Consider the following 72,089-nt stretch of genomic DNA (forward strand, 5'->3'; position numbering starts at 1 on the left):
TAAACAAGAGAGCTACAGAGCCAAGGCCACTTCCAGTCTAGGGAATATACCTTGGGAAAACTGAAAATCAATAAGAAAGAGCCACCTCCAAATTTAGGGCTGCACTGACTACAAGAACCTCAACTTGGGTACACCTTAAATATCCCAGGAAATATAAAAATGGTTCAAAACATTTTGGTACTTACGTACAAAGGAATATCCCTCAGCCATGAAATCAATGTCATAAGACCGGTAGCAGCAAAGTGAGTGGATTCAGGTACGATGATTCTAAGTGAAATAAGTCACACAGAAAAAGAAACTTATCATAAGATATCACTTATGAAGATCCTGTAAACATGGCTACACGTAAACTGAGTTAGGAAAGAGAACAGAGTCTCACATTTAGAAAACACTCTTATGCCTGCATAAAGGGGAAGGAGAGGTGGGGTGATGCATAAAACCAGAGTTTGATATAAGCACAGGGACCGTTTCAAAAACCAACTTTGGAATAGACAAGACCTACACCTTCCTCAGTGAAAGAGACTCAAAACCCCATATTTCCCACAGAGGAATATATCTGACTAGTAAGAATCTTAAAACCTATGTATTGATATGTCTCCATAAGGGAATCAAGTGTGTCTAGAGTGGCATAAACATGGCAGCGAGAATCAGCTCAAACCCACTCTAAAAAGGAATTTCAAAAGCAAAACCAAAAAACAGGGAAATTCTTTACAATTCCTTCAGGGTGTCTGAGGAAACCTGGAAAGACCCTATCTACAATGACAGCTGGATGTGGCATAAGGCTGGACACTTGGGACTGAGAGGATAGGTGAGATTGGGTGAGCAAATGCAGACCCTTTCAAGCAATAATGCATGGCCCCCATTCCATGGGTCCCAACTCTCCTGGTTGAAGGGAATATTACTACAGCTATAACATGTACAGGAAACCTAGAGAATGTACACACTGTGAATACGAAAAGTTTCTAAAACTCAACGAATAGTCCCTCTCCTGGTGCTCCAGTTTGACTTTCCAACTGCCTTACTATCAATCTCCCAACTTGGAGAGACAGGCCCTTTAACCTCCTGGTTTGCACAGGTTCCCAATTTGGCAGTGGATGGAAGGGACGAGGGAGAACCCATGAGAGAGTAGCTGTTAGGCATTTGGACGGGCACATGTCACTCTAATTACCCGGCCGGAAGAAGTATTAACCAAAGTCTCAGCCACCCACCGGGAACCAGTATAGGACATGATCCAAAATTTTGGACTTGCGTTCAGCTCACAAAAAACGAGTTGAGAAGTGGAGCTCAGGGGCACAGCAATTCACAAACTGGCAGAGTGATAAAGGACAACTATCGTCCAAAAATCTGTTGAGGGAAGTCAACGAGGCGGACTTGAAAGCGAGGCAAAATAGCAGGAAACAGATTTCAAGAGGTACCTTGGAATCGCTTGTAAAGCACAGGAAGAGGGGCACAACTTGGACAATGATGCACTTGGCCAAAAAGGGCGTATGCGTTTTCTCCTGAATATATTCAGGAGAAAACACATACGCCCTTTTTGGACAAGCAAGCAAGCGGGCAATGCAAATCTGCACTACAAAGAAGTATCACTTCCCACCGGTCAAAAGCGACATCCACAAAATGTGTAAAAACCAGAAAGGCAAGACAGGCCCTGGAGAACAGGGAGCCTTGTTATGCTGATGGGCGGGATGTAAATTGCCAACTGCCTCACTGGAGGAGTGCATTGTGTTCCCTAAAACAAGTAAACAACAGAGCTACAGAGCAAAGGCCACTTCCTGTCTAGGGAATATACCTTGGGAAAACTGAAAATCAATAAGACAGAGCCACCCCCAAATTTAGGGCTGCACTGCTTACAAGAACCTCAACTTGGGTACACCTTAAATATCCCAGGAAATATAAAAATGGTTCAAAACATTGTGGTACTTACGTACGATGGAATATCCCTCAGCCATGAAATCAATGTCATAAGACCAGTAGCAGCAAAGTGAGTGGATTCAGGTACGATGATTCTAAGTGAAATAAGTCACACAGAAAAAGAAACTTATCATAAGATATCACTTATGAAGATCCTGTAAACATGGCTACACGTGAACTGAGTTAGGAAAGAGAACAGAGTCTCACATTTAGAAAACACTCTCATGCCTGCATAAAGGGGATGGAGAGGTGGGGTGATGCATAAAACCAGAGTTTGATATAAGCACAGGGACCGTTCCAAAAACCAACTTTGGAATAGACAAGACCTACACCTTCCTCAGTGAAAGAGACTCAAAACCCCATATTTCCCACAGAGGAATATATGTGACTAGTAAGAATCTTAAAACCTATGTACTGATATGTCTCCATAAGGGAATCAAGTGTGTCTAGAGTGGCATAAACATGGCAGCGAGAATCAGCTCAAACCCACTCTAAAAAGGAATTTCAAAAGCAAAACCAAAAAACAGGGAAATTCTTTACAATTCCTTCAGGGTGTCTGAGGAAACCTGGAAAGACCCTATCTACAATGACAGCTGGATGTGGCATAAGGCTGGACACTTGGGACTGAGAGGATTGGTGAGATTGGGTGAGCAAATGCAGACTCTTTAAAGCAATAATGCAAGGCACCCATGCCATGGGTCCCAACTCTCCATGTTGAAGGGAATATTACTACAGCTATAATATGTAGGGGAAACCTAGAGAATGGACACATTGTGAATACGAAAAGTTTCTAAAACTCAACGAATAAGCCCTCTCCTTTTGTTCCGGTTTGACTTTCCAACTGCTTTACTATCAATCTCCCAACATGTAGAGACAGCCCCTTTAACCTCCTGGTTCGTACAGGTTGCCAATTTGGCAGAGGAATGGAAGGGAAGAGGGAGAACCAATGAGAGAGTAGCTGTTAGGCATTTGGACGGGCACATGTCACTCTAATTTCCTGGCAGGAAGAAGAATTAACCAAAGTCTCAGCCACCCACTGGGAACGAGTATAGGTCCTGAACCAAAATTTTGGACTTGCGTTCAGCTCACAAAAAACGAGTTGAAAAATGGAGCTCATGGGCACAGCAATTCACAAACTGGCAGAGTAATAAAGGACAACTATCGTCCAAAAATCTGTTGAGGGAAGGCAACGAGGCCGACATAAAATCTAGGCAGAATAGCAGGAAACAGATTTCAAAAGGTACGTAGGAATCGCCTGTAAAGCACAGGAAGAGGGGCACAACTTCGACAATGATTCACTTAGCCAAAAAGGGCGTATGCATTTTCTACTGAATATATTCAGGAGAAAACGCATACGCCCTTTTTGGCCAAGCAAGCAAGCAGGCAATGCAAATCTGCACTACAAAGAAGTATCACTTCCCACCGGTCCAAAGGGACATCCACAAAATGTGTAAAAACCAGAAAGGCAAGACAGGCCCTGGAGAACAGGGAGCCTTGTTCTGCTGATGGGCGGGATGTAAATTGCCAACTGCCTCACTGGAGGAGTGCATTGTGTTCCCTAAAACAAGTAAACAACAGAGCTACAGAGCCAAGGGCACATCCAGTCTAGGGAATATACCTTGGGAAAACTGCAAATCAATAAGACAGAGACACCCCCAAATTTAGGGCTGCACTGCTTACAAGAACCTCAACTTGGGTACACCTTAAATATCCCAGGAAATATAAAAATGGTTCAAAGAATTGTGGTACTTACGTACAATGGAATATCCCTCAGCCATGAAATCAATGTCATAAGACCAGTAGCAGCAAAGTGAGTGGTTCAGGTACGATGATTCTAAGTGAAATAAGTCACACAGAAAAAGAAACTTAGCATAAGATATGACTTATGAAGATCCTGTAAACATGGCTACACATGAACTGAGATAGCAAAGAGAACAGAGTCTCACATTTAGAAAACACTCTTATGCCTGCTTGAGAGGGAAGGAGAGGTGGGGTGATGCATAAAACCAGAGTTTGATATAAGCACAGGTACCGTTCCAAAAACCAACTATGGAATAGACAAGACCTACACCTTCCTCAGTGAAAGGGACTCAAAAACCCATATTTCCCACAGAGGAATATATCTGACTAGTAAGAATCTTAAAACCTATGTATTGATATGTCTCCGTAAGGGAATCAAGTGTGTTTAGACTGGCATAAACATGGCAGTGAGAATCAGCTCAAACCCACTATAAAAAGGAATTTCAAAACCAAAACAAAAAAACAGGGAAATTCTTTACAATTCCTTCAGGGTGTCTGATGAAACCTGGAATGACCCTATCTACAAGGACAGCTGGATGTGGCATAAGGCTGGACACTTGGGACTGAGAGGATTGGTGAGTTAGGGTGAGCAAATGCAGACCCTTTAAAGCAATAATGCATGGCCCCCATTCCCTGGGTCCGAACTCTCCAGGATGAAGGGAATATTATTACAGCTATAACATGTATGGGAAACCAAGTGAATGGACACACTGTGAATACGAAAGGTTTCTAAAACTCAACGAATAGTCCCTCTCATGGTGCTCCGGTTTGACTTTCCAACTGCTTTACTATCAATCTCCCAACTTGGAGAGACAGCCCCTTTAATCTCCTGGTTCGCACAGGTTGCCAATTTGGCAGAGGATGGAAGGGAAGAGGGAGAACCAATGAGAGAGTAGCTGTTAGGCATTTGGACGGGCACATGTCACTCTAATTTCCTGGCAGGAAGAAGAATTAATCAAAGACTCAGCCACCCATCGGGAACCAGTATAGGTCCTGAACCAAAATTTTGGACTTGCATTCAGCTCACAAAAAACGAGTTGAAAAATGGAGCTCAGGGGCACAGCAATTCACAAACTGGCGGAGTAATAAAGGATACCTATCGTCCAAAAATCTGTTGAGGGAAGGCAACGAGGCCGACTTGAATGTTAGGCAGAATAGCAGGAAACAGATTTCAAAAGGTACGTAGGAATCGCCTGTAAAGCACAGGAAGTTGGGCACAACTTCGACAATGATTCACTTGGCCAAAAAGGGCGTATGCGTTTTCTACTGAATATATTCAGGAGAAAACGCATACGCCCTTTTTGGCCAAGCAAGCAAGCGGGCAATGCAAATCTGCACTACAAAGAAGTATCACTTCCCACCGGTCCAAAGGGACATCCACAAAATGTGTAAAAACCAGAAAGGCAAGACAGGCCCAGGAGAACAGGGAGCCTTGTTCTGCTGATGGGTGGGATGTAAATTGCCAACTGCCTCACTGGAGGAGTGCATTGTGTTCCCTAAAACAAGTAAACAACAGAGCTACAGAGCCAAGGGCACTTCCAGTCTAGGGAATATACCTTGGGAAAACTGAAAATCAATAAGACAGAGACACCCCCAAATTTAGGGCTGCACTGCTTACAAGAACCTCAACTTGGGTACACCTTAAATATCCCAGGAAATATAAAAATGGTTCAAAGAATTGTGGTACTTACGTACAATGGAATATCGCTCAGCCATGAAATCAATGTCATAAGACCAGTAGCAGCAAAGTGAGTGGTTCAGGTACGATGATTCTAAGTGAAATAAGTCACACAGAAAAAGAAACTTAGCATAAGATATGACTTATGAAGATCCTGTAAACATGGCTACACATGAACTGAGTTAGGAAAGAGAACAGAGTCTCACATTTAGAAAACACTCTTATGCCTGCTTAAGGGGGAAGGAGAGGTGGGGTGATGCATAAAACCAGAGTTTGATATAAGCACAGGTACCGTTCCAAAAACCAACTATGGAATAGACAAGACCTACACCTTCCTCAGTGAAAGGGACTCAAAAACCCATATTTCCCACAGAGGAATATATCTGACTAGTAAGAACCTTAAAACCTATGTATTGATATGTCTCCGTAAGGGAAACAAGTGTGTTTAGACTGGCATAAACATGGCAGTGAGAATCAGCTCAAACCCACTATAAAAAGGAATTTCAAAACCAAAACAAAAAAACAGGGAAATTCTTTACAATTCCTTCAGGGTGTCTGATGAAACCTGGAATGACCCTATCTACAATGACAGCTGGATGTGGCATAAGGCTGGACACTTGGGACTGAGAGGATTGGTGAGATAGGGTGAGCAAATGCAGACCCTTTAAAGCAATAATTCATGGCCCCCATTCCCTGGGTCCGAACTCTCCAGGATGAAGGGAATATTACTACAGCTATAACATGTATGGGAAACCAAGTGAATGGACACACTGTGAATATGAAAGGTTTCTAAAACTCAACGAATAGTCCCTCTCATGGTGCTCCGGTTTGACTTTCCAACTGCTTTACTATCAATCTCCCAACTTGGAGAGACAGCCCCTTTAATCTCCTGGTTCGCACAGGTTGCCAATTTGGCAGAGGATGGAAGGGAAGAGGGAGAACCAATGAGAGAGTAGCTGTTAGGCATTTGGACGGGCACATGTCACTTTAATTTCCCGGCAGGAAGAAGAATTAATCAAAGACTCAGCCACCCATCGGGAACCAGTATAGGTCCTGAACCAAAATTTTGGACTTGCATTGAGCTCACAAAAAACGAGTTGAAAAATGGAGCTCAGGGGCACAGCAATTCACAAACTGGCGGAGTAATAAAGGATACCTATCGTCCAAAAATCTGTTGAGGGAAGGCAACGAGGCCGACTTGAAAGCTAGGCAGAATAGCAGGAAACAGATTTCAAAAGGTACGTAGGAATCGCCTGTAAAGCACAGGAAGTTGGGCACAACTTCGACAATGATTCACTTGGCCAAAAAGGGCGTATGCGTTTTCTACTGAATATATTCAGGAGAAAACGCATACGCCCTTTTTGGCCAAGCAAGCAAGCGGGCAATGCAAATCTGCACTACAAAGAAGTATCACTTCCCACCGGTCCAAAGGGACATCCACAAAATGTGTAAAAACCAGAAAGGCAAGACAGGCCCTGGAGAACAGGGAGCCTTGTTCTGCTGATGGGCGGGATGTAAATTGCCAACTGCCTCACTGGAGGAGTGCATTGTGTTCCCTAAAACAAGTAAACAACAGAGCTACAGAGCCAAGGGCACTTCCAGTCTAGGGAATATACCTTGGGAAAACTGAAAATCAATAAGACAGAGCCACCCCCAAATTTAGGGCTGCACTGCTTACAAGAACCTCAACTTGGGTACACCTTAAATATCCCAGGAAATATAAAAATGGTTCAAAGAATTGTGGTACTTACGTACAATGGAATATCGCTCAGCCATGAAATCAATGTCATAAGACCAGTAGCAGCAAAGTGAGTGGTTCAGGTACGATGATTCTAAGTGAAATAAGTCACACAGGAAAAGAAACTTAGCATAAGATATGACTTATGAAGATCCTGTAAACATGGCTACACATGAACTGAGTTAGGAAAGAGAACAGAGTCTCACATTTAGAAAACACTCTTATGCCTGCTTAAGGGGGAAGGAGAGGTGGGGTGATGCATAAAACCAGAGTTTGATATAAGCACAGGTACCGTTCCAAAAACCAACTATGGAATAGACAAGACCTACACCTTCCTCAGTGAAAGGGACTCAAAAACCCATATTTCCCACAGAGGAATATATCTGACTAGTAAGAATCTTAAAACCTATGTATTGATATGTCTCCGTAAGGGAATCAAGTGTGTTTAGACTGGCATAAACATGGCAGTGAGAATCAGCTCAAACCCACTATAAAAAGGAATTTCAAAACCAAAACAAAAAAACAGGGAAATTCTTTACAATTCCTTCAGGGTGTCTGATGAAACCTGGAATGACCCTATCTACAAGGACAGCTGGATGTGGCATAAGGCTGGACACTTGGGACTGAGAGGATTGGTGAGTTAGGGTGAGCAAATGCAGACCCTTTAAAGCAATAATGCATGGCCCCCATTCCCTGGGTCCGAACTCTCCAGGATGAAGGGAATATTATTACAGCTATAACATGTATGGGAAACCAAGTGAATGGACACACTGTGAATACGAAAGGTTTCTAAAACTCAACGAATAGTCCCTCTCATGGTGCTCCTGTTTGACTTTCCAACTGCTTTACTATCAATCTCCCAACTTGGAGAGACAGCCCCTTTAATCTCCTGGTTCGCACAGGTTGCCAATTTGGCAGAGGATGGAAGGGAAGAGGGAGAACCAATGAGAGAGTAGCTGTTAGGCATTTGGACGGGCACATGTCACTCTAATTTCCTGGCAGGAAGAAGAATTAATCAAAGACTCAGCCACCCATCGGGAACCAGTATAGGTCCTGAACCAAAATTTTGGACTTGCATTCAGCTCACAAAAAACGAGTTGAAAAATGGAGCTCAGGGGCACAGCAATTCACAAACTGGCGGAGTAATAAAGGATACCTATCGTCCAAAAATCTGTTGAGGGAAGGCAACGAGGCCGACTTGAATGTTAGGCAGAATAGCAGGAAACAGATTTCAAAAGGTACGTAGGAATCACCTGTAAAGCACAGGAAGTTGGGCACAACTTCGACAATGATTCACTTGGCCAAAAAGGGCGTATGCGTTTTCTACTGAATATATTCAGGAGAAAACGCATACGCCCTTTTTGGCCAAGCAAGCAAGCGGGCAATGCAAATCTGCACTACAAAGAAGTATCACTTCCCACCGGTCCAAAGGGACATCCACAAAATGTGTAAAAACCAGAAAGGCAAGACAGGCCCAGGAGAACAGGGAGCCTTGTTCTGCTGATGGGTGGGATGTAAATTGCCAACTGCCTCACTGGAGGAGTGCATTGTGTTCCCTAAAACAAGTAAACAACAGAGCTACAGAGCCAAGGGCACTTCCAGTCTAGGGAATATACCTTGGGAAAACTGAAAATCAATAAGACAGAGACACCCCCAAATTTAGGGCTGCACTGCTTACAAGAACCTCAACTTGGGTACACCTTAAATATCCCAGGAAATATAAAAATGGTTCAAAGAATTGTGGTACTTACGTACAATGGAATATCGCTCAGCCATGAAATCAATGTCATAAGACCAGTAGCAGCAAAGTGAGTGGTTCAGGTACGATGATTCTAAGTGAAATAAGTCACACAGAAAAAGAAACTTAGCATAAGATATGACTTATGAAGATCCTGTAAACATGGCTACACATGAACTGAGTTAGGAAAGAGAACAGAGTCTCACATTTAGAAAACACTCTTATGCCTGCTTAAGGGGGAAGGAGAGGTGGGGTGATGCATAAAACCAGAGTTTGATATAAGCACAGGTACCGTTCCAAAAACCAACTATGGAATAGACAAGACCTACACCTTCCTCAGTGAAAGGGACTCAAAAACCCATATTTCCCACAGAGGAATATATCTGACTAGTAAGAACCTTAAAACCTATGTATTGATATGTCTCCGTAAGGGAAACAAGTGTGTTTAGACTGGCATAAACATGGCAGTGAGAATCAGCTCAAACCCACTATAAAAAGGAATTTCAAAACCAAAACAAAAAAACAGGGAAATTCTTTACAATTCCTTCAGGGTGTCTGATGAAACCTGGAATGACCCTATCTACAATGACAGCTGGATGTGGCATAAGGCTGGACACTTGGGACTGAGAGGATTGGTGAGATAGGGTGAGCAAATGCAGACCCTTTAAAGCAATAATTCATGGCCCCCATTCCCTGGGTCCGAACTCTCCAGGATGAAGGGAATATTACTACAGCTATAACATGTATGGGAAACCAAGTGAATGGACACACTGTGAATATGAAAGGTTTCTAAAACTCAACGAATAGTCCCTCTCATGGTGCTCCGGTTTGACTTTCCAACTGCTTTACTATCAATCTCCCAACTTGGAGAGACAGCCCCTTTAATCTCCTGGTTCGCACAGGTTGCCAATTTGGCAGAGGATGGAAGGGAAGAGGGAGAACCAATGAGAGAGTAGCTGTTAGGCATTTGGACGGGCACATGTCACTTTAATTTCCCGGCAGGAAGAAGAATTAATCAAAGACTCAGCCACCCATCGGGAACCAGTATAGGTCCTGAACCAAAATTTTGGACTTGCATTCAGCTCACAAAAAACGAGTTGAAAAATGGAGCTCAGGGGCACAGCAATTCACAAACTGGCGGAGTAATAAAGGATACCTATCGTCCAAAAATCTGTTGAGGGAAGGCAACGAGGCCGACTTGAAAGCTAGGCAGAATAGCAGGAAACAGATTTCAAAAGGTACGTAGGAATCGCCTGTAAAGCACAGGAAGTTGGGCACAACTTCGACAATGATTCACTTGGCCAAAAAGGGCGTATGCGTTTTCTACTGAATATATTCAGGAGAAAACGCATACGCCCTTTTTGGCCAAGCAAGCAAGCGGGCAATGCAAATCTGCACTACAAAGAAGTATCACTTCCCACCGGTCCAAAGGGACATCCACAAAATGTGTAAAAACCAGAAAGGCAAGACAGGCCCTGGAGAACAGGGAGCCTTGTTCTGCTGATGGGCGGGATGTAAATTGCCAACTGCCTCACTGGAGGAGTGCATTGTGTTCCCTAAAACAAGTAAACAACAGAGCTACAGAGCCAAGGGCACTTCCAGTCTAGGGAATATACCTTGGGAAAACTGAAAATCAATAAGACAGAGCCACCCCCAAATTTAGGGCTGCACTGCTTACAAGAACCTCAACTTGGGTACACCTTAAATATCCCAGGAAATATAAAAATGGTTCAAAGAATTGTGGTACTTACGTACAATGGAATATCGCTCAGCCATGAAATCAATGTCATAAGACCAGTAGCAGCAAAGTGAGTGGTTCAGGTACGATGATTCTAAGTGAAATAAGTCACACAGGAAAAGAAACTTAGCATAAGATATGACTTATGAAGATCCTGTAAACATGGCTACACATGAACTGAGTTAGGAAAGAGAACAGAGTCTCACATTTAGAAAACACTCTTATGCCTGCTTAAGGGGGAAGGAGAGGTGGGGTGATGCATAAAACCAGAGTTTGATATAAGCACAGGTACCGTTCCAAAAACCAACTATGGAATAGACAAGACCTACACCTTCCTCAGTGAAAGGGACTCAAAAACCCATATTTCACACAGAGGAATATATCTGACTAGTAAGAATCTTAAAACCTATGTATTGATATGTTTCCATAAGGGAATCTAGTGTGTCTAGACTGGCATAAACATGGCAGTGAGAATCAGCTCAAACCCACTATAAAAAGGAATTTCAAAACCAAAACAATAAACAGGGAAATTCTTTACAATTCCTTCAGGGTCTCTGATGAAACCTGGAATGACCCTATCTACAAGGACAGCTGGATGTGGCATAAGGCTGGACACTTGGGACTGAGAGGATTGGTGAGATAGGGTGAGCAAATGCAGACCCTTTAAAGCAATAATGCATGGCCCCCATTCCCTGGGTCCGAACTCTCCAGGTTGAAGGGAATATTACTACAGCTATAACAGGTACGGGAAACCGAGAGAATGGACACACTGTGAATATGAAAGGTTTCTAAAACTCAACGAATAGTCCCTCTCGTGGTGCTCCGGTTTGACTTTCCAACTGCTTTACTAACAATCTCCCAACTTGGAGAGACAGCCCCTTTAACCTCCTGGTTCGCCCAGGTTGCCAATTTGGCAGAGGATGGAAGGGAAGAGGGAGAACCAATGAGAGAGTAGCTGTGAGGCATTTGGACGGGCACATGTCACTCTAATTTCCCGGCAGGAAGAAGAATTAACCAAAGACTCAGCCAACCACCGGGAACCAGTATACGTCCTGAACCAAAATTTTGGACTTCCGTTCAGCTCACAAAAAACGAGTTGAAAAATGGAGCTCAGGGGCACAGGAATTCACCAACTGGCAGAGTAAAAAAGGACAACTATCGTCCAAATATCTGTTGAGGGAAGGAAACGAGGCCGACTTGAAAGCTAGGCAGAATAGCAGGAAACAGATTTCAAGAGTTAAGTAAGAATCACCTGTAAAGCACAGGAAGAGGGGCACCACTTCGACAATGATGCACTTGGCCAAAAAGGGCCTATGTGTTTTCTCCTGAATATATTCAGGAGAAAACGCATTGGCCCTTTTTGGCCAAGCAAGCAAGCGGGCAATGCAAATCTGCACTACAATGAAGTATCACTTCCCACCGGTACAAAGGGACATCCACAAAATGTGTAAAAACCAGAAAGGCAAGACAGGCCCTGGAGAACAGGTAGCCTTCTTATGATGATGGGCGGGGTGTAAATTGCCTACTGCCTCACTGGAGGAGTGCATTGTGTTCCCTAAAACAAGTAAACAACAGAGCTACAGAGCCAAGGGCACTTCCAGTCTAGGGAATATACCTTGGGAAAACTGGAAATCAACAAGACAGAGCCACCCCCAAATTAAGGGCTACACTGCTTACAAGAACCTCAACTTGGGTACACCTTAAATATCCCAGGAAAAACAAAAATGGTACAAGAAATTGTTGTACTTATGTACGATGGAATATTCCTCAGCCAAGAAATCAATGTCATAAGGCCAGTAGCATTCAAATGAGTGGATTCAGGTACGATGATTCTAAGTGAAATAAGTCACACAGAAAAAGAAACTTCTCATAAGATATCACTTATGAAAGTCCTGTAAATATGGCTACACATGAACTGAGTTTGGAAAGATAACAGAGTACCGAATCTTATCATAAGTTATCACTCATAGTGGGAATGGACACATGGTTACGAATGAACTGAATTACAAACACAACGGAGTCTCACACATAGGAAACAATATTCTGCCTGCTTAAGGGGAAAGGCCAGGTGGGTTGATGCATAAAACCACAGTTTTAAATTAGCACAGATAACGTTACATATACCAAGTATGTAATAGACATCACCTACTCCCCGCACAATGAACTGAACTCAACACCCCCTATTCATTGCAGAGGAATATATCTGACTCCAAGAATTTTAATACATATGTATTCTCATGTCTCCATAAAGGAAACGTGTGTGTGTATAACAACATGAACACAGCCCTGAAATTCAGCTAAACACACTTATAAAAATAAATTTCAAAAGCAAAATGCAGGGGCTTCCCTGGTGGCGCAGTGGTTGAGAGTCCGCCTGCCGATGCAGGGGACACGGGTTCGTGCCCCGATCCCGGAGGATCCCACATGCCGCGGAGCGGCTGGGCCCGCGAGCCATGGACACGGAGCCTGTGTGTCCGGAGCCTGTGCTCCGCAACGGGAGAGGCCACAGCAGTGAGAGGCCCGCATACAGAAAAAAAAAAAAAAAAAAAAAAACAAAGCAAAATGCAAAAACAGCGAAACAGAGAGAAAGCCTTAAGAATTACGTTCAGGGCCTGTGATGCAACCTGGATTGTCCACCTTTACACCCACAGCTGGATGAGACATAAAACTGGACACTTGGGGCTGACAAGATTGTTGAGGTTGTGTGAGCAAAAGAACACCACTTAGAGCAATACTGTGTACTACCCATTCTAGTGGTCCCAACTCTCCAGGTTTAAGGGAATCTTCCTACAGTTAAAGCATGCATGGGAAACCCAGTGGATGGTACACTGTGTAATTGGGAAAGTTTTCTAAAAGGTACCTCATTTTTCCTTTTGTCGTGCTCGGCTTCGCCATTCCATCTGCATTACTAAAAATCTCCCCACTTGGAGTGTCAGCGCCTTTACCCTCCTGTTATGCACAGTTTGCAAATTGTGCAGAGGATGAACAGGAAGAGGGGGAATAAATGAGAGATTAGCTGTAGGTGTTTGGATGGGCACATGTCACTCTAGTTTCCCATCAGGAAGAAGAATTAACCAAAGGCTCAGCCTGAAGCCTCGGACCCAGACTAGGGCCTAAAACCATCCTGCGGTATTGCAGCCAGCTCACAAATAGGCGAGTTGAAAAATGGAAATCAGGGGCACAGCAATTCAAAAACTTGCAGAGTTATAAAGGACAACTATCATCCATATATATATTGAGGTAAGACAGTGAAGATGATTTGAATGCAAGGCAGAATTGAAGGAAACAGATTTCAAGAGGTAGATTGGAGTCGTCTTTAAAGCACATGAAAAGCGACAGAACTTCAACAATGTTGCCCTTGGCTGAAAAGGGAGTATGTGTATTTTCTTGAATATATTCGGGAAAAAATGCATACGCCCTTTTTGGCTAAGCAACCCATCAGGCATTGCAAATCCACACTACAGAGAAGTGTCCCTTACCTCCTGTGAAAAGGGCCATCCGCAAATAGTGTAAAAACCACAAATGCAGGACAGGCCATGGAGAAAAGGGAGCCTGGTTACGCCGATGGACAGGATGTAAATTGCCAACAGCCTCTCTGGAGAACTGTATGTTGTTTTCTAAAACAGAGCTACAGAGCATAGCACACTTCCACTCATTGGCGTGTATTTTGGGAAAACTAAAAATCCACAACACACAGCCAGCCCAAAGTTTAGGGCTGCTCTGTTTACAAGAACCTAGACTTTGGTACACTTTAAATATCCCAGGAAAGGAAAAAAAAATGGATATAGATGTTGTGGTACTTATATACAATGGAATGTCACTCAGACATAAAATCAATGTCATAAGGCCAATAGCAGCATAATGAGTGGCTTTAGGTACGGTGATGCTAAGTGAAATGAGCCACAAAGAAAAAAGAAACTTATTGTAATATATCACTTATAGAGGGAATGTAAACATGGCTACACATGAACTGAATTTCAAAAGTGAACAGAGTTACACATTTAGAAAACACACTTATTCCTCCTTAAGGGGAAAGGTGACGTGGGGTGATGTGTAAAAGAAGAGTTTGAAATTAGCACAGATCCCATTCCATATACCAAATATGTAATAGACAAGACCTACTCCTTTCTCAATGAACTGGACACAAAACACCCTATTCACTGAAGAGGAATATATCTGACTGGTAAGAACCTTGAAACCTATGTATTTATATGTCTCCATAATGGAATCAAGTTTATGTAGACTGGCATAAACACAGATCAATGGAACAGGACAGAAAGCCCAGAGAGAAACCTACATACCTATGGCTATCTCATCTATGACAAAGGAGCTAAGGATATACAATGGAGAAAAGACAGTCTCTCCAGTAATTGGTGCTGGGAAAACTGGACCCCTACACATAAAAGAATGAAATTAGAACACTCCATAACACCATACACAAAAATAAACTCTAAATTGATTAGAGATCTAAATATAAGACCAGACACTATAAAACACTTAGAGGAAACCATAGGCAGAACACTCTATGACATAAATCACAGCAAGATCCTTTTTGACCCACCTCCTAGAGAAATGGAAATAAAAACAGAGATTAACAAATGGGACCTAATGAAACTTAAAAGCTTTTACACAGTACAGGAAAACATAAACAAGATGCAAAAACAACCCTCAGAATGGGAGAAAATATTTTCAAATGAAGCAATTGACAAAGGATTAATCTCCAAACTTTACAAGCACCACATGTAGCTCAATATCACAAAAACAAACAACCCAATCCAAAAACGGGCAGAAGACCTAAATAGACATTTCTCCAAAGAAGATATACAGATTACCAAGAAACACATGAAAGGATGCTGAACATTACTAATCATTAGAGAAATGCAAATCAAAACTACCGTGAGGTATCACCTCACAGCAGTCAGAGTGGCAATCATCAAAAAAATCTACAAAACAATAAATGCTGGAGAGGCCTTTATTGGAGAAAAGGGAACACACTTGCACTGTGGGTGGGAATGTAAATTGATATGGGAACTAGGGAGAACAGTACGGAGGTTCCTTTAAATAACTAACAATAGAAGTACCATACGACACAACAATCCAACTACTGGGCATCTGCCTTGTGAAAACCATAATTCAAAAAGAGTTATGTACAAAAATGTTCATTGCAGCTCTAATTACAATAGTCAGGACATGGAAGCAACCTAAGTGTCCATAGACAGATGAATGGATAAAGAAAATCTGGCACATATACACAATGGAATATTACTCAGCCATAAAAAGCAGCAAAACTGAGTTATTTGTACTGAGGTGGATGGACTTAGAATCTGTCCTAAACAGTGAAGTAAGTCAGAAAGGGAAAAACAAATACTGTATGTTAACAGAGATATACAGATTCTAATGAAGAAAAAAAAAGATTTTGAAGAACCTAGTGGCAGGACAGGATTAAGGACACAGACATAGAGAAAGGACTTCCGGACACCGGAAGGGGGATGGGTAAGCTGGGACGAAGTGAGTGAGTGGCATGGACATAAATACATTACAAAATGTAACACCGATAGCTACTGGGAAGCAGCCACATAGAACAGGGAGATCAGCTCGGTGCTTTGTGACCACATAAAGGGGTGGGATATGGGGTGTGGGAGGGAGATGCAAGAGGGAGGGGATCTGGTGATATTTGTATATGTATAGCTGATCCACTTTTTTATACAGCAGAAACGAACACTCCATTGTAAATCAATTACACTCCAATAAACGTGTAAAAGGAAAAAGAAAAGAAAGCACAGGGATAAACCTACACACCTATGGTCACCTAATCTATGACAAAGGATGCAAGACTATACAATGGAGATAAGACAGTCTCTTCAATCATTGGTGCTGGGAAATATGGACAGCTACATGTAAAAGAATGAAATTAGAACACTCCCCAACACCATACATAAAAATATATTCAAAATGGATTAGAGAACTTAGTGTAAGACCGGATAGTATAACTCTGAGAGGAAAACTTATGAAGGATACTCTGACGTAAATCACAGCAAGATCTTTTTTGATCCACCTCCTATAGTAATGAAATAAAAAAGAAAACTAAACAGATGGGACCTAATGAAACGTAAAAGCTTTTGCAAAGCAAAGGAAACTACAAACAAGACAAAAAGACAACCCTCAGAATGGCAGAAAATATTTGCAAACGAATCAATGGACAAATGATTAATCTCCAATATATATAAACAGCTCATGCAGCTCAATATTAATAAAACAAACAACCCAATACAAAAATGGAAGAAGATCGAAATAGACATTTCTTCCAAGAAGACATAGAGATGGCCAGTATGCACATGAAAATCTGCTCAACATCACTAATTATTAGAGAAATGGAAATCGAAACTACAATGAGTTATCACGTCACATCATCAGAAAATCTACAAACAACAAATGCTGGAGAGGGTGTGGAGAAAAGGAACCTTCTTCCACTATTGTTGGGAATGTAAATCGATACAGTCTCTATGGAGAACAGTATGGAGGTTCCTTAAAAAACTAAAAATAGAATTACCATATAATCCAGGAATCCCACTACTGGGCATATACCCAGAGAAAACCATAAATCAAAAAGACACATTCACCACAATGTTCATTGCAGCACTATTTACAATAGCCAGGTAATGAAAGCAACCTAAGTGCCCACAGACAGACAAATGGATAAAGATGTGGTACATATATACAATGGAATATTAGTCAGCCATACATAGGAATGAAATTGGGTCATTTGTAGGGACCTTGATGGATCTAGAGACTGTCATACGGAGTGAAGTAAGTCAGAAAGAGAAAAACAAATATTGTATATTAATGCATATATGTGGAACCTAGAAAAATGGTACAGATGAACCGGTTTGCAGGGCAGAGATAGAGACACAGATGTAGAGAACAAACATATGGACCCCAAGGGGGGAACACCATGTGAGGGTGGTGGTGGGATGAATTGGGAGACGAGGATTCACATGTGCACACTTATATGTATAAAATAGATATCCAATAAGAACCTGCTGTATAAAAGAAATAAATAAATTTTAAAAAATTAAAAATAAATAAATAACATTTAATAAATTAAAACAGAAAAGAAGTTTTTCCCTTCACATAGAGGTCTTTATATTAATGCATTATTTCCATGTTTATATCTCAAATTTAAAAAAAAGAGGAATAAATAAAATCTACCTTGAACCAAAAAGAAAAAAAAGAAAAAATACAAACAAGCAAAAAAACAGAACCCACCAGTTATACAGAGGAAAATCGTATCAGGGCACTTGCTCCAGTGGTAAAAAATTCTTAAGTTGGTCAGAGGTGGGAAATCGTCTCCCATGCAGTCAGCAGCACTCCCCCCCCCCACAAGGAGCATCCTTATTGCAAAGCTGGGGGACTGTGTCGAGGCGTCTGTGAGTAAATGTGAGCTGAGCCCCAGTCCTGCTGCAGCTGAACTCTTCCCACCCTTTCCAGGTAAAACACCTGAATATGTACAAGCACTTGCAAGCCTAGAGGACGGGCTGTGGAGCCACACCAGCAACAGCACGCAGGCAGACTTGGTGCCTGCAGGCCAGTCAGGATGGTCCTGGCCCCAGATGCTCTTCTGGAAGCTTTCCATTTCCCTGCCTGAGATACCCCTCCTGCCACGGCCCCCACTGATTTTTTACTTCCTCACCTCTGCCTGGGGAGAAATTCCAGGGGCAGGTATGGATGACACATCCTCTTCTTTAGCAGGTGGCAGCCTGGCAACTCCTGCAGAAAGTCCAGCAGAGCCCCACTCACACTGGGCCACTCACAAAGCCACGGCCCCTCACTCCCTCCAACCACCCCAGCCCCGACACTGCTGACAAGACAGAGAATATGGCGTCAGGCACAGCTACAGGGTCTCTTGATGACTGGAGAGGTGTTTATATTGACCTCAACCCAGGCACACCTGGAGAGGGCTGGCAGGCAGTGTCAGGCTGCCCAAATCAGCCAATCCTCACCCCTCAGGGGCTCACAGTTGCAGAAAATGAACCTTGCTAAACAGGCCAGGCCCAAGGAACAGGTGTGGGCCCTTGAGAGTCAGGCTAGACAAGGGGCTGCAGCTGCAGCTTGTTTTCTTATCATTTTATCTGGTCCATGAGTGGAAAACAACTTCAAGAAGACCCTATCCTAATGAGAGGAACCCAGGAGTCAGGGAGAGGAGTGATGGTGGGTGGAGACAGAGGCCTGGTGCCCTGGCTGCAGTAGAAGTGTCTGGAAGACCAGGCAGAGAGAGGCTGCACAGAGTGATAGCCAGGGTCACAGACCTGTCAGAGCTGCTGTTTGTTAGTTCAAGTCCTGCTCTGAGGTGTTCTGTGTCAGCTGTGAGCGACAGGTGAGCTGGGAGTTCTCTGCAAGGTGGGCTATGTGCACAGTTCCTGTGTGTCCAGCCCTGCTGGGTTACCTGCCCAGGGGAGCTCTGTATCCTGGGAAGGGCCTGACTATGACAGCCCCATGGGCTGCTGGGTAGCTGCACAGGTGAGCTCCATACCCTGGGAGGGACTTGACCACGAGAGCCCCGTGGGCTGTTGGGTGAGGAGTGCAGCCCAGGTGAGCTCCATATCCTGGGATTGGCATGACCACGAGAGCCCCATGGGCTGCTGGAGACCTGGTAAAGGATATCAGGACAGTCAGTGAAGCTACCGAGGATATACATCCAGTAGCTCCTATTTCCTACACCCTGCTGCTCATTCTACCATCCAGCAGGCCATGGCATTCTGTATTAGACTTCAATGACGCCTTCTTCTGTATTCCATTCATCTCAGAGTCACAAGAATTTTTGGCTTGTGAGTGGCAGGACACAACATGCAACAAAAGCAATAATGCTGGGCCGTCCTTCCCCAACGGTACAAAAATCCCCACACCATCATTGGGGAAATGACCTCTAAAGACCTAAACGTTCTACCTCTGTAAAAGGGAACCCTCCTTCAATATGCAGATGACATTCTGATCGCCAGGCCTACTAAAGACGCCTCTGAACTACCTAGGGAAGAAAGGATACAAGGTGTCCAAGAAAAAGGCTCAAATATCCCAGGCTCAGGTGACATGCCTGGGCTTCATTCTCACAGATATTCGGAGAAACGCATCCCAGGATAGGGAAGAAGCCATTTGCAGCCTTACCTCTTCTAAAACTAGAAGACAGCTTAGGGGTTCCTGGGGAGGCCAAGGTTTTCTGCATCTGGATCCCTAACTACAGTCTAATAGCTGGGCCTCTACATGAAACACTGACACGAAAAGATGATGATCCTTTTGAATAGAATCCAGAAGCAGCCTTTCAAGAATGGAAAGAGCAGTCAATTCAGACCCTTGCCCAGGAACTCCCTAATTTAGCTAAGCCCTTTGACCTTTACATACCAGGTCAAAGGTTAATCGTCCTTGGATCCTTACTGCAAAAACTGGGACCACTTGAAATGGAGCAACACAAGAATGCCCTTCAGGTATGATAAACTATGGTCACCAAGGGCTTTGCCCACCAACTCATCAGGCCAGGATACTGGGGTATCTAAAAAGCTGGAAATCAGCAGCCCGCAAGGCCAGCTCCCTCCTAAGGGAAAAAGACCCCACGTGGTGATCCTAACCACCCATCATGCCCTGAAGTTGCTGGGGTCACTCTGTGGACACACTGACCTCGAGTGAGGAGGCCCTCCAACTCCAACCTCTAGAGAGACAAACGGGGGCAACGGGTCCCCAAGATAACTCGTGTGACCATCACTTGACCTGGAGTTTCTCTCAGAAAACAACAAGGCTGTGCCCCGAAAGAGCAGACTACTGCTTGCAGGACTTACTGCACCCAGAGGGGAGCTAATAAGCTTGGCGGGGGAAACGTATATCATGCTTTCACCATAGAAAACCCTACAGACACCGCGGTGATGGTGGCCAATATGACCGGCTGGACTGCTGGCTACTTCTAAAGGCCGTTGACTCTGTGGACGTCATGGTCCTGGATCACAACTGACCCTGGACTGTCTGGGAGTTGCGCGGCCAGGGTTCTGACACATGGTGCTGTTTGTACATTAATTCAGGGACCTAATTAAAGAAAGCACAGACTACTGGTCAGAGCATCTAGGCTGGCAAAAACCGTCAGCCTAAGGTCGCCAAACAAATGTGGGGTGGGGTGAAACCTACCTCAGCATCTCTGCACATCTCTTTCCTGGACCCTTAAAGGTCATTAGAATCTATAACACTTCCAATGCTGGTGCTCAGGCGGACTAGAAGTGAGGCAGGAGGCCTCGGGACAATCAACCTCACCTGGAGGCTGGTGGGGAGATGTTTTGCCCCTCCCCCCAGGTATCAGGGCTCCCACCAGAGCATGAAGCAGTTACAAAAGAGGGGTCTGCACCCTCAACACCCCAAGAATGAGGAATGGAACAAAAAGCAGAGGAGGTGTTCGTCTCCGGCAACGTTCATTAAAAATTCCTGGGAGACCAGGCCCTGGAGAAGTGTAAGGACGCAGGACTGGCCAAGTCCATTGGGGTGTCCAACTTTAACTGTAAGCAGCTGGAGATGATCCTGAACAAGCCAGGGCTCAAGTACAAGCCCGTCTGCAACCAGGTTGAATGTCACCCTTACCTCAACCAGAGCAAACTGCTGGAGTTCTGCAAGTCCAAGGACATTCTCCTTGTTGCATATGCTACCTTGGGGTCTGACTTAAGGAAGAAATGGGTGAAAAAGGACAATCCAGTTCTCCTGCAGGATCCAGTACTCAACACCATTGCTGAAAAGCACAGGCGAACTCCAGCCCAGGTCACCCTGCGCTATCAGCTGCAGAGAGGGGTGGCTGCTCTGGCCAAGAGCTTCAATGAGAAGAGGCTCAAGGAGAACTTCCAGGTTTTTGAATTCCAGTTGACCCCAGAGGATATGCAAAGTCTAGATGGCCTAAACAGAAACATGCGCTATTTTGAAGAAGATTCACTGTCTCATCATCCAAATTATCCATTTCATGATGAATATTAACAGCAGTGTCTGTGGTTGCTCCAGAGTTCTTGGTTTTGGATTGATGATTGGAGGACATCTCAAGGATGAGAACTTACCTGCTTCATTCCATGTCACTTAGCCTGATCAGTCGCGACATGGCTGGAGTCCCTGGAGCAGGAAATAAAAATCTCTAAACCCAGTCCTTTTCCCCCAAAGTAAATAAAGATACATTTCAAAGAATCCAAAAAAAAAAAAAAAAAAAAAAAATCCTGGGAGATAAAAAAAGAATCTGGGCAATAAAATAAAGTGTAAGCTGTTTTTCCTTTGTGCTTTGTCTAATTTCACGTGCTCCTAGGGTTCCGCATGCAGAGGTCCCACACCCGGCACTTCAGACCCGATTTCCTAGTGCAGAATGGCTGGGTCGACACCTCAGCTAGCGGGGTCCAATGCAGACTCCGAGGCATAGTGCCTGAGCTGCAGCCAACCCAGCCCTCGAGAGCTCCATACCCTCCCTCCCACTGACGCTGCCGGGATCCCTACACAGCAGTCCAGCCCACAGCCCATGGGGGCGTGCACGCTCTCACCTCTCCATTCTGTTTTCAAAATAATATTTCCTTTGCTTCTGATCCAAACTCAGTCTTGACCTGTTGGCTCCAATGACACTGGGCATGGGGACTCCTGTTGGGGTCCACTCTGGAGGATCAGTAACAGAAATTGAGAACATTGTAACTTCAATGAACAGATGTGTGAGGCAAACTGTAGTTAACATAGAGCAGTGTATAATGCTCGGGTAAAATAAGATGTTTCTAAGACTTACCTTTGATATTTCCATCACTTTACTATAAGCAAGTTCAGTGAAGACGTCTGTCTTATTTGTCAGGTCAACATTAGAGAAATGAAGTGATTTATTTCCATGGATGTACATCGAATACTCTTGGCTGAAGCTTCAATCTTGTTTTGAATGCTTTTCCATTGAAAAGGATACCTCTCTTTCAGCTCCCCCATTTCTGAGAAGTATAAAATCTTATAATTTATTATTACCAAAGGGGAAAGGTAGGAGAAGGGATAAATTAACAGTTTGGGATTAACACATACACACTGCTATGTATAAAATAGATTATCAACAAGTAACTACTGTATAGCACAGGGAACTACACTGAATATTTTGCAATAACCTATAAGGGGAAATAATCTGAAAAAGAATCGATATTTTTATTGACATCATCTATCAATGACAGATAAAATGTAACCTAAACAAGGCCGATGGTGAGCGATTCTGACCCTGAAGATTTCAATCATCTAAAGTTTGGGCTCTGCCTATTTCCCAAGGCCCTTAATGGACATACGTGTAGCCGTAGATTAAAAATTCCCCAGTTTGGGGTTCGGGGAGGCACTGATTTTTGAAAAATCCCTGGTGTTCTCCTTACATGCACGGGACCCTTCCTACAGCTAAAACATGCCTGTCACACCTAGAGGATGGTACACCGTTTGATCGGAAAGAGTTTGGAAAAGGCACCTCATCTCCTCATCGCCTGGTGCTCGGGTTCACCCCTCCAGCATCTTTCCTAACAATCTCCTCACTTGGGGATATCAGCACCGTCAACATCCTGTTGCACACAGTTTGGAATTTGTCCAGAGGATGAAGCGGAAGGATGAGAAAAAATTAGAGGCAAGTCTTAGTTGTTCGGACAGGCACATGCCACTCTAATTTCCAATCCGGAAGACAAATTCATCAAAGGCTAGAATTGCCCACGGAAACAGAATAGGGCTAGAGGAAATCCTGCTGTTTTGTGTCCAGTTTCCAAAAACACAAGTTGAATAATGGAACTCAGGGGCACTAAAATTCATGAAACTGCAGAGTTGAAAATATCTATCGTCGACAAATGTCTTGAGGTAAGTCACAGAAAAGGACTTGTAAGCAGGGGAGAGTGGCAGGAAACAGATTTGAAGAGGTAGAAAGGACTCCCCATTAAAGCACAAGAAAAGGGGCTGAACATCACCAAGGATGCAGTTGGCCCAAAAGGGCGTATGCATTTTTTCTGAATATATTCAAGTAAAGTCCACACACACTTTTTATCCAACCAAACAGGTGGGCACTGAAAATCAATACTACAAAATGTATCACTTCACATCAGTCAGAAGGGCCATCCACATAAAGTGTAAACACCAGAAATGCAGGACAGGGTGAGGAGAAAAGGGAGCCCTGTGAGGCTGATAGTGGAAATGTAATTTGCCAACGGCTACTCTGGAGAAGTGTATTGTGTTTGCTAAAACATCTAAAAGATGAGCTACAGAGCATAGGGCACTTGCACTCATGGGCGTATACTTTGGGAAAAACAAAAATGGACAGAAAACAGGCACGCCAACGTTTACCACCTCTCTGTTAAAAAGGGCCTCCACTCAGATATAACCTAAATGTCCCTGGAAGGAAAAAATGGATAAAAGAGATGGGGTACTTATGTAGAGTGGAATATTACTCATCCAGAAATCCATGAAATAAGGCCAGTTGTAACAACTCTGGAGGAGTTACATACGATCATTCTAAGTGACATATGTCAGAAAGAAAAAGACACATATCATAAGATGTCACTTAAAGGTGGAATCAAAAATGGCTACACATGAAATAAACTACAAAACAGAAACATAGTCAAATATGTAGAAAATAGACATAAGGCTGCTAAATGGGAAAGGTGGGGAATGGTGAGGTATTATCCAGGATGTTGAAATTAGCAAAGATTCCATTCCAAGTACCAAATTGAATAACTGACAAGGCCTACACGGTACCTCAAAGAACTGCACTCAGCCCACTCAAGTCAGTGGACAATAATACATATGACTCGTAAGCATCTGAAAAATAATTTATTGTTGTCTCACAGTACATGAATCAAGTGGATGTACAGCAGCAAAAAACAGAGCTTTGAAAATCAGCTGTAACCAATATAAAAATAAATTTAAAAATTTTATAAAAACAGTGAGACAGACAAAAATTCTTACAACTTTTGTTGAAGGTCTATGATGTAACATGGATTGAACAAATGTAGACCCACAGCAGGATGATATATAAGGCTGGAAGCTATGCAGGCTAAGAGATGTTAGAGAGGCTGGGTGAGGAAATGCAGACCTTTTAAAGTAATACTTCCTGGTACCCATTCCATGGGTCCCAAATCTGCAGGTTCAAGGGAATCTTCTGACAGCGAAAACATGCCTGGGAAACTGAGATGAATGTACACCATATGCTCAGGAAAGGTGTCTAAAATGCACCTCATTTTTGATCTCCTGGTGCTGGGGTTCGCCATTCCAGCCACATTACTAACAATCTCCCCACTTGGAGAATCAGCACCTTTAACCTCCTGTTTCACACAGTTTGCAATTTCTGCAGAGGATAAATGGGAAGAGGGGGAACCAATGAGAGATTAGCTGTAGGAGTTTTGACAGGCACATGTCACTCTAATTTCCCATTAGGAAGAAGAATTAACCAAAGGCTCAGCCTGCCTCCTCAGAACCAGAATAGGGCCAGAAGCAATCAAATTTTTGGCGGCCAGCTCACAAAAAAGCCAGTTGCAAAATGGAGCTCAGGAGCACACATTTCAAAGACCTGCAAAGATATAAATGATAACCAATGTCCAAAAATATATTCAGGTAAGGCAACGAAGAGGATCTGAATGAGAGGCAGAATTGCAGGAAACAGATTTCAAAAGGTAGATTGTACTCACATTTAAAGCATATGAAAAGCAGCAGAATTTCTAAAATGATGCAGTTGGGCAAAAGAGTGTATGTGTTTTTTTCGTGAATATCTTCAGGAAAAAAACACATACAGAGTTTTTGGCCAACCAAGCAAGCAGGAAATGCAAATCCGCACAACAAAGAAGTCTCAATGTCCACTGCTCAGAAAGGCCATCCAAAAAATGTGTACAAACCAGAAATGCTGGAGAGGCCATGGAGAACAGGGATCCTAGTCACGATGATGGGTGGGGTATAAATATCCAAGAGCCACTCTGAAGAAGTGTATGCTGTTTCCTAAAACATCTAAAATACAAAGCCCGCAAGCAAAGGGGACTTCAACTCATGGGCATATAACTTGGGAAGACTAAATATCGACAAGACACATGCACCCCAAAGATTAGGGCTGCTCTGCATACAAGAACCTCAACTTCGGTACACCTAAAATATCCCAGGAAAAAGAGAAATGCATAAAGAACTTGTGGTAAATTTGTACAATGGAATATCACTCAGATGTGAAATCAATGTCATAAGGCCAGTAGCAGCATAATGAGTGGATTTAAGTTTGATGATTCTAAGTGAAATTAGTCACACAGAAAAAGAACCTTATCATAAGATATCACTTACAGAGGGAATGTCAATATCACATCACATGAACTGAATTAAGAAAGAGAACAGACTCACATTTAGAAAACACTCTTATGCCTTCTTAAGGGGAAAGGAGAGGTGGGGTGATGCATAAAACCAGAGTTTGATATTAGCACAGGTACCATTCCATAAACCAAATAAAGAATAGAAAAGACCTACACCTTCCTCAGTGAACGGGACTCAAAACCCGTATTCCCCGCAGAGGAATATATCTGACTAGTAAGAATCTTAAAACCTATGTATTGATATGTCACTGTAAGGGAATCCAGTGTGTCTAGACCGGCATAAACACGTCAGTGAAAATCAGTTCAACCTCATAAAAATGAATTTCAAAAACAAAACAAAAAAACAGCGAAATTCTTACACAATTCCTTCAGGGGTTCTGATGATACCTGGAATGACCCTATCTGCAAAAACAGCTGGATGAGACATAAGGCTGGACACTTGGGACTGAGAGGACTGGTGAGATTGGGAGAGAAAATGCATACCCTTTAATGTAGCAATGCATGCCACCATTCCATGGGTCCCAAATCTCCAGGTAGAATGGAATATCACTACAGTTATAACATGTATGGGAAACCTAGAGAATGGACACCCAGTGATGGTGAAATGTTTTTACATGTCTCCTAATTTTTCCTCTCCTTGTGCTCAGTTTGACATTCAAACTGCTTTACTATCAAAATCCCAACTTAGAAGAGCCAGCCCCTATATCCTCCTGGTTTGCAAAGTTTGCTAATTGTGCAGAGGATGAAAGGGAAGAGGGAGAACCAATCAGAGAGTAGATGTAGGCATTTGGACGGGCACTTGTCACTCTAAATTCACGTCAGGAAGAAGAATTAACCAAAGCCTCAGCCACCCACAGGGAACAGTATAGCCACGCCTGGAACCAGTATAGGTCGTGAAGCAAAATTGTGGATTTGCGGTCAGCTCCCAAAAATGGGATTTGAAAATTGGAGCTCAGGGGCACAGCAATTCACAAACCTGCAGAGTTATAAAGGATAACTCTCTTCCAAAAATCTGTTGAGGGAAGGCAACAAAGCAGACTTGAAAATGAGGCAGAATGGCACAAAACATATTTCAAGAGGTAAATTGGAATCGCCTATAAAGCACAGGAAAAGCATCACAACTTCGACAATGATGAACTTGGCCAAAAACGGCGTATGCCTTTTCTCCTGAATATATTCAGGAGAAAACGCATATGCCCTTTTTGGCCAATCAAGCAAGCGTGCAATGCAAATCCACACTACAAAGAATTGTCACTTCCCACCGGTCAAAAGGGACATCCGAAAATCTGTAAAAACCAGAAAGGCAAGAGAGAGAAGAGAAGGGCATGAAGCGATATGATCCCAAGGTTCATAGAGTATTGTGATGACAAGCACATGGAGCATTGTGATGACAAGACTCCCGGACCATTGTGTTGTCAGCGTTCATGGAGCGTTGTGATGACAGGTGACATGGATCATTGTGATGACAGGGATCATGAAGCATTGTGATGAGAAGGTCATGGAGCATTGGGATGAAAATGTTCATGGAGTATTGTGATGACAGGCGTCATGGAGCATTGTGATGACAAGGTACTGGAGCATTGTGAGGAGAAGACCATGGAGCCTTGTGATGACAAGTCTCATGGAACATTCTGATGAAAAGTGGCATGGAGCATTGTGATTACAGGGGTCGAGGAGCATTGTGAGTACAAGGGCATGGAGCATTGGGATGAGAAGTCCATGGAGCGTCCTGATGACATGCATCATGGAGCTTTGTGATGACAAGGGCATGGAACATTGTGATGAAAAATGCATGGAGCCTTGTCATGACAGGGTTCAAGGAGCATACTGATGACAAGTGTCAGGGAGCATTGTGATGACAAGGGTATTGAGCATTGTGATGACAAAGGTCATGGAGCATTGTGATGAAAAGACCATGGATAATTGTGATGACAAGCGTCATGGGGCATTGTGATGATAAGTGTTATGGAACATTTTGATCACAAGGATTTGGAGCATTGTGATGACAGAGGTCATGGAGCATTTTGATTTCATTGTGATGATAATAGCATGAAGCATTATGATGATGGGCACAGTGCATTGTGATGCCAGGGTTCATGGAGAATTGAGATGAAAAGGGGCATGGAGCATTGTGATTACAGGAGTCTTGGCGCATTGTGATGACAAGGGCATGGAGCATCGTGAATGAGAAGGCCATGGAGCATTCCGATGACATGCGTCCTGGAGCTTTGTGATGACAAGGGCATGGAGCATTGTGATTACAGGGGTCTTGGAGCATTGTGATGAGAAGGGTCATGGAGCCTTGTGATGACAAGGCTGTGGAACATTCTGATGGCAGCGGTCATGGAGCATTGTTATGACAGGTGTAATGGAGCATTGTGATGACAAGGGCATGGAGCATTGGTCTGAAATGTTTCATGGATTATTGTGTTGAGAAGGCGTAAGGAGCATTGTGAGGACAAGGGCACGGAACACTGTGATACATGGGTCATGGAGGATTGTAATGACAAGCCCAGGGGGCATTGTGAGAAGAATGGCATCGAGCATTGTGATGAAAAGCATCATGGAGCCTGTGATGACAAGGGCATGGAACAAAGTGATGAGAGGGTTCATGGAGCACTGTGATGACAATGGCATGCAGCATTGTGATGCCAAGGGTCATGGAGCTTTGTGATGACAAAGGTCATGGAGAATTCTGATGACAAGGGTGTGGTGCATTCTGTTGTGAAGGGCAGGGAGCATTGTGATGACAGGGTCATGGAGCAATATGATGAAAACTGTCATGGAACATTTTGATGAGAGGGGTTATGGAACATTGTGTTGTCAGTGCTCATGGAACATTTTCATGACAGGGGTTATGGACCATTGTGATTACAGGGCAGTGGGTGTATTGTGATGACTAGTGAGGGAACATTTTGATATCAGTAGTGAGAGAGCATTTTGATAAGATGTGCATGGAGCATTGTGATGACAAGTTTTATAGAGCATTGTGATGAAAAGGTTGTGGAGCATTGTGATGCCATGTTTTATGGAGGATTGTGATGACAAAGGTAATGGAGCATTGTGATGACAAGAGCTTGGAGCATTGTGATGACAAGGGTCATGGAGCATTGTGATAACAAGGGAATGGAACATTGTGGTGACAACGGCCATTGAGAATTTTGAGGAAAAGTTCGGGAAGCATTGTGATGACAAAGGCATGGAGCTTGCTATGAGAGGGGTTATGGGTCATTGCAATGACAAGTGCATGGAGAATTGTGATGACAAGAGCATGTAACATTGTGTTGAGAACTGTCATGGAGCATTGTGATGACAAGGACGTGGAGAATGGTGATGACAAGGGACATGGAGCATTGTGATAACCAGGGCATGGAGCATTGTGATGGCAAGACCGTGGAGCACTGTGATGAGAAGACCATGGATAATTGTGGTGACGAGCATCATGGAGCACTGTAAAGACAAGGGGCTTGGAGCAATGTGATGACACGTGTCATGGAGCATTGTGATGACAGGTGTCATGGATCATTGTGATGACAAGGTCATGGAGCATTCTGAAGAAAACTTGTGGAGTATTGTGATGACAAAGCATGTAACTCTGTGATGATAAGTGTCATGGAAAATAGTGATGCCAAGAATGTGGAGAATTGTGATGACAGGGAACATGGACCATTGTGATGACCAGGGCATGGAGCATTGTGATGGCAAGTCGGTGGAGCATTGTGATGAGAAGGCCATGGATAATTGTGATAATGAGCGTCATGGAGCACTGTAATTACAAGGGGTATGGAGCATTGTGATGACAGTGGCCATGGAGCATTGCGATGACAAGGGTCATGGAGCATTCTGATGACAAGCTTTTGGAGTATTGTGATGAGAGTGGAATGGAGCATTGTGATGAAAACGGCATCGGGCATTGTGATGAAAAAGGCATGGAGCCTTTTCGTGACAGGGTTCAAGGAGCATTCTGAGGACAAGTGTCAGGGAGCATTGTGATGACAAGTGTATTGAGAATTGTGATGACAAAGGTCATGGAGCATTGTGATGAAAAGGGCATGGAGTATTGTGATGACAGGCATCATGGAGCGTTGTGATGACAAGTGTTATGGAACACTGTGATCACAAGGGTTTGGAGCATTGTGATGACAGAGGTCATGGATCATTTTGATTTCAAGGAGCATGGAGCATTGTGATGACAAGGGCATGAAGCAATGTGATCCCAAGGTTCATGGAGGATTGTGATGAAAATGGTAATGGAGTACTGTGATGACAAGCGCATAGAGCATTGTAATGACAAGGTCATGTAGCATTTTGCTGACAAAGGCATGGAGCATTGTGATGACATGTGTCATGGAGCACTGTGATGACAAGCGTCACGGAGCATTGTGAATACAGGGGTCATGGAGCATTGGAATGACAAGGGCATGGATGATTGTAATGACAAGGGTCATGGAGCATTGGGCTGAAAATGTTCATGGAGTATTGTGATGACAGGGGTCATGGAGCATTGTGATGACAGAGGTCATGGAGCATTTTGATTTCATTGTGATGACAATAGCTTGAAGCATTATGATGATGGGCATGGTGCATTGTGATGACAGGATTCATGGAGCATTGAGATGAAAAGTGGCATGGAGCATTGTGATTACAGGGGTCTTGGAGCATTTTGATGACAAGGGCATGGAACATTGTGATGAGAAGGCCATGGAACATTCTGATGACATGCGTCATGGAGCTTTGTGATGACAAGGGCATGGAGCATTGTGATTACAGGGGTTTTGGAGCATTGTGATGGCAAGTGTCATGGAGCCTTGTGATGACAAGGCCGTGGAAAATTTTGATGACATGGGTCATGGAGCATTGTTATGACAGGGGTAATGGAGCATTGTGATCAGAAGGGCATGGAGCATTCAATTAAAAGTTTTATGGAACATTGCTATTACAAATTTGTGGACTGTTGTGATGAAAAGAACGTTTCACATTGTGATGACATGGGTCATGATGCACGGTTCTGACAAAGGCATGGAGCATTGTGATGACAAGGGTCACGGAGCATTGTGATGAATACTTCAAGGAGCATTGTGGTTACAAATGTCACAGAAACTTGTGATGACGCAGGCATGGACCATTGTGATGACAAACGTTATGCGGCATTGTGATGACTGGAGTCACGGAGCATTGTGATGACAGGGGTCATGGAGCATTGTGATGACAAGGGCATGCAGCATTGTGATGAGAAGGTCATGGAGTATTGTGAAGACAGTTGTCAGGGAGAATTGTGAGGACATATATCATGTTCCATTGTGATGACAATGGAATGGGGCATTGTGATGCCAAATTTAATGGAGGATTGTGATGACTAATATAATGGAGCATTGTGATGACTAGGGATTGGAGCATTCTGATAACAAGGGCCATTGAGAATTTTCATGACAAGGTCGTGAAGCATTGTGATTACAATTTCCTGGAGTATTGTGATGACAAAACCATGGAGCCTTGTGATGAAAATTCTCATGGAGCATACTGATGAAAAGGGGCATGGAGCATTGAGATTATAGGGGTCTTGGAACATTGTGATGACAAGGGCATGGAGCATTGTGAGGAGAAGGCCTAGGAGCATTCTGATGACATGCGTCTTTGAGCTTTGTGATGACAAGGGCATGGAGCATTGTGATTACAAGGGTCTTGGAGCATCATGATGAAAAGGGCATGGATCATTGTGATGAAAATGGCATGGGCCCTTGTCATGACAGGTTTCAAGGAGCATACAGACAACAAGTGTCAGGGAGCATTTTGATGACAAGTGTATTGAGCATTGTGAGGACAAAGATCATGGAGCATTGTGATGGGAAGACCATGGATAATTGTGATGACGAGCGTCATGGTGCATTGTGACGACAGGTGTTATGGAATATTGTGATCACAAGGGTTTCGAGCATTGTTATGACAGAGGTCATGGAGCATTTTGATTTCATTGTGATGACAATAGTATGAAGCATTATGATGATGGGCATGGTGCATTGTGATGACAGTGTTCATGGATCATTGTGATGAAAAGGGCATGGAGCATTTTGATTACAGGGGTCTTGGAGCATTGTGATGAGAAGGGTCATGGAGCCTTGTGATGAAAAGGCCATGGAACATCGTGATGGCAGGTGTCATGGTATATTGTTATGACAGGTGTAATGGAGCATTGTGATGGCAAGGGAATGGAGCATTTTGATGACAAGGGTGTTGTGCATTGTGATGAGAAGGGCAGGGAGCATTGTGATGACAGGGTCATGGAGCAATGTGACGAAAGAGTCATGGAATATTTTGATGACTGTGGTTATGGAACATTGTGATGTCAGGGGTCATGGACATTTTGATGAAAAAGGTCATGGAGCATTTTGATGACAGGCGTTATGGAACATTGTGATGTCAGGGGTCATCAAACAAGGTGATGACAAGTGCATGTAGCATTGTGATGACAGGCGTCATGGAACACTGTGATGACAGAGGTGAGGGAGTATAGTGAGGAATAGTTAGGTAACATTGTGACATCAATGGTGAGAGAGCATTTTGATGAGAAGTGCATGGAGCATCTTGATGACAAGTTTTATGGAGCATTGAGATGACAAGATGGTGGAGCACTGTGATGACAAGCGCATGGTGCATTCTGATGACATGTGTCATGCAGCATTGTGCTGACATGCGCATGGAGCATTGTGATGACAAGGGTCATGGAGAATTGTGCTGAGAAAGTCATAGAGCATTGTGATGACAAGGGTCAAAGAGCATTGTGATGAAATGTTCATGGAGCATTGTGTTTAAAATATCACAGAGACTGTTGATGACGAGGGCATGGACCATAGTGATGACAAAGGTCATGAAGTATTGTGATGACTGGAGTCACGGAACATTGTGATGACAGCGGTCATGGAGCATTGTGATAACGTGGGCATGGAGCATTGTGATGATAAGGGCATGGAGCATCGGTCTAATATTTTTCATGGATTATTGCGATGACAGTTGGAATGTCGCATTGTGATGACATGGGCATGGAGCATTCTGATGACAAGCTTGTGGAGTATTTTGATGACAAGAGAATGGAGCATAGTGATGACAAGATTATGTATCATGCTGACAAAGGCTTTGTGATTACAAGGTTCATGGAGCACTGTGATTACAAGCGTCATGAAGTATGGTGATTACACCGGTCATGGAGCATTGGTATGACAAGGGCATGGAGCATTTTGATGACAAGTGTCCCGGATCATTGTGTTGTCAGGGTTCATGGAACGTTGTGATGACAGTGGTCATGGAGCACTGTGATGACAGGGGTCACGGAACATTGTGATGAGAAGACCATGGATAATTGTGATGTCGAGCGTCATGGAGCACTGTAATGACAAGGGGTATGGAGCATTGTGGTGACAGTGGCCATGGAGCACTGTGATGACAAGGGTCATGGAGCATTCTGATGACAAGCTTGTGGAGTATTGTGATGACAATAGAATGGAGCATTGTGATGAAAAGTGCATGGAACATTGTGATGACAATGACATGGAGCATTGTAATGGCAAGTGTCATGGAGCTTTGTGATGACAAAAGACATGGAGCATTTTGATGACAAGGGTTATGGAACATTGTGATGTCAGGGGTCATCGAACATTGTGATGATAAGTGCACGTTGCATTGTGATGAAAGGAGTCATGGAACATTGTGATGACAGGGGTGAGGGAGTATTGTGATGATTAGTGATGTAACATTGTGTTATCAGTGGTGAGAGAGCATTTTGATGAGAAGTGCATGGAGCACTGTGATGGCAAGGTTTATGGAGCATTGTGATGACAAGATTGTGGAGCACTGTGATGACAAGCGCATGGAGAATTGTGATGACATTGGACATGGAGCATTGTGCTGACAAGCGCATGGAGCATTGTGATGACAAGGGTCATGGAGCAGTGTGCTGAGAAAGGAATAGAGCATTGTGATGACAAGGGTCAAAGAGCATTTTGATGAAAAGTTCATGAAGCATTGTGCTTAAATATGTCAAAGAGACTGTTGATGACGTGGGCATGGACCACTGTGATGACAAAGGTCATGACGCATTGTGATGAGTGGAATCACGGAGCATTGTGATGACAGGGGTCATGGAGCATTGTGATAACCAGGGCATGGAGCATTGTGATGACAAGGGCATGGAACATTGGTCTAATAAGTTTCATGGATTATTGCGATGAGAGTTGTAATAGTGCATTGTGATGACAAGGGCATGGAGCAATGTGATGACCAGGTCATGCAGTATTGTGAAGACACTTGTAAGGGAGCATTGTGATGACATATGTAATGGCTCATTGTGATGACGATGACATGAAGCATTTTGATGCCAAGTGTCATGGAGGATTCTGATGACAAATGTAATGGAGCATTCTGATGACAAGGGTCATGGAGCATTCTGATGACAAGCATGTGGAGAATTTTGATGACAAGGGCATAGAGCATTGTGATGAGAAGTCCATGCATAATTGTGATGAAGAGTGTCATGGGGCATTGTGATGACAAGTGTTATGGAATATTGTGATCACAAGGGTATGGAACATTGTTATGACAGAGGTCATGGAACATATTGATTTCATTGTTATGACAATAGCATGAAGCATTATGATGATGAGCAGGGTGCATTGTGATGACAGGGTTCATGGATCATTGAGATGAAAAGGGGCATAGAGCATTGTGATTACAGTTTTCTTGGAGCATTGTGATGAGAAGGGTCATGGAGCCTTGTGATGACAAGGCCATGGAATATCGTGATGGCCGGGGTCATGGAGCATTGTTATGAAAGGTGTAATAGAGCATTGTGATGGCAAGGGCATGGAGCATTGTGATGAGAAGGCCATGGAGCATTCTGATGACAAGTGTCATGGAGCTATGTGAACACAAGGGCATGGAGCAACGTGATGAGAGCGTTCATGGAGCATTGTGATGACAATGACATGGAGCATTGTGATGCCAAGGGTCATGGATATTTGTGATGACAAAGGTCATGGAGCATTTTGATGGCAAGAGCGTTATGCATTGTGATAGAAGGGAAGGGAGCATTCTGATGACAGGGTCATGGAGCAATTTGATGAAAAGTGTCATGGAACATTTTGATGACAGGTGTTATAGAACATTGTGATGTCAGGGGTCATCGAACATTGTGATGATAGGTGCATATAGCATTGTGATGACAGGAGACATGAAACATTGTGATGACAGGGGTGAGGGAGTATTGTGACAAATAGTGATGTAGCATTGTGATATCAGTGGTGAGAGAGCATTTTGATGAGAAATGCATGGAGCATTGTGATGACAAATTTTATGGAGCATTGCATATGATAAAATGTGTAATGGAACATTTTGATGGCAGTGGTTATAGAACATCGTGATGTCAGGGGTCTTGGAGCTTTGGGATGGAAAGGGTCATGGAGCATTTTGATGACAGGTCTTATGGAACATTGTGATGGCAGGGGTCATGGAACATTGCGATGATAAGGGGGATGTAGCATGGTGATGACAGGGTCATGGAACAATGTGATTACAAGGATGAGGGTTTATTGTGATGACTCGTGATTGAATATTGTGATATCTCTGGTGAGAGAGCATTTTGATGAGAAGTGCATGGAGCATTGTGATTACAAGGTTTATGGAGCATTGCAATGACAAGGTTTGGAACATTGTGATGACATGCGCGTGGCACATTGTGATGACAATGGTCATGAAGCATTGTTCTGACAAATACATGGAGCGTTGTGATGACAAGTTTCTCAGAGAATTGTGATGAAAAGTTCATGGAGCATTATGGTTACAAAGGTCACAGAGCCTTGTGATGACGCGGGCATGGACCATTGTGATGACAAACGTTATGAAGCATTGTGATGACTGGAGTCATGGAGCATTGTGATGACAGGGGCATGGAGCATTGTGATGACAGTGTCATGGAGCATTGGTCTGACAAGTTTCATAGATTATTGTGATGAGAGTGGGCATGGTGCATTGTGATGACAAGGGCATGCAGCATTGTGATGATAAGGTCATGGAGTATTGTGAAGACAATTGTCAGGGAGCATTGTGAGATATATGTCATGGTCCATGGCGATGACAATGGCATGGAGCTTTGTGATACCAAATGTAATGGTGGATTGTGATGACAAATATAATGGAGCATTGTGATGATTAGGGCTTGAAACATTATGATGACAAGGGCCATTGAAAATTTTGATGACAACGTCGTGAAGCATTGTGATGACAATGTCCTGGAGCATTGTGATGACAAAACCATGGAGCCCTGTGATGACAAGTCTCATGGAGCATACTGATTAAAAGGGGAAAGGAGCATTTTGATTACAGGTGTCTTGAAACATTTTGAAGACAAGGGCATGGAGCATTGTGAGGAGAAGACCAAGGAGCATTCTTATGACATGCGTCATTGAGCTTTGTGATGACAATGGCATGGACCATTGTGATTACATGGGACGTGGAGCATTGTGATGAAAAGGGCATGGATCATTATGATGAAAAAGGCATGGAGCCTGGTCATGACAGGGTTCAAGGAGCATACAGACAACAAGTGTCAGGGAGCATGTTGATGACAAGTGTATTGAGCATTGTGATGACGAAGGTCAGGTAGCATTGTGATGAGAAGACCATGGATAATTGTGATGACGACCGTCAAGGGGCATTGTGTTGACAAGTGTTATGGAATATTGTGATCACAAGGTTTTGGAGCATTGTTATGACAGAGGTCATGGAACATTTTGATTTCATTGTTATGACAATAGCATGAAGCATTATGATGATGGGCATGGTGCATTGTGATGACAGGATTCATGGATCATTGAGATGAAAAGGGGCATAGAACATTGTGATTACAGTGTTATTGGAGCATGGTGATGAGAAGGGTCATGGAGCCTTGTGATGAAAAGGCCATGGAACATCGTGATGGCAGGGGTCATGGAGCATTGTTATGACAGGGGTAATGGAGCATTGTGATGGCAGGGGCATAGAGCATTGTGATGAGAACGCCGTGGAACATTCTGATGACATGTGTCCTGGAGTTATGTGAAGACAAGGGCATGGAGCAATGTGATGAGATCGTTCATGGAGAATTGTGATGACAATGACATGGAGCATTGTGATGCCAAGGGTCATGGATCTTTGTGATGACAAAGGTCATGGAGCATTTTGATGGCAAGGGCGTTGTGCATTGTGATGAGAAGGGCAGGGAACATTCTGATGACAGGGTCATGGAGCAATATGATGAAAAGTGGCATTGAACATTGTGATGACAGGTGTTATGGATCATTGTGATTTCAGGGGTCATCGAACATTGTGAGGATAAGTGCATGTAGCATTGTGATGACAGGAGTCATGGAACATTGTGATGACATGGGTGAGGGAGTATTGTGACAAATAGTGATGTAGCATTGTGATATCAGTGGTGAGAGAGCATTTTGATGAGAAGTGCATGGAGCATTGTGATGACAAATTTTATGGAACATTGTGGTGACAAAGTTGTGGAGTAATGTGATGACAAGCGCATGGTGCATTGTGATGACATGTGTCATGGAGCATTGTTCTGACAAGCGCATGGAGCATTGTGATGACAATGGTCATGGAGCATTGTGCTGAGAAAGGCATAGAGCATTGTGATGACAAGAGTCAAAGAGCATTGTGATGAAAATTTCATGGAGCATTGTGGTTAAAAAGGTCACAGAGACTGTTGATGACGAGGGCATGAACCATTGTGATGACAAAGGTCATGAAGAATTGTGATGACTGGAGTCACGGTGCACTGTGATGACAGGGGTCATGGAGCATTGTGATAACAAGGGCATGGAGCATTGTGATGACAAGGGCATGGAACATTGGTCTAATAAGTTTCATGGCGTACTGCAATGACAGTTGGAATGGCACATTGTGATGACAAGGGCATGGAGCATTGTGATGACCAGGTCATGCAGTATTGTGAAGACAGGTGTCAGGGAGCATTGTGATGACATATGTAATGGCCCATTGTGATGAGGATGGCATGGAGCATTGTGTTGCCAAGTGTCATGGAGGATTCTGATGACAAAGGTAATGGAGCATTGTGATGACAATGGCTTGGAGAATTGTGATGACAAGGGTCAGGGAGCATTGTGCTGACAAGTGCAAGGTGAATTGTGATGACAAGGGTCATGGAGCATTCTGATGACAAGCTTGTGGAGTACTTTGATGACAATGGCATGGAGCATTGTGATGAAAACGGAATGGGGCTTTGTGATGAAAAAGGCATGGAGCCTTTTCGTGACAGGGTTCAAGGAGCATTCTGATTACAAATGTCTGGGAGCATTGTGATGACAAGTGTATTGAGAATTGTGGTGACAAAGGTCATGGAGCACTGTGATGAAAAGGGCATGGATTATTGTGATGACCGGCATCATGGAGCGTTGTGATGACAAGTGTTATGGAACATTGTGATCACAAGGTTTTGGAGCACTGTTATGACAGAGGTCATGGAACATTTTGATTTCATTGTTATGACAATAGCATGAAGCATTATGATGATGGGCATGGTGCATTGTGATGACAGGGTTCATGGATCATTGAGATGAAAAGGGGCATAGAACATTGTGATTACAGTGTTATTGGAGCATGGTGATGAGAAGGGTCATGGAGCCTTGTGATGAAAAGGCCATGGAACATCGTGATGGCAGGGGTCATGGAGCATTGTTATGACTGGGGTAATGGATCATTGTGATGGCAAGGGCATAGAGCATTGTGATGAGAACGCCGTGGAACATTCTGATGACATGTGTCCTGGAGTTATGTGAAGAAAAGGGCATGGAGCAATGTGATGAGATCGTTCATGGAGCATTGTGATGACAATGACATGGAGCATTGTGATGCCAAGGGTCATGGATCATTGTGATGACAAATGTCATGGAGCATTTTGATGGCAAGGGCGTTGTGCATTGTGATGAGAAGGGCAGGGAGCATTCTGATGACAGGGTCATGGAGCAATTTGATGAAAAGTGGCATTGAACATTTTGATGACAGGTGTTATGGATCATTGTGATTTCAGGGGTCATCGAACATTGTGATGATAATTGCATGTAGCATTGTGATGACAGGAGTCATGAAACATTGTGATGACAATGGTGAGGGAGTATAGTGACAAATAGTGATGTAGCATTGTGATATCAGTGGTGAGAGAGCATTTTCATGAGAAGTGCATGGAGCATTGTGATGACAAATATTATGGAGCATTGTGGTGACAAAGTTGTGGAGCAATGTGATGACAAACGCATGGTGCATTGTGATGACATGTGTCATGGAGCATTGTGCTGACAAGCGCAAGGAGCATTGTGATGACAAGGGTCATGGAGCATTGTGCTGAGAAAGGCATAGAGCATTGTGATGACAAGAGTCAAAGAGCATTGTGATGAAAAGTTCATGGAGCATTGTGGTTAAAAAGGTCACAGAGCCTGTTGATGACGAGGGCATGAACCATTGTGATGACAAAGGTCATGAAGAATTGTGATGACTGGAGTCACGGTGCACTGTGATGACAGGGGTCATGGAGAATTGTGATAACAAGGGCATGGAGCATTGTGATGACAAGGGCATGGAACATTGGTCTAATAAGTTTCATGGAGTATTGCGATGACAGTTGGAATGGCGCATTGTGATGACAAGGGCATGGAACATTGTGATGACCAGGTCATGCAGTATTGTGAAGACAGGTGTCAGGGAGCATTGTGATGACATATGTAATGGCCCATTGTGATGAGGATGGCATGGAGCATTGTGTTTCCAAGTGTCATGGAGGATTCTGATGACAAAGGTAATGGAGCATTGTGATGACAATGGCTTGGAGAACTGTGATGACAACGGTCAGGGAGCATTGTGCTGACAAGTGCAAGGAGAATTGTGATGACAAGGGTCATGGAGCATTCTGATGACAAGCTTGTGGAGTACATTGATGACAATGGCATGGAGCATTGTGATGAAAACGGAATGGGGTTTTGTGATGAAAAAGGCATGGAGCCTTTTCGTGACAGGGTTCAAGGAGCATTCTGATGACAAATGTCAGGGAGCATTGTGATGACAAGTGTATTGAGAATTGTGGTGACAAAGGTCATGGAGCACTGTGATGAAAAGGGCATGGATTATTGTGATGACAGGCATCATGGAGCGTTGTGATGACAAGTGTTTTGGAACATTGTGATTACAAGGTTTTGGAGCATTGTGATGACAGATGTCATGGATCATTTTGATTTCATGGAGCATGGAGCATTGTGATGACAATGGCATGAAGAAAAGTGATCCCAAGTTTCATGGAGGATTGTGATGACAATGAAATGGAATATTGTGATGACAAGCGCATAGAGGATTTTAATGACAAGGTCATGTAGCATTTTGCTGACAAATGCATGGAGCATTGTAATGACATGTGTCATGGAGCAGTGTGTTGACAAGCGTCACGGAGCATTGTGAATACAGGGTTCAAGGAGCATTGGGATGACGAGGGCATGGATCATTGTGATGAAAAGTGTCATGAAGCACTGGGCTGAAAATATAAATGGAGTGTTGTGATGACAGGTGTCATGGAGCATTGTGATGACTAGGGAATGGAGCATTGTGTTGCCAAGTGTCATGGAGGATTCTGATGACAAAAGTAATGGAGCATTGTGATGACAATGGCTTGGAGAATTGTGATGACAAGGTTCAGGGAGCATTGTGCTGACAAGTGCATGGAGAATTGTGATGACAATGGTCATGGAGCATTCTGATGACGAGCTTGTGGAGTATTGTGATGACAGTGGCATGGAGCATTGTGATGAAAACGGCATGGGGCATTGTGATGAAAAAGGCATGGAGCCTTTTCATGACAGGGTTCAAGGAGCATTCTGATGACAAGTGTCAGGGAGCATTGTGATAACATGTATATTGAGAATTGTGATGAAAAGGTCATGGATCATTGTGATGAAAAAGGCATGGATCCTTGTCATGACAGGGTTCAAGGAGCATACTGACGACAAGTGTCAGGGAGCATTTTGATGACAAGTGTATTGAGCATTGTGATGACAAAGGTCAACGAGCATTGTGATGAGAAGTCCATTGATAATTGTGATGACGAGCCACATGGGGCATTGTGATGACAAGGTTTATGGAATATTGTGTTCACAAGTGTTTGGAGCATTGTTATGACAGAGGTCATGGAGCATTTTGATTTCATTGTGATGACAATAGCATGAAGCATTATGATGATGGGCATGGTGCATTGTGATGACAGGGTTCATGGATCATTGAGATGAAAAGGGGCATAGAGCATTGTGATTACAGTGTTCTTGGAGCATTGTGATGAGAAGGGTCATGGAGACTTTGATGACAAGGCCATGGAAATTCGTGATGACAGGGGTCATGGAGCATTGTTATGACAGGGGTAATGGAGCATTGTGATGGCAAGGGCATGGAACATTGTGATGAGAAGGCCATGGAGCATTTTGATGACATGTGTCATTGAGCTTTTTGATGACAACGGCATGGAGCAATGTGATGAGAGCGTTCATGGAGCATTGTGATGACAATGACATGGAGCATTGTGATGCCAAGTGTCATGGATCTTTGTGATGACAATGGTCATGGAGCATTTTGATGGCAAGGGCGTTGTGCATTGTGATGAGAAGGGCAGGGAGCATTCTGATGACAGGGTCATGGAGCAATTTGATGAAAAGTATCATGGAACATATTGACGACAGGTGTTATGGAACATTGTGATGTCAGGGGTCATCGAACTTTGTGATGATAATTGCATGTAGCATTGTGATGACAGGAGTCATGGAACATTGTGACGACAAGGGTGAGGGTGTATTGTGACAAATAGTGATATAGCATTGTGATATCAGTGGTGAGAGGGCATTGTGATGAGAAGTGCATGGAGCATTGTGATGACAAATTTATGGAGCATTGTGATGACAAGATTGTGGAGCACTCTGATGACAAGCGCATGGTGCATTGTGATGACATGTTTCATGGAGCATTTTGCTGACAAGCGCATGGAGCATTGTGATGACAAGGGTCACGGAGCATTGTGCTGAGAAAGGCATAGAGCATTGTGATGACAAGGGTCAAAGAGCATTGTGATGAAAAGTTCATGGAGCATTGTGGTTAAAAAGGTCACAGATACTGTTGATGACGAGGGCATGAATCATTGTGATGACAAAGGTCATGAAGCATTGTGATGACTGGAGTCACAGAGCATTGTGATGACAGAGGTCATGGAGCATTGTGATAACAAAGGCATGGAGCATTGTGATGACAAGGGCATGGAACATTGGTCTAATAAATTTCATGGATTATTGCGATGACAGTTGGAATGGCACATTGTCATTTCAAGGGCATGGAGCATCCCGAAGACAAGGTCATGCAGTATTGTGAAGACAGGTGTCAGGGAGCATTGTGATTACATATATAATGGCCCATTATGATGACGATGGCTTGGAGCATTGTGATGCCAAGTGTCATGGAGGATTCTGATGAGAAATGTAATGGAGCATTGTGCTGACAAGTGCATGAAGAATTGTGATGACAAGGGTCATGGAGCATTCTGATGACAAGCTTATGAAGTATTTTGATGACAATGGCATGGAGCATTGTGATGAAAACGGCATGGGGCATTGTGATGAAAAAAGCATGTAGCCTTTTCGTGACAGGTTTCAAGGAGCATTGTGATGACAAGTGTCAGGGAGCATTGTGATGACAAGTGTATTGAGAATTGTGATGAGAAAGGTCATGGAGCTTTGTAATGAAAAGGGCATGGAGTATTGTGATGACAGGCATCATGGAGTGTTGTGATGACAAGTGTTATGGTACATTGTAATCACAAGTGTTTGGAGCATTGTGATGACAGAGGTCATGGATCATTTTGATTTCAAGGAGCATGGAGAATTATGATGACACGGGCATGAAGCAATGTGATCCCAAAGTTCATGGAGGATTGTGATGACAATGGAAGTGGAGTATTGTGATGACAAGCGCATAGAGCATTGTCATGACAAGGTCATGTAGCATTTTGATGACAAAGGCATGCAGCATTGTGATGACATGTGTCATGGCCACAGTGATGACAATCGTTACCGTCCATTGTGAATACAGGGGTCATGGAACATTGGGATGACAAGGGCATGGATCTTTGTGATGACAAGTGTCATGGAGCAGTGGGCTGAAAATGTTCATGGAGTGTTGTGATGACAGGAGTCATGGAGCATTGTGATGAATAGGGAATGGAGCACTGTGATGAAAAGAGTCCCGGATCATTGTGTTGTCAGGTGTCATGGAGTGTTGTGATGACAGTGGTCATGGAGCATTGTGATGATATTGGCCATGGAGCATTGTGATGAGAAGGTCGTGGAGCATTGGGCTGAAAATGTTCATGGATTATTGTGATGACAGGGGTCATGGAGCATTGTGATGACAAGGGAATGGATCATGGTGATGTCAAGACCTGGAACATTGTGATGAGAAGACCATGGAGACTTGTGATGGCAAGTCTCATGGAGCATTCTGATGAAAAGGGGCATGGAGCATTGTGATTACAGGGGTCTTGGAGCATTGGGATTACAGGGACCATGGAGCATTGTGATGAAATGGTCATGGATCATTGTGATGAAAAATGCATGGAAACTTGTCATGACAGGGTTCAAGGAGCATACAGATGACAAGGGTCAGGGAGCATTGTGATGCAAAGTTTATTGAGCATTGTGATGACAAAGATCATGGAGCATTGTGATGAGAAGACCATGGATATTTGTGATGATGAGCGTCATAGGGTGTTGTGATGATACGTGTTATGCAGCATTGTTATCACAAGGGTTTGGAGCATTATGATGACAGAGGTCATGCAGAATATTGATTTCATTGTGATGACAATAGCCTGAAGCATTATGATGATGGGCATGGTGCATTGTGATGACAGGGTTCATGGAGCATTGAGATGAAAAGGGGCATGGAGCATTGTGATGACAAGGGTCTTGGAGCATTGTGATGACAAGGGCATGGAGCATTGTGATGAGAAGGCCATGGAACATTCTGATGACATGCGTCATGGAGCTTTGTGATGACAAGGGCATGGAACATTGTGATATCAGGTTCTTGAGCATTGTGATGAGAATTATCATGGAACCTTGTGATGACTATGCCGTGGATCATTGTGATAGCAGGTGTCATGGTGCATTGTTATGACAGGGGTAATGGAGCATTGTGATGAGAAGGGTATGGAACTTTGGTCTGAAATGTTTCATGGATTATTGTGATGAGAGTGGGCATGGAGCATTGTGATGACAAGGGCACGGAACACTGTGATACATGTGTCATGCAGGACTGTAATGACAAGGGCATGGAGCATTGTGATGAGAAGGGCATCGAGCATTGTGATGACAAGTGTCATGGAGCTGTGTGATGACAAGGGCATGGAGCAATGTGATGAGAGGGTTCATGGAGCATTGTGATGACAATGATATGGAGCATTGTGATGCCAATGACATGGAGCATTGTGATGCCAAGGGTCTTGGAGCTTTGTGATGACAAGTCATGGAGCATTTTGATGAGAAGGGCAGGGAGCATTTTGATGACCGCGTCATGCAGCAATTTGATAAAAAGTGTAATGGAACATTTTGATGGCAGGTGTTATAGAACATTGTGATGTCAGGGGTCTTGGAGCTTTGGGATGGAAAGGGTCATGGAGCATTTTGATGACAGGTCTTATGGAACATTGTGCTGGCAGGGGTCATGGAACACTGTGATGATAAGGGGATGTAGCATTGTGATGACAGGGTCATGGAACATTGTGATTACAAGGATGTGGGTGTATTGTGATGACTAGTGATGGAACATTGTGACATCTCTGGTGAGAGAGCATTTTGATGAGAAGTGCATGGACCATTGTGATTACAAGGTTTTTGGAGCATTGCAATGACAAGGTTTGGAACGTTGTGATGAAATGTGCGTGGCACATTGTGATGACAATGGTCATGGAGCATTGTTCTGACAAAGACATGGAGCATTGTGATGACAAGTTTCTCAGAGAATTGTGATGAAAAGTTTATGGAGCATTGTGGTTACAAAGGTCACAGAGCCTTCTGATGACGCGGGCATGGACCATTGTGATAACAAACGTTATGAATCATTGTGATGACTGGAGTCATGGAGCACTGTGATGACAGGGGTCATGGAGCATTGTGATAACAAGGGCATGGAGCATTGTGATGACAAGGGCATGGAACATTGGACTAATAACTTTCATGGAGTATTGCGATGACAGTTGGAATAGCACACTGTGATGACAAGGGCATGGAGCATTGTGATGACCAGGTCATGCCGTATTGTGAAGACAGGTGTCAGGGAGCATTGTGATCACATATGTAATGGCCCATTGTGATGAGGATGGCATGGAGCATTGTGATGCCAAGTGTCAGGGAGGATTCTGATGACAAAGGTAATGGAACATTGTGATGACAATGGCTTGGAGCATTGTGATGACAAGGGTCAGGGAGCATTGTGCTGACAAGTGCATGGAGAATTGTGATGACAAGGGTCATGGAGCATTCTGATGACAAGCTTGTGGAGTATTTTGATGACAATGGCATGGAGCATTGTGATGAAAATGGCATGGGGCATGGTGATGAAAAAGGCAGGGAGCCTTTTCGTGACAGGTTTCAAGGAGCATTCTGATGACAAGTGTCAGGGAGCATTGTGATGACAAGTGTATTGAGAATTGTGGTGACAAAGGTTATGGAGCATTGTGATGAAAAGGGCATGGAGTATTGTGATGACAGGCATCATGGAGCGTTGTGATGACAAGTGTTATGGAACATTGTGATCACAATGGTTTGGAGCATTGTGATGACAGAGGTCATGGATCATTTTGATTTCAAGGAGCATGGAGCTTTGTGATGACAAGGGCATGGTGCATTGTGATGACAGGGGCATGGTGCATTGGTCTGACAAGTTTCATAGATTATTGTGATGAGAGTGGGCATGGTGCATTGTGATGACAAGGGCATGGAGCATTGTGATGATAAGGTCATGGAGTATTGTGAAGAGAGGTGTCAGGGAGCATTGTGATGACATATGTCATGGTCCATTGCGATAACAATGGCATGGAGCATTGTGATGCCAAATGTAATGGAGGATTGTGATGACAAATATAATGGAGCATTGTGATGATTATGGCTTGGAGCATTATGATGACAAGGGCCATTGAAAATTTTCATGACAAGGTCATGAAGCATTGTGATGACAAGGTCCTCGATCATTGTGATGACAAAACTATGGAGCCTTTTGATGACAATTCTCATGGAGCATACTGAAGAAAAGGGGCATGGAGCATTGTGATGACAAGGGCATGAAGCAATGTGATCCCAAAGTTCATGGAGGATTGTGATGACAATGGAAATGGAGTATTGTGATGACAAGTGCATAGAGCATTGTAATGACAAGGTCATGTAGCATTTTGCTGACAAAGGCATGGAGCATTGTGATGACATGTGTCATGGAGCAATGTGATGACAAGCGTCAAGGAGCATTGTGAATACAGGGGTCATGGAGCATTGGGATGACAAGGGCATTGATCATTGTGATGACAAGGGTCATGGAGCACTGGGCTGAAAATGTTCATGGAGAGTTGTGATGACAGGAGTCATGTAGCATTGTGACGACAAGTTAATGGAGCATTGTGATGACAAGAGTCCTGGATCATTGTGTGGTCAGGTGTCATGGATTGTTGTGATGACAGTGGTCATGGAGCATTGTGATGATATTGGCAAAGGAGCATTGTGATGACAAGGGAATGGAGCATTGTGATGACAAGAGTCCTGGATCATTGTGTGGTCAGCTGTCATGGATTGTTGTGATAACAGTGGTCATGGAGCATTGTGATGATATTGGCAATGGAGCATTGTGATGAGAAGGTCGTGGAGCATTGGGCTGAAAATGTTCATGGATTATTGTGATGACAGGGGTCATGGAGCATTGTGATGACATGGGAATGGATCATGGTGATGTCAAGGTCCTGGAACATTGTGATGAGAAGACCATGGAGACTTGTGATGGCAAGTCTCATGGAGCATTCTGATGAAAAGGGGCATGGAGCATTGTGATTACAGGGGTCTTGGAGCATTGTTATGACTAGGGCATAGAGCATTGTGATGAGAAGGCCATGGAGCATTCTGATGACATGCGTCATGGAGTTTTGTGATGAAAAGGGCATGCAGCATTGTGATTACAGGGACCTTGGAGCATTGTGATGAAATGGTCATGGATCATTGTGATGAAAAATGCATGGAAACTTGTCATGACAGGGTTCAAGGAGCATACTGACGACAAGGGTCAGGGAGCATTGTGATGACAAGTGTATTGAGCATTATGATGACAAAGATCATGGAGCATTGTGATGAGAAGACCATGGATAATTGTGATGATGAGCGTCATGGGGTGTTGTGATGATACGTGTTATGCAGCATTGTGATCACAAGGGTTTGGAGCATTATGATGACAGAGGTCATGCAGAATATTGATTTCATTGTGATGACAATAGCCTGAAGCATTATGATGATGGGCATGGTGCATTGTGATGACAGGGTTCATGGAGCATTGAGATGAAAAGGGGCCTGGAGCATTGTGATGACAAGGGTGTTGGAGCATTGTGATGACAAGGGCATGGAGCATTGTGATGAGAAGGCCATGGAACATTCTGATGACATGCGTCATGGAGCTTTGTGATGACAAGGGCATGGAGCATTGTGATATCAGGGGTCTTGAGCATTGTGATTAGAATTATCATGGAACCTTGTGATGACTAGGCCATGGATCATTGTGATAGCAGGTGTCATGGTGCATTGTTATGACAGGGGTAATGGAGCATTGTGATGAGAAGGGTATGGAACTTTGGTCTGAAATGTTTCATGGATTATTGTGATGAGAGTGGGCATGGAGCATTGTGATGACAAGGGCACGGAACACTGTGATACATGTGTCATGCAGGACTGTAATGACAAAGGCATGGAGCATTGTGATGAGAAGGGCATCGAGCATTGTGATGACAAGTGTCATGGAGCTCTGTGATGACAAGGGCATGGAGCAATGTGATGAGAGGGTTCATGGAGCATTGTGATGACAATGACATGGAGCATTGTGGTGCCAAGGGTCTTGGAGCTTTGTGATGACAAGTCATGCAGCATTTTGATGAGAAGGGCAGGGAGCATTTTGATGACCGGGTCATGCAGCAATTTGATAAAAATTGTAATGGAACATTTTGATGGCAGGGGTTATAGAACATTGTGATGTCAGGGGTCTTGGAGCTTTGGGATGGAAAGGGTCATGGAGCATTTTGATGACAGGGCTTATGGAACATTGTGCTGGCAGGGGTCATGGAACATTGTGATGATAAGGGGATGTAGCATTGCGATGACAGGGCCATGGAACATTGTGATTACAAGGATGAGGGTGTATTGTGATGACTAGTGATGGAACATTGTGACATCTCTGGTGAGAGAGCATTTTGATGAGAAGTGCATGGACCATTGTGATTAGAAGGTTTATGGAGCATTGCAATGACAAGGTTCGGAACGTTGTGATGAAATGTGCATGGCACATTGTGATGACAATGGTCATGGAGCATTGTTCTGACAAAGACATGGAGCATTGTGATGACAAGTTTCTCAGAGAATTGTGATGAAAAGTTCATGGAGCATTGTGGTTACAAAGGTCACAGAGCCTTGTGATGATGCGGGCATGGAGCATTGTGATGACAAGGGCATGGAACATTGGACTAATAACTTTCATGGAGTATTTCGATGACAGTTGGAATAGCACACTGTGATGACAAGGGCATGGAGCATTGTGATGACCAGCTCATGCCGTATTGTGAAGACAGGTGTCAGGGAGCATTGTGATCACATATGTAATGGCCCATTGTGATGAGGATGGCATGGAGCATTGTGATGCCAAGTGTCAGGGAGGATTCTGATGACAAAGTTAATGGAGCATTGTGATGACAATGGCTTGGAGCATTGTGATGACAAGGGTCAGGGAGCATTGTGCTGACAAGTGCGTGGAGAACTGTGATGACAAGGGTCATGGAGCATTCTGATGACAAGCTTGTGGAGTATTTTGATGACAATGGCATGGAGCATTGTGATGAAAATGGCATGGGGCATTGTGATGAAAAAGGCATGGAGCCTTTTCGTGACAGGTATCAAGGAGCATTCTGATGACAATAGTCAGGGAGCATTGTGATGACAAGTGTATTGAGAATTGTGGTGACAAAGGTCATGGAGCATTGTGACGAAAAGGGCATGGAGTATTGTGATGACAGGCATCATGGAGCGTTGTGATGACAAGTGTTATGGAACATTGTGATCACAAGGGTTTGGAGCATTGTGATGACAGAGGTCATGGATCATTTGGATTTCAAGGAGAATGGAGCATTGTGATGACAAGGGCATGAAGCAATGTGATCCCAAAGTTCATGGAGGATTGTGATGACAATGGAAATGGAGTATTGTGATGACAAGTGCATAGAGCATTATAATGACAAGGTCATGTAGCATTTTGCTGACAAAGGCATGGAGCATTGTGATGACATGTGTCATGGAGCACTGTGATGACAAGCGTCAAGGAGCATTGTGAATACAGGGGTCATGGAGCATTGGGATGACAAGGGCATTGATCATTGTGATGACAAGGGTCATGGAGCACTGGGCTGAAAATGTTCATGGAGAGTTGTGATGACAGGTGTCATGTAGCATTGTGACGACAAGTTAATGGAGCATTGTGATGACAAGAGTCCTGGATCATTGTGTGGTCAGGTGTCATGGATTGTTGTGATGACAGTGGTCATGGAGCATTGTGATGATATTGGCAATGGAGCATTGTGATGAGAAGGTCGTGGAGCATTGGGTTGAAAATGTTCATGGATTATTGTGATGACAGGGGTCATGGAGCATTGTGATGACAAGGGAATGGATCATGGTGATGTCAAGGTCCTGGAACATTGTGATGAGAAGACCATGGAGACTTGTGATGGCAAGTCTCATGGAGCATTCTGATGAAAAGGGGCATGGAGCATTGTGATTACAGGGGTCTTGGAGCATTGTTATGACTAGGGCATAGAGCATTGTGATGAGAAGGCCATGGAGCATTCTGATGACATGCGTCATGGAGTTTTGTGATGAAAAGGGCATGCAGCATTGTGATTACAGGGACCTTGGAGCATTGTGATGAAATGGTCATGGATCATTGTGATGAAAAATGCATGGAAACTTGTCATGACAGGGTTCAAGGAGCATACTGACGACAAGGGTCAGGGAGCATTGTGATGGCAAGTGTATTGAGCATTATGATGACAAAGATCATGGAGCATTGTGATGAGAAGACGATGGATAATTGTGATGATGAGCGTCATGGGGTGTTGTGATGATACGTGTTATGCAGCATTGTGATCACAAGGGTTTGGAGCATTATGATGACAGAGGTCATGCAGAATATTGATTTCATTGTGATGACAATAGCCTGAAGCATTATGATGATGGGCATGGTGCATTGTGATGACAGGGTTCATGGAGCATTGAGATGAAAAGGGGCATGGAGCATTGTGATGACAAGGTTGTTGGAGCATTGTGATGACAAGTGCATGGAGCATTGTGATGAGAAGGCCATGGAACATTCTGATGACATGCGTCATGGAGCTTTGTGATGACAAGGGCATGGAGCATTGTGATATCAGGGGTCATGAGCATTGTGATTAGAATTATCATGGAACCTTGTAATGACTAGGCCGTGGATCATTGTGATAGCAGGTGTCATGGTGCATTGTTATGACAGGGGTAATGGAGCATTGTGATGAGAAGGGTATGGAACTTTGGTCTGAAATGTTTCATGGATTATTGTGATGAGAGTGGGCATGGAGCATTGTGATGACAAGGGCACGGAACACTGTGATACATGTGTCATGCAGGACTGTAATGACAAAGGCATGGAGCATTGTGATGAGAAGGGCATCGAGCATTGTGATGACAAGTGTCATGGAGCTCTGTGATGACAAGGGCATGGAGCAATGTGATGAGAGGGTTCATGGAGCATTGTGATGACAATGACATGGAGCACTGTGGTGCCAAGGGTCTTGGAGCTTTGTGATGACAAGTCATGCAGCATTTTGATGAGAAGGGCAGGGAGCATTTTGATGACCGGGTCATGCAGCAATTTGATAAAAAGTGTAATGGAACATTTTGATGGCAGGGGTTATAGAACATTGTGATGTCAGGGGTCTTGGAGCTTTGGGATGGAAAGGGTCATGGAGCATTTTGATGACAGGGCATATGGAACATTGTGCTGGCAGGGGTCATGGAACATTGTGATGATAAGGGGATGTAGTATTGTGATGACAGGGTCATGGAACATTGTGATTACAAGGATGAGGGTGTATTGTGATGACTAGTGATGGAACATTGTGACATCTCTGGTGAGAGAGCATTTTGATGAGAAGTGCATGGACCATTGTGATTACAAGGTTTATGGAGCATTGCAATGACAAGGTTCGGAACGTTGTGATGAAATGTGCATGGCACATTGTGATGACAATGGTCATGGAGCATTGTTCTGACAAAGACATGGAGCATTGTGATGACAAGTTTCTCAGAGAATTGTGATGATAAGTTCACGGAGCATTGTGGTTACAAAGGTCACAGAGCCTTGTGATGATGCGGGCATGGACCATTGTGATGACAAACGTTATGAAGCATTGTGATGACTGGAGTCACGGAGCATTGTGATGACAGGGGTCATGGAGCATTGTGATGACAAGGGCATGGAGCATTGTGATGACAGTGGCATGGAGCATTGGTCTGACAATTTCATAGATTATTGTGATGAGAGTGGGCATGGTGCATTGTGATGACAAGGGCATGGAGCATTGTGATGATAAGGTCATGGAGTATTGTGAAGACAGGTGTCAGGGAGCATTGTGATGACTTATGTCATGGTCCATGGCGATGACAATGGCATGGAGCTTTGTGATACCAAATGTAATGGAGGATTGTGATGACAAATATAATGGAGCATTGTGATGATTAGGGTTTGGAGCATTATGATGACAAGGGCCATTGAAAATTTTGATGACAAGGTCGTGAAGCATTGTGATGACAAGGTCCTGGAGCATTGTGATGACAAAACCATGGAGCCTTGTGATGACAAGTCTCATGGAGCATACTGATTAAAAGGGGAATGGAGCATTGTGATTACAGGGGTCTTGGAACATTGTGAAGACAAGGGCAGGGAGCATTGTGAGGAGAAGACCAAGGAGCATTCTGATGGTATGCGTCATTGAGCTTTGTGATGACAATGGCATGGACCATTGTGATTACATGGGACTTTGATAATTGTGATGAAAAGGGCATGGATTATTGTGATGAAAAAGGCATGGAGCCTTGTCATGACAGGGTTCAAGGAGCATACAGAAAACAAGTGTCAGGGAGCATGTTGATGACAAGTGTATTGAGCATTGTGATGACGAAGGTCATGGAGCATTGTGATGAGAAGACCATGGATAATTGTGATGACGAGCATCCTGGGGCATTGTGCTGACAAGTGTTATGGAATATTGTGATCACAAGGGTTTGGAGCATTGTTATGACAGAGGTCATGGAACATTTTGATTTCGTTGTTATGACAATAGCATGAAGCATTAATGATGATGGGCATAGTGCATAGTTATGACAGGGTTCATGGATCATTGAGATGAAAAGGGGCATAGAGCATTGTGATTACAGTGTTCTTGGAGCATTGTGATGAGAAGGCCATGGAGCATTCTGATGACACGTGTCATGGAGCTATGTGAAGACAAGGGCATGGAGCAATGTGATGAGAGCGTTCAAGGAGCATTGTGATGACAATGACATGGAGCATTGTGATGCCAAGGGTCATGGATCTTTGTGATGACAAAGGTCATGGAGCATTGTGATGGCAAGGGCTTTGTGCATTGTGATGAGAAGGGCAGGGAGCATTCTGATGACAGGGTCATGGAGCAATTTGATGAAAAGTGTCATGGAACATTTTGATGACAGGTGTTATGGAACATTGTGATTTCAGGGATCATCGAACATTGTGATGATAAGTGCATGTAGCATTGTGATGACAGGAGTCATGGAACATTGTGATGACAGGTGTGAGGGAGTATTGTGACAAATAGTGATGTAGCATTGTGATATCAGTGGTGAGAGAGCATTTTGATGAGAAGTGCATGGAGCATTGTGATGACAAATTTTATGGAGCATTGTGATGACAATGTTGTGGAGCACTGTGATGACAAGCGCATGGTGCATTGTGATGACATGTGTCATGGAGCATTGTGCTGACAAGCGCATGGAGCATTGTGATGACAAGGGTCATGGAGCATTGTGCTGAGAAAGGCATAGAGAATTGTGATGACAAGGGTCAAAGAGCATTGTGATGAAAAGTTCATGGAGCATTGTGGTTAAAAAGGTCACAGAGACTGTTGATGACGAGGGCATGGACCATTGTGATGACAAAGGTCATGAAGCATTGTGATGACTGGAGTCAAGGATCATTGTGTTGATAGGGGTCATGGAGCATTGTGATAAGAAGGGCATGGAGCATTGTGATGACAAGTGCATGGAACATTGGTCTAATAACTTTCATGGAGTATTGCGATGAGAGTTGGAATGGCACACTGTGATGACAAGGGCATGGAGCATTGTGATGACCAGGTCATGCTGTATTGTGAAGACAGGTGTCAGGGAGCATTGTGATCACATATGTAAAGGCCCATTGTGATGAGGATGGCATGGAGCATTGTGATGCCAAGTGTCAGGGAGGATTCTGATGACAAAGGTATTGGAGCATTGTGATGACAATGGCTTGCAGCATTATGATGACAAAGGTCAGGGAGCATTGTGCTGACAAGTGCATGGAGAATTATGATGACAAGGGTCATGGAGCATTCTGATGACAAGCTTGTGGAGTATTTTGATGACAATGGCATGGAGCATTGTGATGAAAATGGCATGGGGCATTGTGATGAAAAAGGCATGGAGCCTTTTCGTGACAGGGTTCAAGGAGCATTCTGATGACAAGTGTCAGGGAGCATTGTGATGACAAGTGTATTGAGAATTGTGGTGACAAAGGTCATGGAGCATTGTGATGAAAAAGGCATGGAGTATTGTGATGACAGGCATCATGGAGCGTTGTGATGACAAGTGTTATGGAACATTGTGATCACAATGGTTTGGAGCATTGTAATGACAGAGGTCATGGATCATTTGGATTTCAAGGAGAATGGAGCATTGTGATCAAAAGGGCATGAAGCAATGTGATCCCATAGTTCATGGAGGATTGTGATGACAATGGAAATGGAGTATTGTGATGACAAGTGCATAGAGCATTGTAATGACAATGTCATGTAGCATTTTGCTGACAAAGGCATGGAGCATTGTGATGACATGTGTCATGGAGCAATATGATGACTAGCGTCAAGGAGCATTGTGAATACAGGGGTCATGGAGCATTGGGATGACAAGGGCATTGATCATTGTGATGACAAGGGTCATGGAGCACTGGGCTGAAAATGTTCATGGAGAGTTGTGATGACAGGTGTCATGTAGCATTGTGACGACAAGTTAATGGAGCATTGTGATGACAAGAGTCCTGGATCATTGTGTGGTCAGGTGTCATGGATTGTTGTGATGACAGTGGTCATGGAGCATTGTGATGATATTGGCAATGGAGCATTGTGATGAGAAGGTCGTGGAGCATTGGGTTGAAAATGTTCATGGATTATTGTGATGACAGGGGTCATGGAGCATTGTGATGACAAGGGAATGGATCATGGTGATGTCAAGGTCCTGGAACATTGTGATGAGAAGACCATGGAGACTTGTGATGGCAAGTCTCATGGAGCATTCTGATGAAAAGGGGCATGGAGCATTGTGATTACAGGGGTCTTGGAGCATTGTTATGACTAGGGCATAGAGCATTGTGATGAGAAGGCCATGGAGCATTCTGATGACATGCGTCATGGAGTTTTGTGATGAAAAGGGCATGCAGCATTGTGATTACAGGGACCTTGGAGCATTGTGATGAAATGGTCATGGATCATTGTGATGAAAAATGCATGGAAACTTGTCATGACAGGGTTCAAGGAGCATACTGACGACAAGGGTCAGGGAGCATTGTGATGGCAAGTGTATTGAGCATTATGATGACAAAGATCATGGAGCATTGTGATGAGAAGACGATGGATAATTGTGATGATGAGCGTCATGGGGTGTTGTGATGATAAGTGTTATGCAGCATTGTGATCACAAGGTTTTGGAGCATTATGATGACAGAGGTCATGCAGAATATTGATTTCATTGTGATGACAATAGCCTGAAGCATTATGATGATGGGCATGGTGCATTGTGATGACAGGGTTCATGGAGCATTGAGATGAAAAGGGGCATGGAGCATTGTGATGACAAGGGTGTTGGAGCATTGTGATGACAAGGGCATGGAGCATTGTGATGAGAAGGCCATGGAACATTCTGATGACATGCGTCATGGAGCTTTGTGATGACAAGGGCATGGAGCATTGTGATATCAGGGGTCTTGAGCATTGTGATGAGAATTATCATGGAACCTTGTGATGACTAGGCCGTGGATCATTGTGATAGCAGGTGTCATGGTGCATTGTTATGACAGGGGTAATGGAGCATTGTGATGAGAAGGGTATGGAACTTTGGTCTGAAATGTTTCATGGATTATTGTGATGAGAGTGGGCATGGAGCATTGTGATGACAAGGGCACGGAACACTGTGATACATGTGTCATGCAGGACTGTAATGACAAGGGCATGGAGCATTGTGATGAGAAGAGCATCGAGCATTGTGATGACAAGTGTCATGGAGCTGTGTGATGACAAGGGCATGGAGCAATGTGATGAGAGGGTTCATGGAGCATTGTGATGAAAATGCCATGGAGCATTGTGGTGCCAAGGGTCTTGGAGCTTTGTGATGACAAGTCCTGCAGCATTTTGATGAGAAGGGCAGGGGGCATTTTGATGACCGGGTCATGCAGCAATTTGATAAAAAGTGTAATGGAACATTTTGATGGCAGGGGTTATAGAACATCGTGATTTCAGGGGTCTTGGAGCTTTGGGATGGAAAGGGTCATGGAGCATTTTGATGACAGGGCATATGGAACATTGTGCTGGCAGGGGTCATGGAACATTGTGATGATAAGGGGATGTAGCATTGTGATGACAGGGTCATGGAACATCGTGATTACAAGGATGAGGGTGTATTGTGATGACTAGTGATGGAACATTGTGACATCTCTGGTGAGAGAGCATTTTGATGAGAAGTGCATGGACCATTGTGATTACAAGGTTTATGGAGCATTGCAATGACAAGGTTTGGAAGGTTGTGATGAAATGTGCATGGCACATTGTGATGACAATGGTCATGGAACATTGTTCTGACAAAGACATGGAGCATTGTGATGACAAGTTTCTGAGAGAATTGTGATGAAAAGTTCATGGAGCATTGTGGTTACAAAGGTCACAGAGCCTTGTGATGACGCGGGCATGGACCATTGTGATGACAAACGTTATGAAGCATTGTGATGACTGGAGTCACGGAGCATTGTGATGACAGGGGTCATGGAGCATTGTGATGACAAGGGCATGGAGCATTGTGATGACAGTGGCATGGAGCATTGGTCTGACAAGTTTCATAGATTATTGTGATGAGAGTGGGCATGGTGCATTGTGATGACAAGGGCATGGAGCATTGTGATGATAAGGTCATGGAGTATTGTGAAGACAGGTTTCAGGGAGCATTGTGATGATTTATGTCATGATCCATGGCGATGACAATGGCATGGATCTTTGTGATACCAAATGTAATGGAGGATTGTGATGACAAATATAATGGAGCATTGTGATGATTAAGGTTTGGAGCATTATGATGACAAGGGCCATTGAAAATTTTGATGACAATGTCGTGAAGCATTGTGATGACAAGGTCCTGGAGCATTGTGATGACAAAACCATGGAGCCTTGAGATGACAAGTCTCATGGAGCATACTGATTAAAAGGGGAATGGAGCATTGTGATTACTGGGGTCTTGGAACATTGTGAAGACAAGGGCATGGAGCATTGTCAGGAGAAGACCAAGTAGCATTCTGATGGCATGCGTCATTGAGCTTTGTGATGACAATGGCATGGACCACTGTGATTACATGGGACTTGGAGCACTGTGATGAAAAGGGCATGGATCACTGTGATGAAAAAGGCATGCAGCCTTGTCATGACAGGGTTCAAAGAGCTTACAGACAACAAGTGTCAGGGAGCATGTTGAAGATATGTGTATTGAGCATTGGGATGACGAAGGTCATGGAGCATTGTGATGAGAAGACCATAGATAATTGTGATGACGAGCCTCATGGGGCATTGTGATGACAAGTGTTATGGAATATTGTGATCACAAGGGTTTGAAGCATTGTTATGACAGAGGTCATGGAACAATTTGATTTCGTTGTTATAACAATAGCATGAAGCATTATGATGATGGGCATGGTGCATTTTGATGACAGGGTTCATGGATCATTGAGAGGAAAAGGGGCATAGAGCATTGTGATTACAGTGTTACTGGAGCATTGTGATAAGAAGGGTCATAGAGCCTTGTGATGACAAGGCCATGGAACATCGTGATGGCAGGGGTCATGGTGCATTGTTATGACAATGGTATGGTGCATTGTTATGACAGGGGTAATGGATCATTGTGATGGCAAGCGCATGGAGCATTGTGATGAGAAGGCCATGGAGCATTCTGATGACATGTGTCATGGAGCTATGTGAAGACAAGGGCATGGAGCAATGTGATGAGAGCGTTCATGGAGCATTGTGATGACAATGACATGGAGCATTGTGATGCCAAGGGTCATGGATCTTTGTGATGACAAAGGTCATGGAGCATTTTGATGGCAAGGGCGTTGTGCATTGTGATGAGTAGGGCAGGGAGCATTCTGATGACAGGGTCATGGAGCAATTTGATGAAAAGTGTCATGGAATATTTTGATGACAGGTGTTATGGAACATTGTGATGTCAGGGGTCATCAAATATTGTGATGATAAGTGCATGTAGCATTGTGATGACAGGAGTCATGGAACATTGTGATGACAGGGGTGAGGGAGTATTGTGACAAATAGTGATGTAGCATTGTGATATCAGTTGTGAGAGAGCATTTTGATGAGAAGTGCATGGAGCACTGTGATGACAAATTTTATGGAGCATTGTGATGACAATGTTGTGGAGCACTGTGATGACAAGCGCATGGTGCATTGTGATGACATGTGTCATGGAGCATTGTGCTGACAAGCGCATGGAGCATTGTGATGACAAGGGTCATGGAGCATTGTGCTGAGAAAGGCATAGAGAATTGTGATGACAAGGGTCAAAGAGCATTGTGATGAAAAGTTCATGGAGCATTGTGGTTAAAAAGGTCACAGAGACTGTTGATGACGAGGGCATGGACCATTGTGATGACAAAGGTCATGAAGCATTGTGATGACTGGAGTCACGGATCATTGTGATGATAGGGGTCATGGAGCATTGTGATAAGAAGGGCATGGAGCATTGTGATGACAAGTGCATGGAACATTGGTCTAATAACTTTCATGGAGTATTGCGATGAGAGTTGGCATGGCACACTGTGATGACAAGGGCATGGAGCATTGTGATGACCAGGTCATGCTGTATTGTGAAGACAGGTGTCAGGGAGCATTGTGATCACATATGTAAAGGCCCACTGTGATGAGGATGGCATGGAGCATTGTGATGCCAAGTGTCAGGGAGGATTCTGATGACAAAGGTATTGGAGCATTGTGATGACAATGGCTTGCAGCATTATGATGACAAAGGTCAGGGAGCATTGTGCTGACAAGTGCATGGAGAATTATGATGACAAGGGTCATGGAGCATTCTGATGACAAGCTTGTGGAGTATTTTGATGACAATGGCATGGAGCATTGTGATGAAAATGGCATGGGGCATTGTGATGAAAAAGGCATGGAGCCTTTTCGTGACAGGGTTCAAGGAGCATTCTGATGACAAGTGTCAGGGAGCATTGTGATGACAAGTGTATTGAGAATTGTGGTGACAAATGTCATGGAGCATTGTGATGAAAAAGGCATGGAGTATTGTGATGACAGGCATCATGGAGCGTTGTGATGACAAGTGTTATGGAACATTGTGATCACAATGGTTTGGAGCATTGTAATGACAGAGGTCATGGATCATTTGGATTTCAAGGAGAATGGAGCATTGTGATCAAAAGGGCATGAAGCAATGTGATCCCATAGTTCATGGAGGATTGTGATGACAATGGAAATGGAGTATTGTGATGACAAGTGCATAGAGCATTGTAATGACAATGTCATGTAGCATTTTGCTGACAAAGGCATGGAGCATTGTGATGACATGTGTCATGGAGCAATATGATGACTAGCGTCAAGGAGCATTGTGAATACAGGGGTCATGGAGCATTGGGATGACAAGGGCATTGATCATTGTGATGACAAGGGTCATGGAGCACTGGGCTGAAAATGTTCATGGAGAGTTGTGATGACAGGTGTCATGTAGCATTGTGATGACAAGTTAATGGAGCATTGTGATGACAAGAGTCCTGGATCATTGTGTGGTCAGGTGTCATGGATTGTTGTGATGACAGTGGTCATGGAGCATTGTGATGATATTGGCAATGGAGCATTGTGATGAGAAGGTCGTGGAGCATTGGGTTGAAAATGTTCATGGATTATTGTGATGACAGGGGTCATGGAGCATTGTGATGACAAGGGAATGGATCATGGTGATGTCAAGGTCCTGGAACATTGTGATGAGAAGACCATGGAGACTTGTGATGGCAAGTCTCATGGAGCATTCTGATGAAAAGGGGCATGGAGCATTGTGATTACAGGGGTCTTGGAGCATTGTTATGACTAGGGCATAGAGCATTGTGATGAGAAGGCCATGGAGCATTCTGATGACATGCGTCATGGAGTTTTGTGATGAAAAGGGCATGCAGCATTGTGATTACAGGGACCTTGGAGCATTGTGATGAAATGGTCATGGATCATTGTGATGAAAAATGCATGGAAACTTGTCATGACAGGGTTCAAGGAGCATACTGACGACAAGGGTCAGGGAGCATTGTGATGGCAAGTGTATTGAGCATTATGATGACAAAGATCATGGAGCATTGTGATGAGAAGACGATGGATAATTGTGATGATGAGCGTCATGGGGTGTTGTGATGATAAGTGTTATGCAGCATTGTGATCACAAGGTTTTGGAGCATTATGATGACAGAGGTCATGCAGAATATTGATTTCATTGTGATGACAATAGCCTGAAGCATTATGATGATGGGCATGGTGCATTGTGATGACAGGGTTCATGGAGCATTGAGATGAAAAGGGGCATGGAGCATTGTGATGACAAGGGTGTTGGAGCATTGTGATGACAAGGGCATGGAGCATTGTGATGAGAAGGCCATGGAACATTCTGATGACATGCGTCATGGAGCTTTGTGATGACAAGGGCATGGAGCATTGTGATATCAGGGGTCTTGAGCATTGTGATGAGAATTATCATGGAACCTTGTGATGACTAGGCCGTGGATCATTGTGATAGCAGGTGTCATGGTGCATTGTTATGACAGGGGTAATGGAGCATTGTGATGAGAAGGGTATGGAACTTTGGTCTGAAATGTTTCATGGATTATTGTGATGAGAGTGGGCATGGAGCATTGTGATGACAAGGGCACGGAACACTGTGATACATGTGTCATGCAGGACTGTAATGACAAGGGCATGGAGCATTGTGATGAGAAGAGCATCGAGCATTGTGATGACAAGTGTCATGGAGCTGTGTGATGACAAGGGCATGGAGCAATGTGATGAGAGCGTTCATGGAGCATTGTGATGAAAATGACATGGAGCATTGTGGTGCCAAGGGTCTTGGAGCTTTGTGATGACAAGTCCTGCAGCATTTTGATGAGAAGGGCAGGGGGCATTTTGATGACCGGGTCATGCAGCAATTTGATAAAAAGTGTAATGGAACATTTTGATGGCAGGGGTTATAGAACATCGTGATTTCAGGGGTCTTGGAGCTTTGGGATGGAAAGGGTCATGGAGCATTTTGATGACAGGGCATATGGAACATTGTGCTGGCAGGGGTCATGGAACATTGTGATGATAAGGGGATGTAGCATTGTGATGACAGGGTCATGGAACATCGTGATTACAAGGATGAGGGTGTATTGTGATGACTAGTGATGGAACATTGTGACATCTCTGGTGAGAGAGCATTTTGATGAGAAGTGCATGGACCATTGTGATTACAAGGTTTATGGAGCATTGCAATGACAAGGTTTGGAAGGTTGTGATGAAATGTGCATGGCACATTGTGATGACAATGGTCATGGAACATTGTTCTGACAAAGACATGGAGCATTGTGATGACAAGTTTCTGAGAGAATTGTGATGAAAAGTTCATGGAGCATTGTGGTTACAAAGGTCACAGAGCCTTGTGATGACGCGGGCATGGACCATTGTGATGACAAACGTTATGAAGCATTGTGATGACTGGAGTCACGGAGCATTGTGATGACAGGGGTCATGGAGCATTGTGATGACAAGGGCATGGAGCATTGTGATGACAGTGGCATGGAGCATTGGTCTGACAAGTTTCATAGATTATTGTGATGAGAGTGGGCATGGTGCATTGTGATGACAAGGGCATGGAGCATTGTGATGATAAGGTCATGGAGTATTGTGAAGACAGGTTTCAGGGAGCATTGTGATGATTTATGTCATGATCCATGGCGATGACAATGGCATGGATCTTTGTGATACCAAATGTAATGGAGGATTGTGATGACAAATATAATGGAGCATTGTGATGATTAAGGTTTGGAGCATTATGATGACAAGGGCCATTGAAAATTTTGATGACAATGTCGTGAAGCATTGTGATGACAAGGTCCTGGAGCATTGTGATGACAAAACCATGGAGCCTTGAGATGACAAGTCTCATGGAGCATACTGATTAAAAGGGGAATGGAGCATTGTGATTACTGGGGTCTTGGAACATTGTGAAGACAAGGGCATGGAGCATTGTCAGGAGAAGACCAAGTAGCATTCTGATGGCATGCGTCATTGAGCTTTGTGATGACAATGGCATGGACCACTGTGATTACATGGGACTTGGAGCACTGTGATGAAAAGGGCATGGATCACTGTGATGAAAAAGGCATGCAGCCTTGTCATGACAGGGTTCAAAGAGCTTACAGACAACAAGTGTCAGGGAGCATGTTGAAGATATGTGTATTGAGCATTGGGATGACGAAGGTCATGGAGCATTGTGATGAGAAGACCATAGATAATTGTGATGACGAGCCTCATGGGGCATTGTGATGACAAGTGTTATGGAATATTGTGATCACAAGGGTTTGAAGCATTGTTATGACAGAGGTCATGGAACAATTTGATTTCGTTGTTATAACAATAGCATGAAGCATTATGATGATGGGCATGGTGCATTTTGATGACAGGGTTCATGGATCATTGAGAGGAAAAGGGGCATAGAGCATTGTGATTACAGTGTTACTGGAGCATTGTGATAAGAAGGGTCATAGAGCCTTGTGATGACAAGGCCATGGAACATCGTGATGGCAGGGGTCATGGTGCATTGTTATGACAATGGTATGGTGCATTGTTATGACAGGGGTAATGGATCATTGTGATGGCAAGCGCATGGAGCATTGTGATGAGAAGGCCATGGAGCATTCTGATGACATGTGTCATGGAGCTATGTGAAGACAAGGGCATGGAGCAATGTGATGAGAGCGTTCATGGAGCATTGTGATGACAATGACATGGAGCATTGTGATGCCAAGTGTCATGGATCTTTGTGATGACAAAGGTCATGGAGCATTTTGATGGCAAGGGCGTTGTGCATTGTGATGAGTAGGGCAGGGAGCATTCTGATGACAGGGTCATGGAGCAATTTGATGAAAAGTGTCATGGAATATTTTGATGACAGGTGTTAAGGAACATTGTGATGTCAGGGGTCATCGAACATTGTGATGATAAGTGCATGTAGCATTGTGATGACAGGAGTCATGGAACATTGTGATGACAGGGGTGAGGGAGTATTGTGACAAATAGTGATGTAGCATTGTGATATCAGTGGTGAGAGAGCATTTTGATGAGAAGTGCATGGAGCACTGTGATGACAAATTTTATGGAGCATTGTGATGACAATGTTGTGGAGCACTGTGATGACAAGCGCATGGTGCATTGTGATGACATGTGTCATGGAGCATTGGGCTGACAAGCGCAAGGAGCATTGTGGTGACAAGCGTCATGGAGCACTGTGCTGAGTAAGGCATAGAGCATTGTGATGACAAGGATCAAAGAGCATTGTGATGAAAAGTTCTTGGAGCATTTTGGTTAAAAAGGTCACAGAGACTGTTGATGACAAGGGCATGGACCATTGGGATGACAAAGGTCATGAAGCATTGTGATCACTGGAGTCACGGAGCATTGTGATGACAGGGTCATGGAGCATTGTGATAACAAGGGCATGGAGCATTGTGATGGCAAGGGCATGGAACATTGGTCTAATAACTTTCATGGAGTATTGCGATGAGAGTTGGAATGGCACACTGTGATGACAAGGGCATGGAGCATTGTGATGACCAGGTCATGCCGTATTGTGAAGACAGGTGTCAGGGAGCATTGTAATCACATATGTAATGGCCCATTGTGATGAGGATGGCATGTAGCACTGTGATGCCAAGTGTCATGGAGGATTCTGATGAGAAAGGTAATGGAGCATTGTGATGACAAGGGTCCCGGAGCATTCTGATGACAAGCTTGTGGAGTATTTTGATGACAATGGTATGGAACATTGTGATGAAAATGGCATGGGGCATTGTGATGAAAAAAGCATGGAGCCTTTTCGTGATGGGTTTCAAGGAGCATTCTGATGACAAGTGTCAGGGAGCATTGTGATCACAAGTGTATTGAGAATTGTGATGAGAAAGGTCATGGAGCATTGTGATGAAAAGGGCATGGAGTATTGTGATGACAGGCATCATGGAGCATTGTGATGACTAGTGTTATGGAACAATGTGATCACAAGGGATTGGAGCATTGTGATGACAGAGGTCATGGATCATTTTGATTTCAAGGAGCATGGAGCATTGTGATGAAAAGGGCATGAAGCAATGTGATCCAAGGTTGATGGAGGATTGTGATGACAATGGAAATGGAGTATTGTGATGACAAGCGCATAGAGGATTGTAATGACAAGGTCATTTAGCATTTTGCTGACAAAGACATGGAGCATTGTGATGACAATGGCATGGAGCATTGTGATGCCAAGTGTCATGGAGGATTCTGATGACAATGGTAATGGAGCATTGTGATGACAATGGCTTGGAGCATTGTGATGACAAGGGTCAGGGAGCATTGTGCTGACAAGTGCATGGAGAATTGTGATGACAAGGGTCATGGAGCATTCTGATGACAAGCTTGTGTAGTATTTTGATGACAATGGCAAGGATCTTTGGGATGAAAACAGCATGGGGCTTTGTGATGAAAAAGGCATGGAGCCTTTTCGTCACAGGGTTCAAGGTGCATTCTGACGACAAGTGTCAGGGAGCATTGTGATGACAAGTGTATTGAGAATTGTGATGACAAAGGTCATGGAGCATTGTGATGAGAAGACCATGGATAATTGTGATGATGAGCGTCATGGGGTGTTGTGATGATAAGTGTTTTGCAACACTGTGATCACCAGGGTTTGGAGCATTGTGATGACAGAGGTCATGGAGCATTTTGATTTCACTGTGATGACAATAGCCTGAAGCATTATGATGATGGGCATGGTGCATTGTTATGACAGTGTTCATGGAGCATTGAGATGAAAAGGGGCATGGAGCATTGTGATTACAGGGGTCTTGGAGCATTGTGATGACAAGGGCATGGAGCATTGTGATGAGAAGTGCATGGAACATTCTGATGATATGCATCATGGAGCTTTGTGATGACAAGGGCAAGGAGCATTATGATTACAGTGGTCTTGGAGCACTGTGATGAAAAGGGCATGGATCATTGTGATGAAAAAGGCATGGAGCCTTGTCATGACAGAGTTCATGGAGCATACTGACGACAAGTGTCAGGGAGCATTGTGATGAAAAGAGTATTGAGAATTGTGATGACAAAGGTCATGGAGCCTTGTGATGAGAAGACCATGGATAATAGTGATGATTAGCGTCATGGGGTTTTGTGATGATAAGTGTTATGCAACATTGTGATCACCAGGGTTTGGAGAATTGTGATGACAGAGGTCATGGAGCATTTTGATTTCATTGTGATGACAATAGCCTGAAGCATTATGATGATGGGCATGGTTCATTGTGATGACAGGGTTCATGGAGCATTGTGATGAAAAGGGGCATGGAGCATTGTGATTACAGGGGTTTGGAGCATTGTGATGAGAAGGGTCATTGAGCCTTGTGATGACAGGGGTCATGGAGCATTGTGATGACCAGGGAATGGAGCATGGTGATGACAAGGTCTTGGAGCATTGTGATGAGATGACCATGGAGACTTGTGATGACAAGTCTCATGGAGCATTCTGATGAAAAGGGGCATGGAGCATTGTGATGACAAGGGCATGGAACTTTGGTCTAATAAGTTTCATGGCGTACTGCAATGACAGTTGGAATGGCACATTGTGATGACAAGGGCATGGAGCATTGTGATGACCAGGTCATGCCATATTGTGAAGACAGGTGTCAGGGAGCATTGTAATCACATATGTAATGGCCCATTGTGATGAGGATGGCATGGAGCATTGTGATGCCAAGTGTCAGGGAGGATTCTGATGACAAAGGTAATGGAGCATTGTGATGACAATGGCTTGGAGCATTGTGATGACAAGGGTCAGGGAGCATTGTGCTGACAAGTGCATGGAGAATTGTGATGACAAGGGTCATGGAGCATTCTGATGACAAGCTTGTGGAGTATTTTGATGACAATGGCATGGAGCATTGTGAAGAAAATGGCATGGGGCATTGTGATGAAAAAGGCATGGAGCCTTTTCGTGACAGGGTTCAAGGAGCATTCTGATGACAAGTGTCAGGGAGCATTGTGATGACAAGTGTATTGAGAATTGTGGTGACAAAGGTCATGGAGCATTGTGATGAAAAGTGCATGGAGTATTGTGATGACAGGCATCATGGAGCGTTGTGATGACAAGTGTTATAGAACATTGTGATCACAGGGGTTTGGAGCATTGTGATGACAGAGGTGATGGATCATTTTGATTTCAAGGAGCATGGAGCATTGTGATGACAAGGGCATGAAGCAATGTGATCCCAAAGTTCATGGAGGATTGTGATGACAATGGAAATGGAGTATTGTGATGACAAGTGCATAGAGCATTGTAATGACAAGGTCATGTAGCATTTTGCTGACAAAGGCATGGAGCATTGTGATGACATGTGTCTTGGAGCACTGTGATGACAAGCGTCAAGGAGCATTGTGAATACAGGGGTCATGGAGCATTGGGATGACAAGGGCATGGATCATTGTGATGACAAGGGTCATGGAGCACTGGGCTGAAAATATTCATGGAGAGTTGTGATGACAGGTGTCATGTAGCATTGTGAAGACAAGGGAATGGAGCATTGAGATGACAAGAGTCCTGGATCCTTGTGTTGTCAGGTGTCATGGAGTGTTGTGATGACAGTGGTCATGGAGCATTGTGATGATATTGGCAATGGAGCATTGTGATGAGAAGGTCGTGGAGCATTGGGCTGAAAATGTTCATGGATTTTTGTGATGACAGGGGTCATGGAGCATTGTGATGACAAGGGAATGGATCATGGTGATGTCAAGGTCCTGGAACATTGTGATGAGAAGACCATGGAGACATGTGATGGCAAGTCTCATGGAGCATTCTGATGAAAAGGGGCATGGAGCATTGTGATTACAGGGGTCTTGGAGCATTGTTATGACTAGGGCATAGAGCATTGTGATGAGAAGGCCATGGAGCATTCTGACGACATGCGTCATGGAGTTTTGTGATGACAAGGGCATGGAGCATTGTGATTACAGGGACCTTGGAGCATTGTGATGAAATGGTCATGGATCATTGTGATGAAAAATGCATGGAAACATGTCATGACAGGGTTCAAGGAGCATACTAACGACAAGGGTCAGGGAGCATTGTGATGACAAGTGTATTGAGCATTGTGATGACAAAGATCATGGAGCATTGTGATGAGAAGACGATGGATAATTGTGATGATGAGCGTCATGGGGTGTTGTGATGATACGTGTTATGCAACATTGTGATCACAAGGGTTTGGAGCATTATGATGACAGAGTTCATGCAGAATATTGATTTCATTGTGATGACAATAGCCAGAAGCATTATGATGATGGGCATGGTGCACTGTGATGACAGGGTTCCTGGAGCATTGAGATGAAAATGGGCATGGAGCATTGTGATGACAAGGGTCTTGGAGCATTGTGATGACAAGTGCATGGAGCATTGTGATGAGAAGACCATGGAACATTCTGATGACATGCGTCATGGAGCTTTGTGATGACAAGGGCATGGAGCATTGTGATATCAGGGGTCATGAGCATTGTGATGAGAATTATCATGGAACCTTGTGATGACTAGGCCGTGGATCATTGTGATGGCAGGGGTCATGGTGCATTGTTATGACAGGGGTAATGGAGCATTGTGATGAGAAGGGTATGGAACATTGGTCTGAAATGTTTCATGGATTATTGTGATGAGAGTGGGCATGGAGCATTTTGAAGACAAGGGCACGGAACACTGTGATACATGGGTCATGCAGGAATGTAATGACAAGGGCATGGAGCATTGTGATGAGAAGGGCATCGAGCATTGTGAAGACAAGTGTCATGGAGCTGTGTGATGACAAGGGCATGGAGCAATGTGATGAGAGGGTTCATGGAGCATTGTGATGACAATGACATGGAGCATTGTGATGCCAAGGGTCTTGGAGCTTTGTGATGACAAGTCATGGAGCATTTTGATGAGAAGGGCAGTGAGCATTTTGATGACCGGGTCATGCAGCAATTTGATAAAAAGTGTAATGGAACATTTTGATGAAAGGGGTTATAGAACTTTGTGATGTCAGGGGTCTTGGAGCTTTGGGATGGAAAGGGTCATGGAGCATTTTGATGACAGGGTTTATGGAACATTGTGATGGCAAGTGTCATGGAACATTGTGATGATAAGGGGATGTAGCATTGTGATGACAGTGTCATGGAACAATGTGATTACAAGGATGAGGGTGTATTGTGATGACTAGTGATGGAACATTGTGATATCTCTGGTGAGAGAGCATTTTGATGAGAAGTGCATGGACCACTGTGATTACAAGGTTTATGGAGCATTGCAATGACAAGGTTTGGAACGTTGTGATGAAATGCGCGTGGCACATTGTGATGACAATGGTCATGGAGCATTGTTCTGACAAATACATGGAGCATTGTGATGACAATTTTCTCAGAGAATTGTGATGAAAAGTTCATGGAGCATTGTGGTTACAACGGTCACAGAGCCTTGTGATGACGCGGGCATGGACCATTGTGATGACAAATGTTATGAAGCACTGTGATGACTGGAGTCAAGGAGCATTGTGATGACAGGGGTCATGGAGCATTGTGATGACAAGGCAATGGAACATCGTGATGGCAGGTGTCATGGAGCATTGTTATTAGTGTGGTAATGGAGCATAGTGATGGCAAGGGCTTGGAGCATTGTGATGAGAAGACCATGGAGCATTCTGATGACATGTGTCATGGAGCTATGTGAAGACAAGGGCATGGAGCAATGTGATGAGAGCGTTCTTGGAGCACTGTGATGACCATGACATGGAGCATTGTGATGCCAAGGGTCATGGATCTTTGTGATGACAAAGGTCATGGAGCATTTTGATGACAAGTGCGTTGTGCATTGTGATGAGAAGGGCAGGGAGCATTCTGATGACAGGGTCATGGAGCAATTTGATGAAAAGTGTCATGGAACATTTTGATGACATTTGTTATGGAACATTGTGATTTCAGGGATCATCGAACATTGTGATGATAAGTGCATGTAGCATTGTGATGACAGGAGTCATGGAACATTGTGATGACAGGGGTGAGGGAGTATTGTGACAAATAGTGATGTAGCACTGTGATATCAGTGGTGAGAGAGCATTTTGATGAGAAGTGCATGGAGCACTGTGATGACAAATTTTATGGAGCATTGTGATGACAATGTTGTGGAGCACTGTGATGACAAGCGCATGGTGCATTGTGATGACATGTGTCATGGAGCATTGTGCTGACAAGCGCATGGAGCATTGTGATGACAAGGGTCATGGAGCATTGTGCTGAGAAAGGCATAGAGCATTGTGATGACAAGGGTCAAAGAGCATTGTGATGAAAAGTTCATGGAGCATTGTGGTTAAAAACGTCACAGAGACTGTTGATGACGAGGGCATGGACCATTGTGATGACAAAGGTCATGAGGAATTGTGATGACTGGAGTCACGGAGCATTGTGATGACAGGGGTCATGGAGCATTGTGATAACAAGGACATGGAGCGTTGTGATGACAAGGGCATGGAACATTGGTCTAATAACTTTCATGGAGTATTGCGATGAGAGTTGGAATGGCACACTGTGATGACAAGGGCATGGAGCATTGTGATGACCATGTCATGCCGTATTGTGAAGACAGGTGTCAGGGAGCATTGTGATCACATATGTAATGGCCCATTGTGATGAGGATGGCATGGAGCATTATGACGCCAAGTGTCACGGAGGATTCTGATGACAAAGGTAATGGAGCATTGTGATGACAATGGCTTGGAGCATTGTGATGACAAGGGTCAGGGAGCATTGTGCTGACAAGTGCATGGAGAATTGTGATGACAAGGGTCATGGAGCATTCTGATGACAAGCTTGTGGAGTATTTTGATGACAATGGCATGGAGCATTGTGATGAAAATGGCATGGGGCATTGTGATGAAAAAGGCATGGAGCCTTTTCATGACAGATTTCAAGGAGCATTCTGATGACAAGTGTCAGGGAGCATTGTGATGACAAGTGTATTGAGAATTGTGGTGACAAAGGTCATGGAGCATTTTGATGAAAAGTGCATGGAGTATTGTGATGACATGCATCATGGAGCGTTGTGATGACAAGTGTTATGGAACATTGTGATCACAAGGGTTTGGAGCATTTTGATGACAGAGGTCATGGATCATTTTGATTTCAAGGAGCATGGAGCATTGTGATGACCAGGACATGAAGCAATGTGATCCCAAAGTTCATGGAGGATTGTGATGACAATGGAAATGGAGCATTGTGATGACAAGTGCATAGAGCATTGTAATGAAAAGGTCATGTAGCATTTTGCTGACAAAGGCATGGAGCATTGTGATGACATGTGTCATGGAGCACTGTGATGACAAGCGTCAAGGAGCATTGTGAATACAGGGGTCATGGAGCATTGGGATGACAAGGGCATGGATCACTTTGATGACAAGGGTCATGGAGCACTGGGCTGAAAATGTTCATGGAGAGTTGTGATGACAGGTGTCATGTAGCAATGTGACGACAAGGGAATGGAGCATTGTGATGACCAGAGTCCTGGATCATTGTGTGGTCAGGTGTCATGCAGTGTTGTGATGACAGTGGTCATGGAGCATTGTGATGATATTGGCAATGGAGCATTGTGATGAGAAGGTCGTGGATCATTGGGCTGAAAATGTTCATGGATTATTGTGATTACAGGGGTCATGGAGCATTGTGATGACAAGGGAATGGATCATGGTGATGTCAAGGTCCTGGAACATTGTGATTAGAAGACCATGGAGACTTGTGTTGGCAAGTCTCATGGAGCATTCTGATGAATAGGGGCATGGAGCATTGTGATTACAGGGGTCTTGGAGCATTGTGATGAAATGGTCATGGATCATTGTGATGAAAAATGCATGGAAACTTGTTATGACAGTGTTCAAGGAGCATACTGATGACAAGGGTCAGGGAGCATTGTGATGACAAGTCTATTGAGCATTGTGATGACAAATGTCATGGAGCTGTGTGATGACAAGGGCATGGAGCAATGTGATGAGAGGGTACATGGAGCATTGTGATGACAATGACATGGAGCATTGTGATGCCAAGGGTCTTCGGGCTTTGTGATGACAAGTCATGGAGCATTTTGATGAGAAGGGCAGGGAGCATTTTGATAACCGGGTCCTGCAGCAATTTGATAAAAAGTGTAATGGAACATTTAGATGGCAGGTGTTATAGAACATTGTGATGGCAGTTGACTTGGAGCTTTGGGATGGAAAGGGTCATGGAGCATTTTGAAGACAGGGCTTATGGAACATTGTGATGGAAGGGGTCATGGAACATTGTGATGACAAGTGGATGTAGCATTGTGATGACAGGGTCATGGATCACTGTGATTCCAGGGGTGAGGGAGTATTGTGATGACTAGTGATGGAACATTGTGATATCTCTGGTGAGAGAGCATTTTGATGAGAAGTGCATGGACCATTGTGATTACAAGGATTATGGAGCATTGCAATGACAAGGTTGTGGACAGTTGTGATGAAATGCACGTGGCACACTGTGATGACAATGGTCATGGAGCATTGTTCAGACAAAGACAGGGAGCATTGTGATGACAAGGGTCACAGAGAATTGTGATGAAAAATTCATGGAGCATTGTGGATACAAAGGTCACAGAGCCTTGTGATGACGCGGGCATGGACCATTGTGATGACAATCTTTATGAAGCATTGTGATGACTGGAGGCACAGAGCATTGTGATGACAGGGGTCATGGAGCACTGTGATGACAAGGGCATGGTGCATTGTGATGACAGGGGCATGGTGCATTGGTCTGACAAGTTTCATAGATTATTGTGATGAGAGTGGGCATGGTGCATTGTGATGACAAGGGCATGGAGCATTGTGATGAT

General features: G+C 43.9%; 1 protein-coding gene across 1 annotated transcript; it reads left to right on the plus strand.

Moving 5' to 3' along the window:
• The first annotated feature begins 19,464 nt into the window (after positions 1-19,464).
• LOC132482924 (aldo-keto reductase family 1 member C3-like) lies at positions 19,465-21,595 on the plus strand. Its single transcript, XM_060088177.1, has 2 exons — positions 19,465-19,488; positions 21,071-21,595. Exons 1-2 carry the CDS (start codon positions 19,465-19,467, stop codon positions 21,593-21,595), a joined length of 549 nt encoding a protein of 182 aa, XP_059944160.1.
• Positions 21,596-72,089: the final 50,494 nt, after the last annotated feature.

This window comes from Mesoplodon densirostris, unplaced genomic scaffold (assembly GCF_025265405.1).
Source record: "Mesoplodon densirostris isolate mMesDen1 unplaced genomic scaffold, mMesDen1 primary haplotype scaffold_44, whole genome shotgun sequence".
Classification (NCBI taxonomy): domain Eukaryota; kingdom Metazoa; phylum Chordata; class Mammalia; order Artiodactyla; family Ziphiidae; genus Mesoplodon; species Mesoplodon densirostris.

Excerpts from the sequence above, each read along its gene's own strand:
- LOC132482924 (XM_060088177.1), top strand. The coding sequence starts at position 19,465 with ATGCTGGGCCGTCCTTCCCCAACG. Across the intron at positions 19,489-21,070 it reads TGGGCCGTCCTTCCCCAACG|GCCCTGGAGAAGTGTAAGGA; the intron begins GTACAAAAATCC and ends CTGGGAGACCAG.